Below are 60,948 nucleotides of genomic sequence, written 5' to 3'. Positions count from 1 at the left end.
CTAAAACCTTCGTCTGTATTTGCCAACGCATCACAATGGAAGAACGAAGCAAATTTGCAACAGGTCTCAACTAAATCCACGCTACTGTTCTGCTTCTACACCTACAGCAGACTTGTGTCTCCATGGTAACAGACTACAAACAAACCCTCTGTAGTCAGATCCGGCAGTCATGTTCCATTCTATCCGTCCGCCACTTCTCTCCATGCTTCCTAATGTATGTGAGCGGTTGAGGACGGATGGAGGAAATTATAGTTGCAGGGTCCGGGCTACGCCACAGAGACACGAGTCTGCACTGGAGCTGTATACAAAAAACGACAGTTTTTATTTCTCGTAAAATTGCTTCATTTAAAAATAACTTTTTAAAAAGTTGGGGGCTCGTCCGGGATAAAAATCAAAAGTAGCCGATCAGTATGATTTAGGTGTTTTTACATGGGCTCTACTATCTGATCGGTCCTGACATTGGAGTGGTGACGTCCACAAAGTCAAGACGTCCTCTGTTCTTCCATAAACACAAGTGTACATATGTCAGTTCACGCTTGCCGCCACCAGAGGGCCGATGAGCAGACACCTGTCTACTGCTGGATTGATTAGGAGCCGCATATAGACTGCCCTCTAGTGGTGACATCTGGCATATAAAAAAAAAAAACAAACAAGTTTTTTTGTGTAGAGCTCAGCAATCACCACATGGGGCGCTGTATATTCTAAGAGAAAGTAATAAAAAAAAAAACATACATTTTAAATGATTTTTTTTTCTGAATAGTTTTCAATAGAGATTTCATCAGATTGATCGTTATCGCAAGTAGTTAATCATCAGCAGCCTGCAAGCAAAAGTGAAAAGGGGTCATCCAGAAAGGTCGCTATCCACAGGCTGTGTCTGATTCTGTAGCTCCACTGAAGTGAATGGTGCCGAGCTGTAATACCACTCACAACCACTGCACAGGTGTGGCGCTGGTTTTTTTTTGGGGAAGAAAGCAGCCATGTTTTTTTGTTCCTGGACAACTTGAACAATTCTACAAAAACACAAATAAAGTGTAAAAAAGAAAAAAAAAAGTCGCATATGCGCTGCTCCATTTACCAAACTTTGATAGGGCAGAAGTTGTGCATTTCCATCTTCCAGTTCACAAAATAATAAAAATAAAATTGTCTTCATAGCAAATGTCATTAAGGAGGTAAAATTTAAAAGAAAAAAAAAAAAAAAATGTAGCTTAATATTCCTCGTGGGCATCCTTAGAAGGTGCGGGGTCTGCCGTTATCAGTATATATATGTGTATATATCTCCGACTCCCCACTGACCTGAGATCAAGACCAAATAAGGAGTCAGAAGTGGCCTGAACCACAAGACCTGTTTCTGGCCTTTCCCCCATACTTTATACTGCAGCTCTGATTAAACAAAAAAAAAAATCAGTGGTACAGAGGAACTTCATTATTGGACAGAATGATTATAAATTGAATGAAAAGCAGACGACCAGAGAGAGAAGGGTTTTCGGAAGCTGCAATCGTGGAATTATGCAGAAATTATCATCTGTATCAATAGTGCAAAAATGGGCGAAATTAGTGACCTACAGCCGCCGGCAAGAAAATAAAAGGAAAATAAACCCTAGAATACTTTGCTCCCCATCCCAATACATGGTGAGTATATATGATACTATATACACCTTGTATATACACAGCGGCTCTGATACTGGCTGGGATCTGGGCTCCCCCTAGTGGTGGATACTGGCGGCACACAATATATTCTTATCCACTCGCCCCCCCACTGTTTGGCTTTCAGCTCCAACCAGGTCATCAGTTGTAGTTTCTTACTATCTTCGTAGCCGTCATCGCGTTGGTTTTGGTTTTTTTTTCCCCCCGATACAGAGCTAAAAAAAATCCTCCTGTACAGACATAGAGGTAAAGGAGAACATCCTTTTCTGCCACCACTAGAGGGAGCTCCCTGCATTGTGTGCGAATACTGAGCTTGCTGTATAGATGATGTGCAGAGAGCTCCCCCTGGTGGTGACTGCAGGAAGTGAAAAAAATAATATATGTATATTAGGATGCAGAATTGAGTCACGAGATCTGCGCAGTTCACGGAAACTAACCGGCGTACGTACAAGGAAAAAAAAAAAACGCCACCGCAACGAATAGGACAGGCTACAAAACCGTGCAGATCTTAGATCCAGGAGCAGGTCGCACAGCCACCGTGTTTAAACAGGAGAACCTCAGAGAGGGGTAATAAATAAAGCAGCAGAGTGTGCACGGGTGACACGTGGGCGGCAGCGGCGGGTGACATTCACAAACCCCTGTACAGCAGGCTTCTCGTTTTATCTGGTGGAGCAGATTGTAGATTTGTGCATGCAGTTGCTGGAAACGCCGCAGTCCGTTGTGAGAAGCCCGTACAGGCGAGCGCTGCCCCTGCGCTGCACCGTAACCGTTCCGTGCCGGCGGCCGGATCCCAGTGTGTACGTGAGTAATGCGCCTCTAAACAGAAGTCCTACCGGCCGCCCCGGAAACCACGAGGGGAGTGGGAGGCAGGACGCGCGCAGGAGACCTTTAGTGTTGGAGGCGTTGGTTCTCCGGGTCCCGTGAAGCCATTATACGTCATCGAATATTCTGCTGTTTGACTTGGACATAGATAAATAGCGTCCGGCAGGCTGGTACCTGAAAAACCAAAGATAGGATGTCGCGTTCATACAGCGGTACTGCGCGGGGTAAGAGAAGGATGTCCTGTGCATCTACGGCAAGGAAACCTTCATACAGCAGTACTGCGCGGGGTAAGAGGGGGGCATCCTGTGCATCTACAACAAGTAAACCTTCATACCACAGTACTGTGCGGGGTAAGAGGGGGGCATCCTGTGCATCTACAACAAGTAAACCTTCATACAGCAGTACTGCGCGGGGTAAGAGGAGGACGTCCTGTGCGTCTACGGCAAGGAAACCTTCATACAGCAGTACTGCGCGGGGTAAGAGAAGGACGTCCTGTGCATCTACGGCAAGGAAACCTTCATACAGCAGTACTGAGCGGGGTAAGAGGGGGGCATCCTGAGCATCTACAACAAGTAAACCTTCATACAGCAGTACTGTGCAGGGTAAGAGGGGGGCATCCTGTGCACCTACAACAAGTAAACCTTCATACAGCAGTACTGTGCGGGGTAAGAGGGGGGCATCCTGTGCATCTACAACAAGTAAACCTTCATACAGCAGTACTGCGCGGGGTAAGAGGAGGACGTCCTGTGCGTCTACGGCAAGGAAACCTTCATACAGCAGTACTGCGCGGGGTAAGAGGAGGACGTCCTGTGCATCTACGGCAAGGAAACCTTCATACAGCAGTACTGTGCAGGGTAAGAGGGGGGCATCCTGTGCATCTACGGCAAAGAAACCTTCATACAGCAGTACTGAGCGGGGTAAGAGGGGGGCATCCTGAGCATCTACAACAAGTAAACCTTCATACAGCAGTACTGTGCAGGGTAAGAGGGGGGCATCCTGTGCACCTACAACAAGTAAACCTTCATACAGCAGTACTGTGCGGGGTAAGAGGGGGGCATCCTGTGCACCTACAACAAGTAAACCTTCATACAGCAGTACTGTGCGGGGTAAGAGGGGGGCATCCTGTGCATCTACAACAAGTAAACCTTCATACCACAGTACTGTGCGGGGTAAGAGGAGGACGTCCTGTGCGTCTACGGCAAGTAAACCTTCATACAGCAGTACTGCGCGGGGTAAGAGGAGGACGTCCTGTGCGTCTACGGCAAGTAAACCTTCATACAGCAGTACTGCGCGGGGTAAGAGGAGGACGTCCTGTGCGTCTACGGCAAGGAAACCTTCATACAGCAGTACTGCGCGGGGTAAGAGAAGGACGTCCTGTGCATCTACGGCAAGGAAACCTTCATACAGCAGTACTGTGCAGGGTAAGAGGGGGGCATCCTGTGCATCTACGGCAAGGAAACCTTCATACAGCAGCACTGAGCGGGGTAAGAGGGGGGCATCCTGAGCATCTACAACAAGTAAACCTTCATACCACAGTACTGTGCGGGGTAAGAGGGGGACGTCCTGTGCACCTACAACAAGTAAACCCTCATACAGCAGTACTGCGAGGGGTAAGAGGGGGACGTCCTGAGCATCTACAACAAGTAAACCCTCATACCACAGTACTGTGCGGGGTAAGAGGGGGGCATCCTGTGCACCTACAACAAGTAAACCCTCATACAGCAGTACTGCGAGGGGTAAGAGGGGGACGTCCTGAGCATCTACAACAAGTAAACCCTCATACCACAGTACTGCGAGGGGTAAGAGGGGGACGTCCTGAGCATCTACAACAAGTAAACCCTCATACCACAGTACTGCGAGGGGTAAGAGGGGGACGTCCTGAGCATCTACAACAAGTAAACCCTCATACAGCAGTACTGCGAGGGGTAAGAGGGGGACGTCCTGAGCATCTACAACAAGTAAACCCTCATACCACAGTACTGCGAGGGGTAAGAGGGGGACGTCCTGAGCATCTACAACAAGTAAACCCTCATACCACAGTACTGTGCGGGGTAAGAGGGGGACGTCCTGAGCATCTACAACAAGTAAACCCTCATACAGCAGTACTGCGAGGGGTAAGAGGGGGACGTCCTGAGCATCTACAACAAGTAAACCCTCATACCACAGTACTGTGCGGGGTAAGAGGGGGGCATCCTGTGCATCTACAACAAGTAAACCTTCATACAGCAGTACTGTGCGGGGTAAGAGGGGGGCATCCTGAGCATCTACAGCAAGGAAACCTTCATACCACAGTACTGCGCGGGGTAAGAGGGGGGCATCCTGAGCATCTACAGCAAGTAAACCTTCATACCACAGTACTGCGCGGGGTAAGAGGGGGACGTCCTGTGAGTCTACGGCAAGGAAACCCTCATACAGCAGTACTGCGCGGGGTAAGAGGGGGACGTCCTGTGCATCTACAACAAGTAAACCTTCATACCACAGTACTGCGTGGGGTAAGAGGGGGGCATCCTGAGCATCTACAACAAGTAAACCTTCATACAGCAGTACTGCGCGGAGTAAGAGAAGGACGTCCTGAGCATCTACAGCAAGTAAACCTTCATACCACAGTACTGCGCGGGGTAAGAGGGGGACGTCCTGTGAGTCTACGGCAAGGAAACCCTCATACAGCGGTACTGCGAGGGGTAGGAGGGGGATGTCCTGTGCATCTACAACAAGTAAACCTTCATACAGCAGTACTGCGCGGGGTAAGAGGGGGGCATCCTGTGCATCTACAGCAAGTAAACCTTCATACAGTAGTACTGCGAGGGGTAAGAGGGGCGCATCCTGAGCATCTACAACAAGTAAACCCTCATACAGCAGTACTGTGCGGGGTAAGAGGGGGGCATCCTGTGCATCTACAACAAGTAAACCCTCATACAGCAGTACTGCGCGGGGTAAGAGGGGGGCATCCTGAGCATCTACAACAAGTAAACCTTCATACAGCAGCACTGCGAGGGGTAAGAGGGGGGCATCCTGAGCATCTACAACAAGTAAACCCTCATACAGCAGTACTGCGAGGGGTAAGAGGGGGGCATCCTGTGCATCTACAACAAGTAAACCCTCATACAGCAGTACTGCGCGGGGTAAGAGGGGGGCATCCTGAGCATCTACAACAAGTAAACCCTCATACAGCAGTACTGCGAGGGGTAAGAGGGGGACGTCCTGAGCATCTACAACAAGTAAACCCTCATACAGCAGTACTGCGAGGGGTAAGAGGGGGGCATCCTGAGCATCTACAACAAGTAAACCCTCATACAGCAGTACTGTGCGGGGTAAGAGGGGGGCATCCTGAGCATCTACAACAAGTAAACCCTCATACAGCAGTACTGCGAGGGGTAAGAGGGGGACGTCCTGAGCATCTACAACAAGTAAACCCTCATACAGCAGTACTGCGAGGGGTAAGAGGGGGGCATCCTGAGCATCTACAACAAGTAAACCCTCATACAGCAGTACTGCGCGGGGTAAGAGGGGGACGTCCTGTGCATCTACAACAAGTAAACCTTCATACAGCAGTACTGCGTGGGGTAAGAGGGGGGCATCCTGAGCATCTACAGCAAGGAAAACCCACATAACAAATGGGAAAAACATCTACGTGATAGGAAATGGTTAAAACTGTCTACAACACATGACCGCTGCAGGCAATCCTGGTCTCAGCGGTTATGTAGATTGAAGAAGACCTTATAATGATGCATTTATTCATGCATCCATTTTTTTTCTAGTTTTCTGTTTCCCTTTTTGTCTTGCTCCCATACACTTGAAAGGCTGATTAGCAAAAAAAAAAAAATGGATCTCAGAGTAGAAAACTGACCTGCCAGATTCTGAATCCAGTGGATCATCGGTGAAAGTGTCTGAATTAAAATCAAGTGGTTCGGCATCCTGCAGCAGCTCGATCCGATCTCGCTCCGTCCGGTTATTGGATCGCGTGTACTTTGATGCTGAAAGGGATAATGTTTGGTGGAAGTGTCAGGATGGGGGAAGGAGAAGAAAGCTGATTGCACAATGCTACATGGACGCAGCCGCACAGGTGACCGCCCGAGGCAGGCGACGCAGCCGCACAGGCGACCGCCCGAGGCAGGCGACGCAGCCGCACAGGCGACCGCCCGAGGCAGGCGGCGCAGCCGCACAGGCGACCGCCCGAGGCAGGCGGCGCAGCCGCACAGGCGACCGCCCGAGGCAGGCGACGCAGCCGCACAGGCGACCGCCCGAGGCAGGCGACGCAGCCGCACAGGCGACCGCCCGAGGAAGGCGACGCAGCCGCACAGGCGACGCAGCCGCACAGGCGACCGTCCGAGGCAGGCGACCGTATGATTGTTGCAGTTATCAATTACATATCATAGACCAAAAAGGAAAAAAAAACAAAAACGAAAAACAACTCAAGCAGCGGTGCTGCCACTATACGGGCGACACTCACATCGGCTGCCGGTCATCTCGGCGTACGTCGGCTCTTTGGGTTCGGAGTTGACGTTCCGGTTTCGGCTGGTGTCTTCCCTGTTGCTGGCGTAACGCTCCTTCCACTCCTGAGAAGGCAGAGAGCAATAAGATGTCATTGTCTACGGATGATGTACAAGAACTATGAGCCCGATTCAGTGAGGCGCTGAGGCTGAAATTCAGGCGTAGAACACTTTTTAAAAGTCTCAAAACTTTACGTCTTTCTGTCGTTTTTTACACCAGTCCCGGGCAGTTTCCACATAATGGGCGACGCTTGTGCAGGACGGGGCCGAGGGCGGAACCGGATGAATGACATTTATGGCACTTTAACGTTGTAAATTCCGTCAGAGATGTCGTAAATCTCTGCCCGGAGGTGAATGGTACTTGTAAGGCGCTAGTTTAAGTGTTAATTTACCACATCTTACTCCTCCGCACCCCTTCTATAACACCCTTTGATGTGGGCTGAAGCCCAATTTCACTACATTTGGAATGGTTTTCGGCTTTTCTAGTACTCTATGGTAAAATCAATGGTTTAATTCAAAAGTTCAAGACGTCACACAAAAAACAAACCCGCATATGGCTATGTGGACGGAAAAAACAAAGAAAGCTATGACTCTTGGAAGAAGGGGAGAAAAAAGAACTAAAAACAGAAACTCGTTGGGTAACTATATGCTATAAAAAAAAAAAAAAAACATTAGTAAAACAATTTGTACAGGAAAGCTGAACGTTTGCTTTTAGATGCATCCTCAGGTGGTAGAGGATCCTTAGCACTCGATGCTGCGTCTCACCCTTCTGCGCGTTTCGCCATCCTCGTGCCTCTGGCGTTTTCTTTTCTCTACAATAAGAGGAAATGTGTTATTTTATTTCGACACCTGGGATGGTCAATATATAAGATACGGGTCATCTGATGAAAGGAGATGTGATACAGACATTGTTCTGACCCATTCAGGTCCGGGCTGTTTTCTGACACTTTGTTTTTGGGCGCGTACCTCTCCTGATCAGCTCCTTCCCCTCGTCGGTCAGGTCGGACGTCATATCGTTGTCTCCCATGAACTGCTGAAATCCAAGTAAGTTCAGGCAGCGCGTCCCCAAACTGCGGAGTAAGCCGGAGAGTAATTAATAGTTATAATAGCATGTGGCCTCTGAGTGTCCGTAACCCCCAAAAGAAGTCTGGACCGCCGCTTATCCCTGACTCTGCATATTTATATTAACCCCTCTGGTAACGTCCACCATACAGGTACGGAGGATGCGCCCACTAACTATATGGAGCTGAACAAGCTCATATGTCTGCAAAAAAGGAACAGAAATGTGGACTACCGTCTACGGTCACAAGTTAGACTGAAAAAAAAAGTAGTAAAAGTTAGACTGGAAAATAAACTTTTTACCTGAAATAAGTGGCAATACAAAGAATGACCACCAGCATTGGGTAATAGATGTAGAATCCACCGGCGATCACCGGCAGGACCTTCAGGGATCCCATAATCTGTGGGTGACAAGAAGGAAAACAGTGACGCGAGAAGGTTTCCATCACCGACCGACCGGTCAGGACACGACCCCGCACTTACCGACGTGTACGCCGTCTGCTCCGCATTCTGGTGGGATATTGACCCATCCATGTGCGTCAGACCCAAAAAATTCAGACACAGTGGAGGCGTCAGCCGGCAGAACAACCTGGAAGGGGAAAGTGCAGAGTATTAGGCTTTTATCTACAACAGGTATTAAATGATCGGCGATTAGCAGACACCCCCTATAAAGGAGCGGTACTGCAGGTGGTGACCACAGACCGTTTCTCTGTTCTCATCCTTTTCGGCTGTTTTGGTCACTTTTGCATTTGGTCATTGCTCTCATCCCTAGAGGTACAGTAGCATGAGACGGACTCTACAACCCACAGAAGTTGCTCAGGTAGTGCAGCTCATCCAGGATAGTACATCAATGCGAGCTGTGGCAAGAAGGTTTGCTGTGTCTGTCAGCGTAGTGTCCAGAGGCTGGAGGCGCTACCAGGAGACAGTCCAGTACACCAGGAGACGTGGAGGGGGCCGTAGGAGGGCAACAACCCAGCAGCAGGACCGCGACCTCCGCCTTTGTGCAAGGAGGAACAGGAGGAGCACTGCCAGAGCCCTGCAAAATGACCTCCAGCAGCCACTAACATCTATGTGTCTGCTCACACTGTCAGAAATAGACTCCATGAGGGTGGTATGAGGCCCGACGTCCACCAGTGGGTGCTGTGCTTACAGCCGAACACTATACAGAGCAATTGGCATTAGCCAGAAAACACCAAGATTGGCAAAGTCGGCCCTGGCGCCCTGTGCTCTTCACAGATGAAAGCAGGTTCGCACTGAGCACATGTGACAGACGTGACAGAGTCTGGAGACGCCGTGGAGAGTGATCTGCTGCCCGCAACATCCTTCAGCATGACCGGTTTGGCAGGGGGTCAGTAATGGTGTGGGGTGGCATTTCTTTGGAGGGCCGCACAGCCCTCCATGTGCTCTCCAGAGGTAGCCTGACTGCCATTAGGTACCGAGATGAGATCCTCAGACCCCTTATGAGACCATATGCTGGTGCGGTTGGCCCTGGGTTCCTCCTAATGCAGGACAATGCCAGACCTCATGTGGCTGGAGTGTGTCAGCAGTTCCTGCAAGATGATTTGTCCGATTGGGACAAATAGTGGGAGATCATTTATTTAAAGTATCCCAATATGTGGTTTTCTGTGAATTTAATAATAGTGTTGTTTTCTGTGTTTGATTCCAGAACAATGGATTTCAGATCACGAGATTCATTGTGGCCGTCTTAAATGTTAATTATAGAGACAACCAGGAGCAGATTCATAAATTGAAATCCCTATTACAAAAAAAAAAAAAAGAACACGGACATGGTGGAATAGGGTTGTTTTTTTTTTTGGAGAAATACATTTTAAAAGTCTTGATTCCTAGGGGGTCTTAGAATTCCAAGTTTGCCTGTCCTTTGACATAGATGCCACTTGGTTTAAGACGGGATAGGAAGAACTTGCTAGTAATTGCTCCAAAGGTTTTTATGGAGCTGTTGATAAAATTGAATGATGCAACTCTTCTGGAACTGGAACAGGAGATTGATTTAATACAATCAAATCTTAAAAAAAAAAAAAAGATCTGACCCCTGAGGCGCTAAACAAATTAAATACTGAATTGGATGAGAGTTTTACAAACTGGGAAAGTCAGATTCGTGATACAAAAAGAAGCCCTTAAAATCTTGGGAGGAACAATCTGGCGATTCACCAGGAGGTATGTTCCCCAAATCTATTATACCCAGATCTACAACCTTTCCCCCCTTGTCCGTATGTCCACAAGTTGAAATTTTTTACCAAACTGGTTCTTGAGGACTTTAAAAAGACAACCAAAATTTGTGGTGAATGACAATTTAACTTATCGCCAACGTAGAGCCCTTAAAGAAATAAGATCGTGGGATGATGTGGTTATTAAATCTGCGGACAAGGGGGGAAATGTTGTAATCTGGCCGGTGGCAAAGTATGAAAGGGAAGCTTTCTGCCAATTGAATAATAAGGACACTTACACCAAGTTGCCGTACTGTCCCATTTCAGCTGACAAAATTGAATTACATACTATACTTCACAGAGTCTTTGAGGAGGGTATAATTACCAAGAAGATCTTTGATGGATTATTAGTTGAATATCCCAAAATACCAACATTCTATGTATTACCGAAGGTCCACAAGGATCCAGTCAGTCCACCGGGATGACCCATTGTCTCGGGGATTGGCGGACTTTGTGACCCGGTATGTAAATTTATTGAATTTTATTTGAGGTCTATGGTAGAAATACTACAGTCATATGTTCGGGATACCACTGAAATTTTAATTAAAATTGATGGTATCTGCTTAGAACGTGACATGTGGTTGGTTACAGCTGACATTGAATCTCTCTATACTTGTATTTCACAAGAGGATGGGAGCAATGCTGTCCGCTTTTTCCTGGGGACTTCCAACTGGGACGGCCCTTTATGTGAACTAATTTTGGAATAGTTGAGGTTCATTCTTTCGCATAATATGCTTGTATTCAAAGATCGGTTCTTTTTGCAGAAACGTGGAACAGCTATGGGGGCAGCTTGTGCCCCATCCTATGCCAACCTGTTTCTCGGCCTCTGGGAGAGATCCCTCTTTCACACAGATGGGATCTCGACCATTGACCGGGTGCAGTGTTGGCATAGGTATATGGATGATATCCTATTTATATGGCAGGGAACCGAACTTGAGTTGTCATCTTTTATGGAGGAACTGAACAGCAATTCACTTAATATTAAATTGACTTCCAAAGCACATCAACAGAGAATTGAGTTTTTGGATGTGCGATTGGAGATTGACAGTATGGGCATGATCCAGACAGACGGACGTATATAGGAAAGACACCTCGGTAAATGCATTATTACATCGGCTCATGCCCATCATACTGTCAGGGCCGTTCCAGTTGAATATATCGTCCAATTCTGAGACGAGATTTATAATTGTCAGTGGAATTGAATGCAGGAGATTGTCTCAAAACATTGGTCAGTATTAAAACCTGACATCTCCCAGAGACGCCATTATTCTCAGCAAGGAAAGGGAAAAATCTTAAAGACATAACTAGTGGACAGTCATTACATAGCAAAAGTGAAGAATCCCTTAAATCCCAACAATATTAAACAGAAGTGGGGTTGCTTTCCCTGCAATGATTGTGTGGCATGTAGGGAGAAAAAGATTATTAGAAGCAATAGATCTGAATCTGCTGATGGGAGTGAGATCTTTGACATTGTCCATTATATTTCACGCACCGCTACACGTCATATATTATACTACATGTCCTTCTTCTAAAATTTACGTGGGACTTACAACTAGGCAGCTTCGTGTTCGTGAACTTGTTCGTGATATCCTCAATGCACAGAAAGAGGAGGATATATCAATCTTGAAAACTTTGCCTAAATATTTTTATACCCATCATGGCTGTAATCCAAAATTACTTAAAGTTAGAGGCACTGACCGCCTACACTGTGGCATCAGGGGTGGGAATCTGAGACGTCCTTTAGCACAGAAGGAGTGTAGGTGGACTGCTATCCGGGATACCATGTCCCCGAAAGGATTAAATGAGAAATTAAGTTTTGCTCCATGTTTGTGACCAGTGGTTGTACCGTTAGGTTGTTTTTAATTTCTATATATTAAGTATGTCTCTGTTTGATTTTCAGTGGTGCTTATTATTCGCTGCGGCGTTTGTCCATCTGGCTGTATGATGAGAAATGAGGTGGTGAAAAAAAAAAACCTTTCTCTGATATATTGGAAGGGACTTCATACGTATGGAAGTATACAGACAGGGGAATATTCGGTCCCATCAGGAAGCAAGACGAATACACTTATGTGAAAAAGACCCATAATTTATTATCTCTGTACCCTCTTGTTTCTCTAATATACACTTTTTTTTATGATATATGGTTTTAATGACTTTTTGCCAGATCCCACTTACCGGAATCTGCTGTAATTGTGCATTTTTGTCTTGATGTCTGGGAAGGAACGGAGGGGGGTCCTAGAATGGGTAAGCTGATGTATACATTGAGAAATGGGATACATATACACTATATATATTTTCATTATTTCAATTTTAAATATGGCCTGTAATCTTAATTATTGAGGTTTGCAGGCTTTTTAGTATGGGATGTACACATATTATATACATATTTTACAATTATAATAATTGTTCATAGGGGGTATTTTTTGGTCTTTTGGTTTTTGTCACTTTATCTCCCTTTTTTTCCCCTTCATGCATTGATTTTTTATGAAGGCCTAACTGTCTGTTACACCTGATTGTCTTTCATTGTTTTATTATCCATGGGTTATTATTACTCATATCTACATTACATTATTTTTATCCTTTAAGCGTTTTTTTTTCTCTGGACAATGATCCCGAGTAGTTTGGTGGTGGTATCACTTTAAATGTGTCCTTTTGAATCTAGGTATATTTTACCATAATTTATTAAACTGTTATGTGATATGATCTTTATTGATCAGTAAGCGCTATGGTCCTGTTATATCTGGATAATATATTTCTGTGACCATCGATTGAAAAGTGTTTATATGGGGTGGAATATCGATTATTCATGGACCTGAACTCCGGCGACGCCATTCTCTCCTCCTCCTAGAGCATAGATTGCAACGGGTACCGGTGACTAGTTGACGCATCATTATATTCATGATGGAGTTCACTTTTTTTTTTAGAAATATGGGTCCCGATTGGGACAAATAGTGGGAGATCATTTATTTAAGTATCCCAAAATGTGGTTTTCTGTGAATTTAATAAATATTGTAGGGAGGTCACACACAATACTCAGCCTCATCAGGAGCATGCCCAGGCGTTGTAGGGAGGTCATACAGGCACGTGGAGGCCACACAATACTCAGCCTCATCAGGAGTATGCCCAGGCGTTGTAGGGAGGTCATACAGGCACGTGGAGGCCACACACAATACTCAGCCTCATCAGGAGCATGCCCAGGCGTTGTAGGGAGGTCATACAGGCACGTGGAGGCCACACACAATACTCAGCCTCATCAGGAGCATGCCCAGGCGTTGTAGGGAGGTCATACAGGCACGTGGAGGCCACACAATACTCAGCCTCATCAGGAGCATGCCCAGGCGTTGTAGGGAGGTCATACAGGCACGTGGAGGCCACACACAATACTGAGTCTCATCAGGAGCATGCCCAGGCGTTGTAGGGAGGTCATACAGGCACGTGGAGGCCACACAATACTCAGCCTCATCAGGAGCATGCCCAGGCGTTGTAGGGAGGTCATACAGGCACGTGGAGGCCACACAATACTCAGCCTCATCAGGAGCATGCCCAGGCGTTGTAGGGAGGTCATACAGGCACGTGGAGGCCACACACAATACTCAGCCTCATCAGGAGCATGCCCAGGCGTTGTAGGGAGGTCATACAGGCACGTGGAGGCCACACACAATACTCAGCCTCATCAGGAGCATGCCCAGGCGTTGTTGGGAGGTCATACAGGCACGTGGAGCCACACACAATACTCAGCCTCATCAGGAGCATGCCCAGGCGTTGTAGGGAGGTCATACAGGCACGTGGAGGCCACACACAATACTCAGCCTCATCAGGAGCATGCCCAGGCGTTGTAGGGAGGTCATACAGGCACGTGGAGGCCACACACAATACTCAGCCTCATCAGGAGCATGCCCAGGCGTTGTTGGGAGGTCATACAGGCACGTGGAGGCCACACACAATACTCAGCCTCATCAGGAGCATGCCCAGGCGTTGTAGGGAGGTCATACAGGCACGTGGAGGCCACACACAATACTCAGCCTCATCAGGAGCATGCCCAGGCGTTGTAGGGAGGTCATACAGGCACGTGGAGGCCACACACAATACTCAGCCTCATCAGCAGCATGCCCAGGCGTTGTAGGGAGGTCATATAGGCACGTGGAGGCCACACACAATACTCAGCCTCATCAGGAGCATGCCCAGGCGTTGTAGGGAGGTCATACAGGCACGTGGAGGCCACACACAATACTCAGCCTCATCAGGAGCATGCCCAGGTGTTGTAGGGAGGTCATACAGGCACGTGGAGGCCACACACAATACTCAGCCTCATCAGGAGCATGCCCAGGCGTTGTAGGGAGGTCATACAGGCACGTGGAGGCCACACACAATACTGAGCCTCATCAGGAGCATGCCCAGGCGTTGTAGGGAGGTCATACAGGCACGTGGAGGCCACACACAATACTGAGCCTCATTTCCTTGTCTTGAGGCATTTCCAATGAAGTTGGATCAGCCTGTAATTTCATTTTCCACTATAATTTTGAGTATCATTCCAATTCCAGACCTCTATGGGATATTCATTTTGATTTACATTGATTATTTTTATATTTTATTGTTCTCAACACATTCCACTATGTAATGAATAAAGATTTATTTCATTCGGTGATATCTAGGATGTGGTATTTGAAGTGTTCCCATTATTTTTTTGAGCAGTGTAACAATGTTTACTGACAGCATTTTGATCATTTATGCTGCATATGATGATATTTTGATTGTTTTTTTATTGCTTTTTCTGGAGAGGTGCTGAAAATAAAAGAAAGAAAAAATCCGCAAATCTGGAGTTTTGCTTTTTCTTTCCAGTGATTAATGTACGGTTTAAATCATTTTATATTTTAATGGTTTGGACTTTTACAGGTGCGATAATAGAAAATGTGTTAATTTTTTTATTTTACAGTTTTTTTTAAATGGGGGGGGATGAAATTTAAACTTTTATATATTTATATTTTTTAAACCATTTTTTTACTTTGTTTTTTTACTTTATTTTTCTTTTTTAGTCCCCCCTAGAGGGTATATGGTGCAGTAAACATTTTCCTATGCAGCCCAGGCAGAGTACTGGGATAAACAGCAGTGACTGGAGCAGGCACCAGTCGCTGCCGGTAAGCAGATACTTGTGTATTTGCCCGGCATGGAGGGGGCTTCAGCTCTCGAGCTCCATGCAACCCCCCAGCAAGCAACCTGTGAGCAAAACATATGTTGCAGGAGCGATGCTCTGCAGAACGAGGGTGGGCGACATACTTACATCCCGCTGAACAGGAGGCTGTAGTGATCCGTTTGGTGATGGGAAGCAAAATAGTAATAGTTAAACACCCGGATCCTGAAGACTGTGGAGTAAACACAGATGCTCAAGAAGAATATGGTGAGGAAGCAGGCCACCTGCGGAGAAGGAGACAACACGTATAGCATTGCATTACTATGGCAGAGAGCTGCGTACAGGATCTTACAGCCCCAAACACATCATCTCCTTTAGGCTGTATCCTCTCTGGTCTGGACGGCAGGACCATATACAATGATGACCAGGTGAGCGCTCCACCACAGTATGGTGCACTACAATGCACAAAGATGGATCTGAGGGTCCCAGTGATGATGGATCCAGGAACCCCATGAAATCGCCTCTTCATTGGGGGACAGAGGTCCCACCCTCATGGCCGGTCATGATATTTTATCACGGTGGCCTCTAACTTTTTCCTTTATCGCTTGCCCTACGGCTTTCTCATTACCTGGTTCAGTCTGGCGTTGTGCAGTCTGCAGAGAGGAGACAACTTTTGTAATTGTTAGTTTCAGAAGCATACACCCATGGTTCCTGTGTCCCCCAAGGAAGCGACCGAGAAATATTTTACAGTGAATATAAAAAAATGTAAAAAAAAAAAATCACTATTTCAAGAGCAATAACTTTTTTTTTTTTTTTTAAATATTTCTTTAATACGTTTTTTTTTTCACTTCTTTTTTCTTTAGTTCTCTGATCTTCGGATCGCTTTTCTATGACCAGCAACACTTCAGTATTACAGTGTATCGCACTAAGCACAGTTTTCTATTAAGTCCAGCATGTATCTGGACTTCATCGGACCAACATGGCGGTGACATGAGAACCCATTGGCATCCCACAATGGTGACCTTATATGAAAGTATACATAATGCTTGGAAATCACATCAATGACTATGGTGGGAAAACACCGGGGTAAAGGCCGTGAACCACACACTTGTGCCCTTACCTCAATATAAATATAGTTGTAAGTTCTTTCGGCTTGTTGTATGAACACGGCAAAGAGAGACAGGACCGGGTGTGTGCTGAAGAACGTGCACTCCGACCACACGACTACGGCGGAGAACATCGCCAGGATGACGGCCAAGATGCGGGAACACCAGGGGCGCAACAAACACTCCCAGTACCACTCTGTGCGGAAGAAGACAGAAAACAGTTATTACAACGGCAAGAATCTGATCATTTGGAAACCCTGAACCTTTCCCCGCTACAAGCCAGGTGCCAGAGTACGGAGCGGACTCACAAGCAGACATCTTCCTGTAACAGCAGTGACCAGAACTAGCTCCGATCGCTGCTCTTTGGCCATTTGACCACAGTGGCCTTCCAATGAAGCGAAAGAGAAAGTAATAAAGAAAAAAAAAAAAGTTTTAAACATAAAAGAAAAAAATACATATTGAATCACACTTTTACCCCTTTAAAAAAATAAATGTAAAAAGTATATACAAGAAACACCATATTTGGTATTGTCATACCTGCAAAAGTCTGATCTATAGTGTGTATATATGTGTCAATGGTGTAATTAAAAATTGCATCCAGCAACAAACAAACAAAAAAAAACAACATACAGTAGTAAGAAAAAAGAAAGTATATAAAATATAAAAAAAAATATATAAATAAAATTTGCCCAGCTATGAAGGGGTTTAAATATAACATCAAATGAGGTACGACGAGGCCGTAATGACTCCATGGGGGGCCACGGTGGTCACGTCACTGCTGCAGCCTGCAAATAGATGTGGCGGTCAATTTGGGGGCCAGAATAGGACCAGGATCTGCAGTGCATGTGGTGCAGGCTATGACATCCTCGGTGCAGGGAAAATCCTATACAAATAGTCATAAATGCCCCAGTATCATCCGGCGGACAGATGGAAGCGCTCACCGACGGCGGGGGTGTACAGGTGCCTGGTGGTCCAGCTCTCCGGCTCCTGGGGGGGGAAGCTGTGCACGAACTGTCTGGTTGCGCTGATCTCATTCTTGGCGACGTCCTCCAGGTGAAAGGCCTGCTCAAGGAGCATCCGCCACTGCACCTGGGTGCGGTTGTGTCTCTGCACCGCGTAGATCACCTGTGGACGGGTCAGAGACGATCAGACATAAATGTGGTAATAAACGCGGATGTCAATGGCAAGTGTGAATCCTGACTAGACCTGCAGGTTTGATCTTCTTGCAAAGTTTTGATTTAAAGGTGGGTTTTCCAGACTTTGATAATGATGCATAAGCCACTAATATCTTATAGGTCCAACTCCCTGCAGAGCTTGGTGTCTGAGCCCATAGGAATGAATGGTACACAGGTGAGAATATTTGGCGCAGTGTGGTGGTAAATAATGACGGGAACGGAGACGGGTTCGTCACATCCCCTTTAATCAGCTGATCAGTGGGGGGTGCTGGGAGTCGGACCACCCACCACAGAGACCCGGCATAGTCAATAGGGTCCGTCAGGAACAGGAAAACCTGGACTCCGAATGCCGGTGTGAATGCAGCCCTACCTGCTTGTGAAGTTTCACCAGCATCTTCTCACTTGGATAGTTGATGTTTTTTTCTTCAAAGTCTTCGTAGTCGTCCATGTTTCTCCCCATTTTCTCTTGGTACTCGGCAGGACACTGGAAGGACGAGAAACATATCGAACAAGTTACTTCATTTCATTTTACGAGTCCAGATAAAAAGTAAAAATTCATCCAATTTCCCCCTCCAGCTCGACAGCTATACAGTCTCCGCCCCCTCCAGCCCGACAGCTATACAGTCTCCGCCCCCTCCAGCCCGACAGTCTCCGCCCCCTCCAGCCCGACAGTCTCCGCCCCCTCCAGCCCGACAGTCTCCGCCCCCTCCAGCCCGACAGTCTCCGCCCCCTCCAGCCCGACAGTCTCCGCCCCCTCCAGCTCGACAGTCTCCGCCCCCTCCAGCTCGACAGTCTCCGCCCCCTCCAGCTCGACAGTCTCCGCCCCCTCCAGCTCGACAGTCTCTGCCCCCTCCAGCTCGACAGTCTCCGCCCCCTCCAGCTCGACAGTCTCCGCCCCCTCCAGCTCGACAGTCTCCCCCCCTCCAGCTCGACAGTCTCCGCCCCCTCCAGCTCGACAGTCTCCGCCCCCTCCAGCTCGACAGTCTCCGCCCCCTCCAGCTCGACAGTCTCCGCCCCCTCCAGCTCGACAGCCTCCGCCCCCTCCAGCTCGACAGCCTCCGCCCCCTCCAGCTCGACAGCCTCCGCCCCCTCCAGCTCGACAGCCTCCGCCCCCTCCAGCTCGACAGCCTCCGCCCCCTCCAGCTCGACAGCTATTTAACTCCATCCATAAGGCCACCCCACAAAACCTGACCAGGTTGGTAGAGATTGAGTGTAAACTTTCAAAATAGGATTATACAGCCATTCTGACGTAGATTTTCATGATAAGTACACCAGTCTCATCAGATCTATTTAATAATTTATAGAAATCGTGTTGTCAAATCAGATGACAGATCCGCTTTAAAACCACCACCAATAAATATGTATTTTTACAGTAATTTAGAGGCCTTATTCAAGGGGGCAACATACAAGTCCTGCACGGGTGTCCCCAGATAGTCAGTGCTGCAGACACCGGGAGCCGGAGACACAGCCTCGCTCCGGCAGTACCCGGTGCATCCAGATTACTAATGATGCATCGTATCTGCCGGGCCTTCAATGTACGCACACGTGGAACGGAAAAGTCTACTATGAAGTCATCATTACCTTTCTTAAAATAGTGTCCACACATTTCCGCAAGGGGTGATTGTATTTAATACATTCATTCACTTTACGAACTTCCTGTTAAAAAAAAAATATAAAAAAAAATAGATAAAAATAAAATATTAAAGTGAGACTGTATGGGTCGCGTGTGCCGTCCGGTGGTCATCATCAGATTTTCCTCACCTCCATGACGTCCTCCAGGTTCTCCTCGGCGTCTGCTTTCTCGGTCATGAGTTTGGCTGCTTTGAAATAGGTCTTCATGAGCAGATAGCCTTTCTTCGCTCCGTTCCAGTGGGACCGTGGGATCTCTACCAGGCCGTACCCCAGCAGCAAAACGAGGAGGAAAAGACCCCAAGTGTTGGCTGCAGCGATTCCTATGGTCTGAAGCTGGTACCTAAAAAAAAATAACAAGAAAAAGTTATGGTCTTATACACATATTTTTATTTTTTATTGTTCCTTTGCTTTCTAAATTAAAAAATAAAATAAAAAGTGTTTAATAGAAAGTTTCATCTTGAGTATGTTGTTTGCAAAATTTGGCATAAATCGCTCATGGCGGCCTCTTTTCTGTGTGTTAGAGATACCAGCAAATAACGGAGTGTACACAGATCAGAAAAAGACAGGGGAAAGCATTTATGTTATTATGGAGGGCATCTCACTCAGACCGTAGATAGGGAGGAAAGCACTTGATTCTAGATGAGCTGTAAAGTGGTAATCACTCCATTGAATGAAGCTAGAAAACCGTCAAACATCAATGCCAGCTCATGGATGGAAAGATTACTTTTCCTATTGCATCAATATCTGTTAAATGTATTAACCAGGTTATAGGATAGAGTACAAAACACCAGTCTTGATCAATGCCCCCTAAAGACCTCACATCCAGCCTGTATTACTGGGAGGCTACGTGACAAAAGTCTAAAACTTGGATCAGGTGGCAAACTGTCTATGAGGGGGTCTGAAAATGAACGAAGCAATGAAGATTGCAGAAACTTCGTGCCCTGTTATTAGCTAGAGGTGGCCGCTGACATATGTAAAAAGCATCAAAGGTGTCGATTGCCTTCGAGAAGGACAAGCAGCTCACTGTTCAGCTAAACGTGCCATCAGTGCGGGTCCCGGCGGTCAGTCGGCGTACGTTCACACAAACAATGGAGCAGAAATGTGTGATATCGGGGGTTACAGACTTCTTACCATTCGAGGTGAAATTTCGGATTGACTGCGACATAAATTAGCAGAGCGCCGAAGATCAGCAGGTAGGTGCCGTAGTAGATGGCGTTCTCAATCAGGGCGGTTTTAATCTTTCCTGTGATGGAGAAGCCGCCGGATCGAGAATAAGACTGCATGAAGGGCAAGACGATCCTGCAAAATAAGAGACGCCCAGCATTAGACTGCACAGCGGACGGATACATACAAGGCCACCAATAATGGAACCGGCTCATAATAATGTCAGCACGATGGGCCAGAAGTCTCATTGTTATGTTATGGGGCTCAACTAGTTAATGAAAGGGTGTCTGTGCTTGGAAGACTCAAGTCACGGCCAGCGAGGTTATAAAAAGCGTCTCTCTCTCTGGAGGACCCGACCTGTCCTATATTACACACACAACCCATTGATAAGAATGGATGCTGTGTAATACCCCATGTCACCTGTTGGGGAGGTGTACGGAAATTGAGCAATAACTGCCAGGTTTCCCCCGATTCACAACCGATAGCTGTTGGAGACATTTTTAAAAAAGCAGATAGCATCAAAAGTGAGGACCCCTTTAATGGAGAGTCATATCTATTTCACATACAAATCTGTGAGGAAGGAATTAAAGGGACCAAGGCCTGTATGATCTCCCAATTGCTGGGTCCCCAGTGATATGCAACAGCCCTTTATGTCTCTGATCACGGCAGCCTTCTCATACTTACCAAGTAAGAAACTGGGACGTCCAGTAGACCACCCGCCAGAAGATGGGCATGATGCCCTTCGGGATGTAGCTCCACGGCTTGTAGCATTCCTGGGGTGAAGGGCTCTCGGTGCTAACAAGAGAAAAAGTTCCAAAATCAGGGCACGGAAGGCGTCACCCCTGCCCAGACCTCAGGGATACAGCAAGTAATAACATAAAAGTCCTCATTTTTCAAAACTTCCAAAAGTTGGCAAAAGTTTGACATATCCATGAACAACTTTGCCATTCAGACTAGAAAAATATTTTGACAACTTTGGCAGAAGGTCATATGGGTTTCAAAGAGTCTCCCAAAAAATTCCTCCTTCCCCATCTAAACCAAATATCCTGTGGCTGCTGCCTCCTCCCCATCAGTCAGGGAGGGATTCTCAGGAGGGATTGTTTGCTTAAAATTTGGAAACAAAAGGGCTAATTAGACTTGTGTAAACTAACTGCATTGTTTGTGGCGGATCTTTTCTTCATTCATTAAATTTGTTTGATGTTCTTTTTTTCTAAAGAATGAAAAAGAACAATGCCGAGATCTTATCCTGTGTCTGGCCCCATTGGTCAGATGACGACCAAAGCCCGCAGGGACACGATCACATCGTCTGCTCTTTTTCACCCCACATTAAAAAATAAAATATATATTTGGTGCTGCCGCCTCCGATCAAGATATAAAGTTATTTAAATGTCAAAAAGAAAAAAAAAAAGAAAAAAAATCAGAATTGCAGCTTTCATAAAAACGGTCATGGCTGGTCACACACCTGTCATACCTCAGTGCGTTGGTGGTCACGTCAGGAGCGGAGGCGTTGGTGATGGCCGCTCTCGTGGTGGTAGTCAGCTGGCTCACATTGATGGTGGCGGGGGTGCCGGCGTTCCTCGCGATGCATCGATTGTATATTGTCTGAAAGAGCGAGAAACAGAAAAGCTTTACCCTGCACGATCTAATCTCCGAGCGGATCCTTTCTACAGTACAGGCTCCGTTCACACACACACACACGTCACGACTTCTGCCGGATCAGCTCCTGTATTAGCGGAAGCCATGACACAAGCATCTGTATATCTTCACTAGAGCTGTACAGTCGGTATCAGAACCTTTAGTGATTTAAAGGGGCATTCCTATCCAAGAATGAGGTGGCAAATCACCGCTCACTAGAGGTGGGTGAAGAGAGGGGGGGGGGTCCTTACCTCTGGGACCCCCAACGATCCTGAAAATGAAGATGTCACAGCCTTGCTTTAGTGCTGTTCCTTGCACAGAGGAGGTCCAGCCAAGCAGCTGTGCCAAACCGCACGGCAGCGAGCAGCCGGGAACGTCTCCATACAAAGGAAGATGGGGGAGAAGACAGAAGAGGCACCCGGAGGAGACTGGTGGGAAAAGGAGGGAAGACAGAGGCGGCCCAGGTAGAGCTGAGGAAAAAGGAGGGAAGACAGAGGCAGCCCACGGAGGAGATGGGAGGAAAAAGGAGGGAAGACAGAAGCGGCCCCCATAGGAGACTGGGGGGGGGGGTAAAAGGAGGGAAGACAGAGGCAGCCCACGGAGGAGATGGGAGGAAAAAGGAGGGAAGACAGAGGCAGCCCACGGAGGAGACTGGGGGGGGTAAAAGGAGGGAAAACAGAGGCAGCCCACGGAGGAGATGGGAGGAAAAGGAGAAAAGACAAAAGTCAGCCCCCAAAGGAGATGGGGGAGAAGGGGAAGGAAGACAGACGCGGGAAGGGGAGAAGACAGATGCAGCCCCCAGAGGAGACTGGGGGGAAAAGGAGGGAAGACAAAGGCGGCACCCGGAGGAGACTGGGGGGAAAAGGAGGGAAGATAAAGGTGGCCCAGGAGGAGACGAGGGGGAAAAGAGGAAACTGAAGACAAAAGGTGGACCTGGAGGAGAGGGAAAAAAAAAGAGAAGACCGATGCACCTCCAGAGGAGGGAAGAGAAGACAGAGGCACCTCCAGAGGAGGGAAGAGAAGACAAAGGAGGCTGGTAGCTGCTTACTCCCCTCTCCCCATACAGAACGTATGCACATTTAGTGATGTATGCAAGTGTATCAGTGAGAAGGCTGACTGGTATGTGATCTGTGTGGTCGGCCACTCCGGCACATTATACACCGTACAGCCTGGCAGAACGTTACTACTCACCGCGCTCACATCCAGTGGGATGATAAATACGATCAGGAAGCACAGGCACCAGGCCAGGAGTGTGGCCACCAGGACCAGGCGGTGCTGCTTCCTGAAGTCACCATATCGATGTAGAAGGAAAAGGGCAAGAAAGAAGACGAAGACGACCTCTATCCCGAGGGCAGCACCGCTCATTGTTACCAACCAGCCGGGATGCTGGACGGTGGTCCGGGGTCAGTCCTGCTGGACGGTGGTCCGGGGTCAGTCCTGCAGCAGCGGAAGACGGGAAAGGTTTAAAATGCAGAACACAAACATGAAAGCTGCTGGGGATTGTGAAATACTCATTACTCCAGACGGAGCAGATTATCACAGGGAAGCATAAATATGTGCACCCTCCTGACCCCACCCTGCAATAATAAAGTACACCCTGTAAGCCGTCATTCATTGCAACCTAAGTACCTATTAGGAACCTGGTCTAGAAAAAACAGTGAGGAAATCATTTAATCCCATAATAACCCGTCCTTTTATTTAACCAGCTAATTGTTATTTTTTGCTCCTTGCGGCTTTATGACAACTTGAAAAAGGCACAAATCGTTTGATGAACTTGTCGCAAATCAAAAAAGTCACTAACAGGGAAGAAGTCAGGCAAACGTTTCTGCATGTAGATTGTTAACAAGAATTATTACTGGGCTGATTCCCCGAATCATCTCCGTGTGCGGCTCACGACACTTCCAGATTTGTCACTTTCCAGCCCAGTTACTATCAGACGCCCCATTACAACGCTGCAGCCATAGGAAGCTGAATACTGAGCGAGCATCCAGCTGAAAAGGATATCTGAGAGGAGCCTAGTGATGTCATCAGCTCCCAGCCAATCAGCATGCCTGCAAACCTCCTCATTGATACCGACTGGCTAACTCTGCTCATCCCAAATGTCCTTTCTAGATGGAGGCCAGGCACAGTATGAAGTCTCCCATGACAGGGGTTTTTATATAGATGTAGCCAAATAAGAGTATGGATGAAACTTTCTACAGCTTCCACAACACATACAAGTTACCCAGGGTGCAGACATCAAGCTAAAATTGCTTTTTATAGGGGTTGTCTAAAATGAATTAACAGTGTCACTCAGCCTACAGGTTGTGTGTAGTATTGCAGCTCATGCCCACTCACTTCAGCAGCAGTAGAGGTGTGATGCCACACACGACCAGCAGACAGGAGTGGCGCTGTTTCTGAAACTAAGCAGCCATGATTTTCTAATCCTGACTCCTTTACATGTGACTTCTGCTCCATCTCATCCCTTGACCTCCCAGTATGGGTGACTGGACGTGTCCCAGTAAGTGTTAGTTAATAATATAACAGAGTGTCATTACTGATAACGTGGAAGCAGATGTGCATCGCTACAGAGCGGCCATAGCAGAGACTAGACTTGAGTCACGTGAAAGCACAACTCTCTTAGAAAGGAGGAGAAAATTCTGGAGTTAAGGGGGTTCTCTAAAAATTTAATAAAATGACCCAAGTCAAATATTTCAAACAGCAGCCTGACCCCAGTCATGTGTCAAGACGGGCTGCAGTATGAAGAAATCCAGCTCCAGAAACCTGTGTCTCAACTGTCAGAGGAGCTATATCATAAGCACACGTACCGGAGAGCTGAGGAGAAGGGCTGTGACAGGAGAAGAAATAAATCTACTCACTGACTGAGCACGAAGGATCTTTTTCTACAGTCACAGCCCTTCTCCTCTGCTCTCCGGTACGTGTGCTTACGATACAGCTCCTCTGACAGGTGAGACACAGGTCTCAGGAGGTGGATTTCTTCATACTGCAACCCGTCTTAACACGTGATTAGGACAGGCTGGCATTTTATTACATTTATGGAGAACTGCTTTAACGCCTTCTGGCTTTAATCCATTATGACCAGTTTCAGACGTGTGTATGAGAGCCGCTTTTGTGTGATCGGATCATGAAAAAGACACCTAGATGAGAGACGGGCAGGCAGGCAGACGCCTAGATGAGAGACGGGCAGGCAGGCAGACGCCTAGATGAGAGATGGGCAGGCAGGCAGACGCCTAGATGAGAGACGGGCAGGCAGGCAGACGCCTAGATGAGAGACGGGCAGGCAGGCAGACGCCTAGATGAGAGACGGGCAGGCAGGCAGACGCCTAGATGAGAGACGGGCAGGCAGGCAGACAGCCTAGATGAGAGACGGGCAGGCAGGCAGACAGCCTAGATGAGAGACGGGCAGGCAGGCAGACAGCCTAGATGAGAGACGGGCAGGCAGGCAGACAGCCTAGATGAGACAGACAGACAACCTAGATGAGACAGACAGGCAGGCAGACACCTAGATGAGACAGACAGGCACCTAGATGAGACAGGCAGACACCTAGATGAGACAGACAGGCAGGCAGACACCTAGATGAGAGAGAGGCAGACAGACACCTAGATGAGAGACAGATGTGACGTGCAGGATGGAGACATCACGGCCTCACCTGCTTCTCGGTTTCTCCACATCTACCGGACTCCGCTCATCCCCCGGGGCTTCCGGTCTCACGGCTCAGCACACTCACCTGACAACATGAAAAATCGATCACTCATACGTCATTTCCGTCCAACTTCCGCCCTGCTGAGGTTGCCGACCGTTAGGTGACGTCACTTCCGGTGAGCAGTGACGCATGGACCCTAGAGGTGTTAGTCTGGTAGTATTACCCAGAGTGCTTCGGTCTGAGGTAGGGCGGCCATATTGTTGGCGACCTATACATTGTGTATTCTGGCCTGTATGCGGATGCTGATAAAAGAAGGCTGTTATCCATTGTCTTGTGTTATTCTGCACTGTACCATGGAGCCGCCATATAGTCGCTGCTTCTTATGTATACAAGGGGTTTTTAACTTATTTTGTATTTTTCTTGTTCAGAAAACGACTCATTGATTAAATCAGTTTTTTGCGTTACTTGTATTTTTTTTACATTTTTGGCAATTATTTTTTTCATATCACAATCTGTATTACAGAACATATTTAGTAATCCTGATGCAGTTTTCACATTGGGACTTTTGTTTTTAGACTCTTTTATACTTCCTGTCCTTTCAGGAAGAGTTTTCAGCAGGCTCCTTATCAGCAGAGGCAGGATTACAGTGACAGGTAATACTATAACAGTCGATGGCACAGCTCACCACCACCTCCTCCCTTCACAATGACCTTTGCACACGCTCATTAGATGCTTCATCACAACAGATAGGGCGGCCTTGTCCCTTTGCACCTCTCCATTATTACCCTCTGCCATGGAAATGCCTGAGCTGGCTGAAGTTTCCCTTAGCAAAATCAGCCTATGGTATCTAAAGAGTTAATCCAAAAAGAACAAGTTATCCTATGCTGATCGCTGGGGGTCTGACTGTCCGGACACCCAGTGACCCAGAAAATTGGGCATAGCCCGTACTGGAGGGGCCCAGGTGAGCATTCATTGTCTGCAGGAGGCCGAGTACACCGCTCCGCTATTTCCGTCAGTCCCATAGACAATGGATGGAGCGTTCACACCTTCACTCCTTTCACACGTTTTTTGGAGATCCAAAGACCCCTTCTCAGGATTTCTGGGGGTCCCAGCTGTTTAATCTCCAGCGATCAGCATGTTATTCCCTAGCGTATGGATACAGGATAATTATCACTGCCGCCATGTAAAAAAAGATTATCGGGGGCCACATGACCAGCGGTGTTGGAAGATTTAAAAGGTGAGTCTGTATCTACTTAATGTTGTCGGGGTGGCCGCCGGTGGCCTCATCTAGGCTGAGAATCAATGGACTGGTGGCCACCAATCCCCTTAAAGTGATAGAAGATAGAGGTGCCCTCCACTCCTTCTCCACGCAGATGTGGTGGCCTCACCAGGCGGGACAGTAAAGCAAAACATTTCCCAGGACTATGAGCAGCCATGTCTGTAATCTATGACAGCTGGATCGGAGCCCTGACAACCTCCTACAACCTGCTGGCATTTTGGGCGCCTCTTCTGATTATTAGGCCCTATGACATCATCACTCACACGTCATCACTACATCATTAGTCACGACGACGCAAGGTCTAATAATCAGAAGAGTCGACTGAGCATGCCGGCAGGTAGGAAGTCTGCAGTGCTCTGGAATACCAGTGTGCAGCGCTCAACTCTACCCTGTGGGTCCAAGAGGTTGGACATCACACTTTCCCCTGTACCGGACGTCCGCTGCCTCAGGGTAACCCTTGACTCCGCTCTGTCCTTCAAACCCCCACATCCAGGCTCTCGCCACCTCCTGTCGCCTCCAGCTCAAAAATATTTCCAGAATCCGTCCTTTCCTCAACCCTCAATCTACTAAACTGCTTGTGCATGCCCTCATCATCTCCCGCCTCGACTACTGCAACATCCTCCTCTGTGGCCTACCCGCTAACACTCTCGCACTCCTCCAGTCCATCCTTAACTCTGATGCGCGACTGGTCCATCTCTCGCCTCGCTACCCATCTGCTACCCCCCTCTGCAAATCCCTTCGCTGGCTCCCATTCCCCCAGCATATCCAGTTCAAACTACTAACACTGACCTACAAAGCCATCCATAACCTCTCTCCTCCGTACATCTCTGAACTAATCAATCTCCCGATATATTCCTTCACGTAATCTCCGGTCCTCCCAAGACCTCCTTCTCTCCTCCACACTTATCCGTTCCTCGCACAATCGCCTCCAAGATTTCTCCCGAATATCCCCCATCCTATGGAACTCTGTGCCTCAACACGTTCGATTATCCGCCACATTCAGTTTCTTCAGACGGAACGTGAAAACCCATCTCTTCAAGAAAGCTACAGTCTGCCATGACCTTGCTTGCTGCCACCTCACCAACATCGAAGCTACTGCAACCCCTCAACCTACTGTCTAAGCAGGACATGTACACACCACAAATACGACAGACCCCGGGCATTGGAGACTGTGGTTGGTGACTGACAGCATCTCCCGTACTGTGGCTGCCTCAGCTGTGAACTGGGCGCACCCCCTGGGTGGTCCAGTTCTCAGCTGCCGGAGGAGTTGGGCACCATTTTGTTGTAGCCCGGAGTTGTGCTCTGAGCTACGATTTCCTCCTGTCACCGCTCATATAGTGTTCAGCAGGGAGCGGTGACAGGAGGTCTGGGGTAGCGGCGGTGAGCAGAGCATGAGAGCGGTGAGCACTGGTCGGGCAACCTGGTGTATTACTAATACTGCAGTCACCACCGCAGTCCTGCTCTGAGCGGTAAGAACAGTTCTGCGGCGGAGATTTCTTCCAGCAGTGAGATCAGGGCGGTAGCCTGGTATTAGTAGTGTAATGTCAGGCTGCTGACCTGCACTTACCACCGCTGTCACCGCAGTGTTCAGAGCACCGAAGAGTAACCATCAGGCTGCTGTGCCATAAACACCGACTCAACCCTGCTCAGTCAGTGCAAAGCCTCATTCAGATGTCTGTAATGCAGAGACGTCTGATGAGGCCTCACTACTCCGTCTGCGCACACAGATGTCTGATGCACCTTGCAGATGGAGCAGTAAAGCCTCATTAAGATGTCCCTGCATGAGGCTTTGCACTGACTGAGCAGAGCCATGTATCTAATCCCATCATTGGTGATAGTCTGCTGAGCCTTGTATCTAATCCCATCATTGGTGATACAGTCTGCTGAGCAATGTATCTAATCCCCTCATTGGTGATAGTCTGCTGAGCCATGTATCTAATCCCATCATGTGTCATACAGTCTGCCGAGCAATGTATCTAATTCCATCATGTGTCATACAGTCTGCAGAGCGGTATATCTAATCCTATCATGACTAATATAGTCTGCTAAGCCGTATATCTAATCGCACTATGTGTAATACAGTCATCTGAACCAAGTATCCAATCCCATCATGTGTAATAGTCTGTTGAGTTGAGCCGTGTATCGAATCCCATCATTTGTAATACAGTCTGTGTATATAATCCTATCATGTGTGATATAATTTGCTGAGCCATGTATCTAATCCTATTATATGTGACGCAGGATTAGATACATGGCTATGTGGACCGTATCACACATGATAAGATTAGATACACAAACACATGTCACACATGTCACATAAATCTTATGGTCTGTTTGTCTAATCCTATTATATGTGACACAGGATTAGATACATGGCTATGTGGACCGTATCACACATGATAGGATTAGATGCACAAACACATGTCACACGTGTCACATAATAGTCTTATGATTAGTTTGTCTAATCCTATCATATGTGACCCCATCCACAGGATATTGATCTGTGGGGGTCCGACTCCTGTGACCGGCACTTTTATCCCCATTATCATAGAGTGTCCATGCACATACCCGACCTGTGAGGCTGCTGATAGCTGCGTTTGGCTTTTCCAGACGGCCTCATAGAGCATAGGGCAGGCATGTGCCCTATCGCTCTGTTTTTAGGGTATTAAAGTGCCCTGTTGTACAGTGTGTTGCCGGTCCCTGCAGTTGGACCCCGACGATCAGTAAGTTTCTGCAGATCGGAGCCGGTCCCTGCAGTCGGACCCCGACGATCAGTACGTTTCTGCAGATCGGTGCCGGTCCCTGCGGTCGGACCCCCAACGATCAGTAGGTTTCTGCAGATCGGTGCCGGTCCCTGCGGTCGGACCCCCACGATCAGTAAGTTTCTGCAGATCGGTGTCGGTCCCTGCGGTCGGACCCCCACGATCAGTACGTTTCTGCAGATCGGTGCCGGTCCCTGTGGTCGGACCCCCACTATCAGTTAGTTTCTGCAGATCGGTGCCGATCCCTGCGGTCGGACCCCCACGATCAGTAAGTTTCTGCAGATCGGTGTCGGTCCCTGCGGTCGGACCCCCACGATCAGTACGTTTCTGCAGATCGGTGCCGGTCCCTGTGGTCGGACCCCCACAATCAGTAATTTTCTGCAGATCGGTGCCGGTCCCTGCAGTCGGACCCCCATGATCAGTAAGTTTCTGCAGATCGGTGTCGGTCCCTGCGGTCGGACCCCCACGATCAGTAAGTTTCTGCAGATCGGTGTCGGTCGCTGCGGTCGGACCCCCACGATCAGTAAGTTTCTGCAGATCGGTGTCGGTCCTTGCGGTCGGACCCCCATGATCAGTAAGTTTCTGCAGATCGGTGTCGGACCCCCACAATCAGTAAGTTATCGCTGTGTAGCGCTAGTGTTGCTGTGATAACAGCACACTGGGAGTTGACTCTTGAGCCACCACTTGACCCTCACTGGCCCTCATTACACCTGTCTCAGGTTTTCTCCTTGTGTCTCCAGCTTTCATTAATGCACAGTTTTTATTTATGGAGACATTCAGTGGTTGCCAGGGGCAACAGGGGCCTTGTGAGAGACTTCCGCCTCCTCGGCACTCAAGTGAGGCGCACGTGACGTCACTACGCGGCCCGAGAACACATTCTTCGCCTGCTCGCTGTGTGACGTCACCGCGCCGCTGCGTCCTGTGCTTCTGAGGGAAGAAGGACGCGGGAAGTTCGTACCCGGAGCCGGCGGCCGCTCGTCACGATGAGGTGAGACACAATGGCGGGGGGCAGTGATGCGGTGATGTACGTCATGCTGCTGGTGTGGCCGTGAGGACTACGACTCCCCGCATGTGCAATGCTGTGTCTCTGGGAATAGATCAGATCCCGTTATCAGAAGGCTGTCGTGAGACTACAACTCCCAGCATTCCCTGACGGCTGAAGATTGTGGGGGCATGCTGGGAGTTGTAGTTCTGGAGCCGCTAAGCAGATGACGGCGCAGTATAAGGGATTGTCTGTTACTGGGTCATTAACCCGTTCCTGTCCAGCCGCATCAATAGGTTTTATTGTACAAGCGCCTCTAAGGCTGTGTGCCCACGATGCGTTTTTTAAGCGTTTCCGCAGCGGCAAAAACACATGGTAGAAGGTCTGCCATGTCCCCCAATGATAATCTGCTTGTGCTGTGTACATGCTGAGGAAATTTCCACTGCGGATTATCATTGCGGAAAAATCCACAGCACTACCAATTATTTTGCGGAAGCGTGGCGTTTTCGCCGCCATTGACTTGCATTGGAACGCATGGACTATGCATCACTAGATAAGGACCTGCGCATTCTATGCGTTTCAATGTGTGGATGGTACCCGGGTGTGGAGGACAGGAGACTCTCCTCCGGACCCGGGTACCATAGAACCTGTAAAAAAAAAGAATAAAATAAAAAATAAAGATTATATTTACCTTCTGGCGGCCCCCGCTCTCCTTGTCTGTGCTTGCTGGCTGTGGACTGAAGGACCTGCGCTGACGTCATAGTCATGTGACAAGTCACGCGACGCTGACGTTGGCAGGTCCTTCAGTGCAGTGTACCGCTGCCGGCAAGCCAGGACGGAGGGAAACAAGACACCAGGGGCCATCAGAGGGTAAGTGTGTATTTATATTTTACCATTCTTTACGGTCACACTATATAAATCCATGTTGGTTGCCGGTTGCATGGATTTATATAGTGTGACCAAGTTGTCAAGCACTTTCCAAGTGATGCTAAAATTGCTTGGAAAGCGCTTGTCAACCCGCATGCAGAAATACATGTGAAGAACGCTTCACATCCGCTTGTCCCTGGCAGGAAAAACACATGTACAATCCGCATGCTTTTTTTCTGCCAGGGAGATGCAGAAACGCTCAGGAAAAAATCCTGACCATTTCTGCATCGTGGGCACATAGCCTAACAGCTTAAAAAAACACATTTTTGTTGCCATCTTTTGCAATCTGGGGCTGGGGAAGGGATTATTATTTGGCTTTTTTTTTTTTTTTTTTTCATATTTTTAAAAAAAACCTTTTCCACTATTCAGTCGTCTCCTTAGGAGATTACAGCTTCAATCAACTGATCGCCTGTGGTACACACAGCTGACACTATGTATCGTGGAAATAATCATCTCCTATGAGCAGCAGCTTTCAGAGGAGGATTGTAATGACCAGCACGGGGGTCTTCAGCAGACCCCTTGGCAGTCATGACAAACCATTGGCGACGCGCCATCACATCACAGGTGCAGTGATGAGAGCTTGGAACGGCGCCCCCAGCTGCCAGAGCCTGTTAAATGCCGCTGTCAGATTGACAGCGGCATTTAACAGGTTAGTAGCCGCAGGTGAGGTGTCGCTCCTTCTGTGGCTATTGAGGCACATGATGGCTGATTAAATCATCTATCCTGTGTGGAAAGATGCAGGTTTAGCGTGTGAGCTGTCATCAAAGGCAGGGACACGGCATATGACATCATATTTCTTGAAGGGGTTAAATTGTGTTCCTTCTCCCCCCAATCCTGGTATGTGTAGCCCCCCTCATCCCCCCGCCCAAATCCTGGTATCACTGCACATATAAAAAAAAAAAAATACTTATACTCTCCTTCCTTCCTCCCTTCTGCTCCAGCGCTGCGTCCTGTCTGCCAGCAGCTCATGTCAGAGTCTGAGCAGTGCATGATGTCACTACCATGCGCTCTCAGACGCTGATGTGAGCTGCTGCTGCCGGCATATTTACTCCTCTCCACTCCGGGACTATGGGCATGGAGAGGAGTGAATATTCATTCTCTTTAGTAGTGGGCACTGTCAGCAGGAGCCGTAGGAGGGCAACAACCCAGCTGCAGAACCGCTACCTCTGCCTTTGTGCAAGGAGGAACAGGAGGAGCACTGCCAGAGCCCTGCAAAATGACCTCCAGCAGGCCACAAATGTGCATGTGTCTGCACAAATGGTTAGAAACCGACTCCATGAGGGTGGTATGAGGGCCCAACGTCCACAGATGGGGGTTGTGCTCACAGCCCAACACCGTGCAGGACGCTTTGCAATTGCCACAGAACATCAGGATTGGCAAAGTCGCCACTGGCGCCCTGTGCTCTTCACAGATGAAAGCAGGTTCACACTGAGCACATGTGACAGACGTGACAGAGTCTGGAGACGCCGTGGAGAGTAATCTGCTGCCTACAACATCCTTCGGCATGACCGGTTTGGCAGTGGGTCAGTAATGGTGTGGAGTGGCATTTCTTTGGAGGGCCGCACAGCCCTCCATGTGCTCGCCAGAGGTAGCCTGACTGCCATTAGGTACCGATATGAGATCCTCAGACCCCTTGTGAGACCATATGCTGGTGCGGTTGGCACTGAGTTCCTCCTAATACAGGACAATGCCAGACCTCATGTGGCTGGAGTGTGTCAGCAGTTCCTGCAAGATGAAGGCATTGAAGCTATGGACTGGCCCGCCCGTTCCCCAGACCTGAATCCGATTGAGCACATCTGGGACATCATGTCTCGCTCCATCCACCAGCGTCGCGTTGCTCCACAGACTGTCCAGGAGTTGGCGGATGCTTTAGTCCAGGTCTGGGAGGAGATCCCACAGGAGACCATCCGCAACCTCATCAGGAGCATGCCCAGGCGTTGTAGGGAGGTCATACAGGCACGTGGAGGCCACACACAATACTCAACCTCATCAGGAGCATGCCCAGGCGTTGTAGGGAGGTCATACAGGCATGTGGAGGCCACACACAATACTCAACCTCATCAGGAGCATGCCCAGGCGTTGTAGGGAGGTCATACAGGCACGTGGAGGCCGCACAATACTGAGCCTCATTTTGACTTGTTTTAAGGACATTACATCAAAGTTGGATCAGCCTGTAGTGTGTTTTTCCACTTTAATTTTGGGGGTGACTCCAAATCCAGGCCTCCATTGGTTAATAAATGTGATTTCCATTGATGATTTTTGTGTGATTTTGTTGTCAGCACATTCAACTTTGTACAGAACAAAGTATTCAATGAGAATATTTCATTCATTCAGATCTAGGATGTGTTATGTGAGTGTTCCCTTTATTTTTTTTGAGCAGTGTATGTATGTGTATAATATTATTTATTTATTATTATAGCGCCATTTATTCCATGGCGCTTTACATGTGATAGGGATATACATAACAAAAGCATTTACATAATCTTAAAACGAGTCAGCGACTGGTACAGGAGGAGAGAGGACCCTGCCCGCGAGGGCTCACAATCTACAGGGGATGGGTGAGGATACAGTAGGTGGGGGTAGAGCTGGTCATGCAGCGGTATGGTGGAGCGGTGATTACTGCAGGTTGTAGGCTTGTCGGAAGAGGTAGGTCTTCAGGTTTCTTTTGAAGGTTTCCACGGTCGGCGAGAGTCTGATGTGTTTGGGTAGAGAGTTCCAGAGTAGGGTGGATGCACGGGAGAAATCTTGTATACGATTGTGGGAGGAGGAGATAAGAGGGGAGTAGAGAAGGAGATCTTGTGAGGATCGGAGGTTGCGTGCAGGTAAGTACCGGGAGACTAGGTCACAGATGTACGGGGGAGACAGGTTGTGGATGGCTTTGTATGCCATGGTTAGAGTTCTGAACTGAATTCTCTGGGCAATGGGGAGCCAGTGAAGAGATTGACAGAGAGGAGAGGCCGGGGAATAGCGGGGGGACAGGTGGATTAGTCGAGCAGCAGAGTTTAGGATATATTGGAGAGGTGCAAGAGTGTTGGAAGGGAGGCCACAGAATAGGAGGTTGCAATAGGCGAGGTGGAAGATGATGAGGGCGTGCGCTAGTGTTTTTGCAGAGTCTTTGCTGAGGAATGCACGGATCCGGGAGATGTTTTTGAGTTGGAGTCGGCAGGAAGTGGAAAGGGCTTGGATATGTGGCTTGAAGGAGAGATCAGAGTCCAGGGTTACTCCAAGGCAGTGAGCTTGTGGGACTGGGGAGAGTGGGCAGCCATTGACGTTGATAGCTAGGTCAGTTGGGAGGGTTGAATGAGATGGCGGAAAGATGATGAACTCTGTTTTATCCATGTTGAGTTTTAGAAATCTGTCAGAGAAGAAGGATGAGATGGCGGTCAGACATTGTGGGATTTTGGTTAGTAGGGAGGAGATATCAGGTCCAGAGAGGTAGATCTGTGTGTCATCAGCATAGAGGTGATACTGAAAACCGTGAGACTCTATGAGCTGTCCCAGGCCAAAGGTGTAGATGGAGAAGAGCAGAGGTCCTAGAACTGAACCTTGGGGGACACCGACAGATAGGGGGCGAGATGAGGAGGTGGTGCGTTAGTGGGAGACGCTGAATGTCCTGTCTGTTAAGTATGAGGAGATCCAAGATAGAGCTAAGTCTGTGATGCCAAGAGATGAGAGAATCTGGAGTAAGAGGGAATGGTCCACTGTGTCAAAGGCAGATGACGGGTCCAGAAGGAGGAGGACAGAGTAGTGTCGCTTGGATTTGGCAGTTAACAGGTCGTTGGTGACTTTGGTCAGGGCAGTTTCAGTCGAGTGATGCGGTCGGAAGCCAGATTGCAGGCGGTCGAAGAGGGAGCAGGAGGAGAGGTGGGAGGACAGTTCAAAGTGGACATGTTGTTCTAGTAGTTTTGAGGCAAAGGGGAGGAGTGATATGGGGCGGTAGCTAGTCAGAGAGGAAGGGTCAAGGGAGGGCTTTTTGAGGATGGGTGTGATTGCGGCATGTTTGAAACATGAGGGGAAGACACCGGTTGTTAGTGACAGATTGAAGAGGTGGGTTAGGGTTGGGATGAAGACTGTGGTAAGGTTAGTGATGGGATGGGATTGGGTCAAGTTTGCAGGTGGTGAGGTGTGATTTGGAGAGTAAAGAGGAGACTTGACCTTGTGTAATGGTGGAGAAGTGGGGTTTGGAGGAGGAGGGTTGAGTAGATATGAGGAGGGGTTGTGTGAACTTTAGGCAAAAGTTTTGTCTGATGGTGTCAATCTTCTGTTTGAAGAATGAGGCAAAGTCGTCGGCTGAGAGGAGAGAAGAGGGAGGAGGTGCTGGGGGACGAAGGAGAGAGTTGAAAGTGTTAAATAGCTGTTTAGGGTTGTGAGACAGGGAGGATATGAGAGATGAGAAGTAGGTTTGTTTTGCTGTAGTGAGTGCGGCCTTGAAATTAGTGAGGGATTGCTTGAATGCGATGAAGTGCTCGATGGAGTGAGACCCTTTCCATCTCCGCTCCGCAACCCTGGAGGCCCGGCGCAGTTCTTTAGTAAGTTTAGTGTGCCAGGGTTGCCTGTTGAATGTGCGAGATGTGTGTGTGTGTGTGTGTGTGTGTGTGTGTGTGAGAGGGGCGATCGAGTCTAGAGCTGCAGCTATTGTGGTGTTATATGAGGCAGCAGCATTGTCTGCATCGTGTAAGGAATTTGTCTGTAAGGGGGAGGAGGGATTCAGAGAGTGAGTGTAGGTCAAGGTGTTTGAGATTTCTGCGACGGTGTGTAAGTTTGTGGAGTGGGGATTGTGCACCTGGAGAGGAGAGGGTAGAGAATGTGAGGAGGTTATGGTCAGAGAGAGGGAGTGGTGAGTTAGAGAGGTTAGATAGGGAACAGAGGCAGGTGAAGATGAGGTCCAGTGGCCATCTTTATGGGTGGGTGTGGAAGACCATTGAGTGAGTCCAAAGGAGGAAGTGAGAGATAGGAACTTGGAGACAGACGAGTGGGAAGTGTTAATGGGTATGTTGAAGTCGCCCATTATAATAGTGGGGATGTCAGTGGAGAGGAAGTGAAGCAGCCAGGTGGTGAAGTGGTCTAAGAAGGTGGTGGCTTGCCCTGGGGGTCGATAAACGACGGCCAGTTGGAGGGGGAATAGATACACTCCCCTCTTTTGAGGTGCACTGTGTGTGCAACGGAGGGTGGCAGTGGGATTTGGGTGAAAGCGCAGTGTTCTGATAGGAGAAAACCTACGCCTCCGCCATGTTTGCCGTTGGGGCGGGGGTGTGTGGGAAAGGTGGAATCCGCCATATGAAAGTGCAGCTGGGGAGGCTGTGTCAGAGGGGGTGAGCCATGTTTCGGTGATGGCGAGGAAGGAAAGTTTGCTTGTAATGAAAATATTGTGGATGAAGGAAAGTTTGTTGCAGACAGAGCGAGCGTTCCATAGAGCTCCTGTTAGAGCAACTAAGGGAGTGGGGATTAGTTGGATGGGTATGAGGTTAGAAGGGTTGCGACAGTTTGTGGAAGGTCGTGGATAGGAGGAAGAAGTAACTGTTGGGATATGGTGAGGAGGACCAGGATTTGGAGAGATATCTCCAGCAGTGAGGAGGAGCAGAGAAAGTGTTAGCAGGTCGGAGCTAGAGAGAGCATGGGGTGGCTGTCTGTGTTTGGAGATCCAGGATTGAATGTTGAGGAATAATTCGGAGGAGGAGGTGAGATGAATGGGGAGGATGGAGGGAGAGATGAAGAGTTTATTCCTAGGTGTAGGGATTTGGGGGGTTACTAGAAAGTGGAGGATTGTGGAGCAAAAAGTGAGAGCTAACAGAAACCTAGTTAATAGAGAGTAAGTGGTTAAAGTGTTGGTTACCTGACTCCTACCCTGACTAACTGCCTCTGAAATAACTGCCACTTATCTCCGAAGCCACTTTGCACAAGAAGACGCGTGCACCCCTTACAGAGCTTCTAAATATATAGGGCACACAAAACTATCAGGTGAAGGGCATTGTGGGAGCTGCTTATGGCTAAATTAGCAGCTGGTCGAGATGGCTTGGTGATCAAAGACAGGTTTAGAAGGGGTTAATGGTTTTTCCCCATTATTAAGTTATAATCTCTCCAGAGGATAAGTGAATATTTGTGTCTGATTGGGGGTCTCAGCCATAAGGGGTCACAGATTTGTCGGCCCAGCGTGCATCTGCTTTCATTGTGGAGATGGGGCCCCTGTGACGGCGGCTTCACTCCTGGGAACAGGATCTGGAAGGGAAACTTGACATCCCTAATCCTCCTGTTCCCCGATGTCTGCTGTCAGGGGAGGGTCGGGACGTTAGGGCCACAATATGGCCACTCCTAATTTATAGCTTCAGTGGCGGGCATGTTGGCGCCTCCCTGTGGCAGGTTGTGTGTAGTATTAATCTGGCAGTGAGTGGGATGGAGAGTGTGGTGGGGGGCTGCAGGCTGTGAGGAGACACCATGAGGGTCCGGTCACCATGTCTGACTCTTCCTATAGGAAACACCTTCAGGAGATTCCTGCTTCGGCCGGGAACACGTCGAGGCTCAGCTCCTGGTCGTGGGACGCAAAGAAGAGTTCGGATCTGCTGAGTGGATTGGGGGTGACCCCGATGGAGAAAGATCCACAGGACACAGAGAACACTCCCCAGGACCAAATCATGCACATGACCCCACCAGCAAAACGGCCGAGACGCAAGGAGAAGGATGACGAGGGGTTTTTCATTGCCAGACGTTCCAGGGCGACCAGGCCTTCTAAGCAAGGTACTTACTTATATACTGATACTGTGGTACATGGTTGTCGGGTATATACAGGACATCGGCCAGGCACCTATATACTGATACTGTGGTCCATGGTGGTCGGGTATATACAGGACATTGGCCAGGCACCGATATGCTGATACTGTGGTACATGGTGGTTGGGTATATACAGGACATCGGCCAGGCACCGATATACTGATACTGTGGTACATGGTGGTTGGGTATATACAGGACATCGGCCAGGCACCGATATACTGATACTGTGGTACATGGTGGTTGGGTATATACAGGACATCGGCCAGGCACCGATATACTGATACTGTGGTACTTGGTGGTCGGGTAAATACAGGACATTGGCCAGGCACCGATATACTGATACTATGGTACATGGTGGTCAGGTATATACAGGACATCGGCCAGGCATCTGTATACCGATTCTGCGGTACATTCCTTAGGGCTGCGGTATATTACTGCGGACTATGTCGGGGCCGGCTGGGAGTTGTAGTTGCACCACAGGCAGCAGAGCGATGCTGCCGGACCTTTTGGCTTCTTTGCTCTTGACATTGTCTCATGGTTGAGATGGAGATTAGATTTGCGGTGGTCTCTGTGGGACATTTCTGCAGGTTGTGACCCTTTTTCTTCTCCCCACAGTGATTTCCTGGGATCTGCTGCCGGACGAGTTACTTTTGGCCATATTTTCCTACCTCCATTTGACGGATCTCATGCTGTTGCCGCGGGTGTGCAAGCAGTGGAGCAGAGTGTCGTAAGTCCGTAACATGTATAGGAATGTAAGGCCTCGTACAGACCAATCCTTTTATAAAGGGGGATTCCAGCCTAAAGCAGTGGTCTGCTATGGGCCGCACCAATGACAACTGTCGAAACCAGAGGGAACTTTACTAGGAGCTTCTCTCGCTCTGAAAGCCCCTGCGTGTCTATATGTTGGACCCCCGCTACATGATGCCGTTGCTTACCCGCTGGCGAGGGGTCACTGATCCCTTTTAATCATGATATTCAGTTTGCATAAAAAATGGCTGAAGAAATAGAATTAATGCCGTCTCTTCTCTCTCAGGTGTGACGAATCATTGTGGCACAGCGTGGATCTCACTAACAAACACATGGCAAACGGCGTTATCGGGAACCTGCTGTCGCTGGGAGTTGTAGTCCTGCGCTGCCCGAGGTCGTGCATCGGAGAACCGATATTCAGAAAAGTCCGGTGAGCGATTACTGCTGATCCTGGAAGAAAAAAAAACACTCGATAGTCCCCACACCCAACGTGCAGGAAAGCCGGCATGGTGCACAGTATAGCGCTCAGGCTCGTACATGGTGCGGAGCTCAATCCGTGGACCGAATTGTACAAGTATCTAATGGAAGACGTCACGCACAGCTCTGCTGCATTATTCGATATTTGGGGACCATATAACCGGCTGTGATTTATAGCGCCGTCCGATTCTGTGCATTGTTGGAAACTTCAGTGACAGACATGTCTTCTTTCTCTCCTCCAGACCCCTGCGGCTTCAGCACGTAGACTTCTCGAATTGTAACATAACGCCAGAGACTCTGCAGAGCATCATCTCTCGCTGCCACCACCTGCACAACCTGAGCCTGGAAGGCCTGGAGCTTTCTGACGATGTCATGGGGTAAGAAACGCGTGAAACATTGCGTCATGAACGCGGTGTCCACCGAGCAAACACTGCACACATTTCACATAAGGAAAGTGTCTAATCACAATATTAAGTAAAGGCGTCCTGTTACCTGTGTGCCCCAATGAAGGCTCTGAGAGATTTTTACCGCCCCATATCGCTGCTCCCATTTGCCTCCAAACTCCTTGAGCAACACGTTCACGCTGAACTTTCCTCCCACTTCTTATGTAACTCTCTCTCCGACAGCCTACAATCCGGCTTCCGCCCCCACCATTCCACCGAAACTGCCCTTACCAAAATTACTAGTGACTTACTTACAGCCAAAGCTAACAGACAATTCTCTGTACTCCTTCTAGACCTGTCCTCTGCCTCCTACTACAGATCCTCTCTTCCTTTGGCTTCAAAGGCCTTTCCCTATCCTGGATCTCCTCATACCTTTCCAACCACACATTTAGCGCCTCCACTTCCACACTGCCCCCTCTCTGTTGGAGTCCTTCAAGGCTCTGTCCTAGGACCCCTACTCTTCTCAATCTATACCCTTGTCCTGGTACAGCTCATAAAGTCCCATGGCTTCCAGTACCATCTGTACGCTGATGACACCCAGATCTACCTCTCTGGCCCAGATCTCACCTCTCTGCTGTCCAGAATCCCAGCGTGTCTATCAGCCATATCCTCCTTCTCCTCTCGCTTTCTCAAGCTCAATGTGGACAAAACTGAACTCCTCATCTTTCTCCCATCTCGCATATCTTCCCCACCTGATCTTTCTATCAACAATAAATGTCATCACACTTTCCCCTGTACCGACAATCCACTGCCTGGGAGTAAACCTCGACTCTGCTCTGTCCTTCAAACCCCACATCCAAGCTCTCGCCACCTCCTGTCGCCTCCAGCTCAAAAATATTTCCAGAATCCGTCCTTTCCTCAACCCTCAATCTACTAAACTGCTTGTGCATGCCCTCATCATCTCCCACCTCAACTACAGCAACATCCTCCTCTGTGGCCTCCCTGCTAACACTCTCGCACCCCTCCAGTTCGTCCTTAACTCTGCTGCACATCTGGTCCATCTCTCGCCTCGTTACTCCTTTGCTATCCCCCTCTGCAAATCCCTTCACTAGCTCCCATTCCCCCCAGCGTATCCAGTTCAAACTACGAACGCTGACCTACAAAGCCATCCATAGCCTCTCTCCTCCGTACATCTCTGAACTAATCTCCCAATATATTCCCTCATGTAATCTCCGGTCCTCCCAAGACCTCCTTCTCTCTTCCACACTTATTCGTTCCTCACCCAATCGCCTCCAAGATTTCTCCAGAATATCCCCCATCCTCTGGAACTCTGTGCCCCAACACGTCCGATTATCCGCCACATCCGGATCCTTCAGACGGAACCTGAAAACCCATCTCTTCAAACAAGCTTACAGCCTGCCATGACCCCGCTGCCTCCTCAACAACACCGGAGCTACTGCAACCCCCAACCTATTGTCTCCTTCCCTATTCTTGTAGAATGTAAGCCGTCAAGGGCAGGGTCCTCCTCCCCCTGTACCAGTCTCATTGTTTGTTTGTTACTGTAAGTGATATCTGTATCTGTTATATAACCCCTCATTATGTGCAGCACCATGGAATCAATGGCGCTATATAAATAAATAATATGGTGAGAACCCAAAATCCTCTTTAGTTATTTTTTTTTTAGATTTTTTTTTTTTGCACAGCTTAGAAAACAGTTTAAAAAAATTTTGCTAGTCACTTAAAGGATTTGTCTTCAAACCTGTAGAAAAAATTAAATTGCATGTAAGTGTCTTCCAAACCCCTTCTTTCTCCCCAGTGTGTTTTCCTGTCTTCAGCTGCATTGATATCAGGTCCCCACTCTTGGAGTACAGGTGATGGGTCAGCGTGGGTCTGAGTGTTTGTTCTGATAACCCATCTCCTGCTTCAACTTCTCCCCAGATTTACACAGGTGCTGAGCTGACCTATCACTGCCATCATCTGTACTCCAAATTAGTACATTGTGACATCCGTGCCGGGGATGTAAGCCACTTGCATGCAATTTTGTTTACATGAATGAAGACAAGTCTCCTAAAAAGTGATGTGCCGAGTTAAAATCTCCATGCAAACCTGTAGAAAAAAAAAAATAGCTAAGTCTGTCTGTAGTCATGGTCTTAAAGTGAAGCTATCTGGTGACTTGTGCTGCCCAAGCCACAGGCAGCATGAACCCGAACTTGGTTGTACAATTGCAGCAAGAAATACCTTTCTCTGAAATGCTCCGGCCATTCAGATAAAATATAATTAGAAGATCCGACTGGGAAAAGTAGCTGGAGAGGAGACTAGTCCAGCCCTCACTGCACCGCTCCAGGAGAGATGGACTGGTGTCTCCTTATGGGAGAAACCTGTCAATCACCTGGAGCAGCGCTGGGAAAAGCTGGACTACTCTCGTCTCCCGCTATTTTTTCTGGTCGGATCTTCTAATTATATTTTATCTGACCCGCCGGGACACTCTGCTGCTGCAGTCAGATATACGGCGCCCAGACATTGTATATGATGATTGCAGCAAACGTGAACAGGATCATATTAAAGAGGAAAAATGACTGAAGTTAAAAATTAAGGATCACCGCTATAAAAATATATGTTGCATGTTTTTTTCTCAGGGCCATCGCTCAGAATTCAGATCTGGTGCGGTTGAACCTCGGCGGCTGCTCCGGCTTCTCTCCAGAGTCGCTTACACAGATGCTAAAGAGCTGCACGAGGTCAGACATTATACATTGCTAGCGTTATGTCCAAGTGCATCCAACTGGCTGCGGATTAAAGCTGTGACCGGGGATATAAAAATCTGTAGAGCCGATCAAATTCTGCGCCGAAAATCACTGCAGTCTATTGAGCAGAATCTCACCCACTTGCCATCTACCTTTATTCTGCTGGAGACTTTTCCTGCTCAAATCCACAGCTAAAATCTTCAGCAAATCCGCCTGGTGTGAATTCAGCCTTACCAATGAAATGGTTGTAGTAAAGACACACAAGTTTCGCATGATGGGAGAAGTTTTCTCTCCCACCCCCCATCTATATGTCCTCTCTTGTCTTACAGCCTGGAGGAATTAAACTTGTCTTGGTGCGACTTCACACTGGACCACGTGAAGAACGCGGCGGAGAACTTCCCTAGAAGCATCACACAATTAAATCTCAGCGGCTACAGACAGAACCTGGAGCCCGTCGGTATATATATGTGTATACAGTAACATGTAGTGTTATGACTGTAGGCGTCTGTAAAGATGTGCTGACCTGGGGGGCGACCAGTCCTTTCCACTGTGATACTATATTTATTTGCTTTGCAGATGTGGAGATGTTACTGCAGAGATGTCCTGATCTTGTCAGCCTGGATTTAAGGTAAAAATCACTAATACGTACTGTGAGGTAGCGCTATTCATCACGCTGGGGGACACTCGCTTCACCGGGTCAATTAAAGCACACATGCAACGTCTTTCCGGTATTTCACAGTCCAGCAGTTTATTACACATCATAAACTGCACATAACATAGTCCATCTCAGTGGCACGCGGACATATTACACACATAATGTCCAAGAGCCTTTCCAGTGACAGATATGCCCACTTGGCTCCAGATACCGCCTTCAGCAAGGTAACAATATCAATGTCCACATCAAGCAGCTTTTTTACCTTTGCCGGGTTTTAGCTGCTTCTCTCAGCTCGGTTCTGCCACAGCTGTGGCTTTAAGGCTTCCCAGACGTAGTCTCCAAGCCACGTGCCTTCAAAAGGCTACTGGTATCCTAGATCCAGCCTCTGCCTTCCAGGCTTCACCAGGCCTCTCTTCCAGCCTCTCCAGGCTAATGGTGTCCCACACACAGGGATCAGGCCTCACGCCTTTCACCTTGTTTCCAAACCACCAGGATTTATATACCCTTTAGTGCACACAGGACCTGCGATGATGTCACAGTCATGTGATCAGTCACCTGAGGGGAGGTACATGGTCAGCTAGAACACACCCCCTGGACATTTTAGCAATGCAGCAAGGCGCTGGATTACATATCCCCCCCTCTGTTCAAACTTGTGGGTTTGAACACATAATATACACAATCACATTATAACCCACTGTTCACACAGAGACCATGTACTTGACAATTGCGCTGGAACATGAGTCATCAACATTAGCCCATTCCTTAGGGACCTACCATCTGTCATTGTCACTAACTTCGTCAAGTCACATTTCCGAGTCGTAACCTTGTCAGACCTCCCCCGCTCCCAGCTGTCAGTCATACAGCGGTGTGACTCACTTGCCCTTGTATCTAAGGTCCGGTCCGACTCCGTACGGTCTCGTACTCTATTGGGTCGTTTGTATGGGTCTCTCAGACCTGAGTTACTGGAGGTCTCCCTACCTCTAAACCCACATCCACTACTCTCAGGACATCTTGAAAGGTCCCTAACTTCAGCTGTAGCTGTTCTGTTATTTAGGGGGCCCTTTCTCTGTCTGGTCTCACAATTTCTAGACGGCTGCCACCTTCTGCTCAGGTGATGCTGCCTTTCCACTCGCAGTCTGGCGAGATTCAACTGTTCTACCTCTCGCAGGTAGGTCACTCGGTACTCCATCAGCATTCGTATATATGCAAGACTTTCTTCTGTTCCTACAGCGGAGAATGACACCATGCCGTCTTAATCTGGTATCCCGTCCTGCCGATCACGTGGACTGCTTACTTTCATTACACCAGACTTCTTTACCATCATCTGCATGGCTCGGCCATTTCTCCCAATGAGCTTTCTCACCAGAACATGAGGCACCCGGATGACTTTGAGCTTTTCTCATAAACTCCAGTTGTCTAATGTCTTGTTCCGTCTTCAACCCGGACAAATCGCTTTGTGCGAATACATCGCCAGTGCATGTCACTTAGGATAGCCACCCTTTTCACTGTGACTTCGGTCCTGGACAGGCCCACCAGTTGTTTAGCTTCTGAGGTTGAGTACACCTTACAGGCTCCCACGGCCTTCTTAAACTCTTCATGCACTGACTCTCTGGTGCATTCTTCTCTCAAATCCTCGGGTACATCTATGAGGCACTTGTACCGAGATGTTTCTGTCTCACCAGTGGTCTCGAAATGATCCTCTGGATCAGGTTTCAGGGACAACTGACTTTCAGCTTCTTCACCCTGTATGCTTCCCCTGAGCTGACTCCCAGCTACAAATTCAAGAATTTTCATCTTGACCACTTCCGTTTCATACTTATCTTCTGTTAACACTCTCTTAGCTCTCCTCAGGTCCACCTTCTCATGGTATAAAGGAGTAAGTGCAACTTGTTTGCCCTTTTCCTTCTCCAAGGAGGCCTCGTTCACTGAGTGATACTTTGCCACGTGACCTTTGAGCTCGAAAACTTCTTCCTCTAGCTCAGCTGCTCGCCTCTCAACAGCCAGTCTCTCAAACTTCTCTTGCTTCAAATGGGCTTGTAGCGACTACTTGAGCTCCTTGATCTTGGCTCTTGCATCCACCGAATCATCCGAGCTCGCCTTATTCGAGGAGGTATTTGCTTCATACCTCCCATCTCCAGTGGCCAACTCCTGGCCCTGGTCTGTGGCTTTTCCGATAGACTCTTCCATCTGTTTCCGCTCAGCTTCCATCTCGCTGATTCTTTCCTTAAGGCACGTATCTGCCCTCTGGAGATTATCACAGAACTTCTGCAGCTCCTTCACCTGAGCTTCCAGACCCAGGGTCTTTCTGCAGAGATCATCATTCTCATTACGGGTGTCCTGCAGAGTGGTCTCAATCATTTGGCGCCTATGCTCAGCATCCGCCTTATCCTCTAGTTTTTCCTTAACCCTGAGGAGATCCTCATAGTCTCTCTTAGTTTGTTGCAGTTCCCTTTTGAATTTTTCACACATCTTTTCTGCCTCATGGTCGTGACCAGACACTTCATCTTTTATTGCCTCTTTCAGGGAGGATAGCTCCTGGTCTCGCTGGTGCAGAGAGTCTTCCAGCCGCTCCTTCTCCTGCATTAGAGGCTTTACTTGGTCCTGGAATTGCTGCAGCTCCCTCATGAGTTCACCGTGCTCCTTCTTGGAGTCACACAGTTCCCGGTTGAACTGTTCGCGCAGTCGTACTAGGTCTTGATCACGTCCAGAAACTTCATCCTGCAACGCCCCTTTTAAGGCTGATAGCTCCCTATCCCTCTGGTGTAGACCCTCATCCAGCCTTTGCTTCTTCTGCATCAGCTCTAACTGTACCAGGGAGAAATGATCTTTCATCTCGCACAGCTCATCTTCAGACATCGCTTTGTCAAACTGCAACCGAATAACCTCCTCTTTGGTTTTGCGAAGGTCCTCTTTAATTTTCTGAAACATTTCCTTCCATTTGTTGACTTCCTTGCTGCTTTCCTCCAGTTCTCGCTGCAACTCACAACTTGGTTTATTTTCTGCCGTTCAGACTCCAGGCTCAGCTGGTCTGAGGACACGTTCTCCATGTTTTTCCTTAGTTGCTGCACGTCACTCTGACACTGCTGGCTGATAGGCTCCAGCTCTTGGTCACGACTGGCCGCCTCCTCTTTCAGGGCTGTCAGATCCTTCTGTCTCAGTACTGTACCGGAGGTTGCTACTGGCAACATCACCTCCTCTTCTGCCTCCACAGGAGGAGCCACACTTGGAACAAAGGCACACAGTACTACATTTTCTTTATTTTCACTTTCAGCAAAGACTACCTTTTTGTGGCCCTTGCGCCATCGACGACGAGAGGGGGACTTTCTCCCCTCGTCTAGACCCTCCTGACTGAACTCTTTCTACTTTCATAGCGTCACCGTCAGTTGTGGGGTCTGTGTCATTCCCCATGGTGTCGTGGAGCTACCCCGTTTTCAACGGTCAAATTGTCATTTTTAGGCCGTACCAACCCACAACCAGTAACAAATTTTGGTTTTCTATACTCAATGCTCTTTTGAAAATCCGCCCCCTTTTTAGACTCCGCCGGCTTTGGACAACCACACCTAAAGGAGGTACTTTAACAAAAAAAAAAAAACGCAACAGTCTTAGGACTCGGTTCACAACATCTCTTACCACCTCCCCGGGCACTCTGGGACAATACTGGCTCCCCCAGAGAGTTCACAGAATGGTCCACTGCTGCCATTCTATACGGTGCCAACAGCTCCTGCCGTTCCTGCACCATGTCCTGTAGATGTTTCTCAAATACCTGCTGCGATTTTAACCGCCACTTTAATCGCTCAATAGCTTCAGTCTCATTTGCTGCTCCGTTCACAGCCATCGCGGTACGCTGTTCACACTAGACACTTCACACCGCTCTTCCCAGAAAAATTTTCGTGGCCCCGCCGAGCCACAGCAAACCAGATTTGAGTGCGACGAAAATTTTCGTAACCCCACCGTGTTACAGCCAGATGCTTTAATCTTCGTGACCCCGCCGAGCCACAGCAAGATGCTTGCATCCACACTCGTCATCCTGTGCCGTTACCCCTAGCAACCAGGCTGCAGTTGCCTGCGTTCTCCACCACATGTGAGGTAGCGCTTTTCATCATGCTGAGGGGCTCTCGCTTCACCGGGTCAATTAAAGCACACATGCAACGTCTTTCCGGTATTTCACAGTCCAGCAGTTTTATTACACATCATAAACTGCACATAACATAGTCCATCTCAGTGGCTCACCGACATATTACACATATAATGTCCAAGAGCCTTTCCAGTGACAGATATATGCCCACTTGGCTCCAGATGCCGCCTTCAGCAAGGTAACAATATCAATGTCCACATCAAGCAGCTTTTTTACCTTTGCCGGGTTTTAGCTGCTTCCCTCAGCTCGGTTCTGCCACTGCTGGGGCTTTAAGGCTTCCCAGACCTAGTCTCCAAGCCACGTGCCTTCAAAAGGCTACTGGTATCCTAGATCCAGCCTCTGCCTTCCAGGCCTCCCCAGGCTAATGGTGTCCCACACACAGGGATCAGGCCTCACGCCTTTCACCCTGGTTCCAAACCACCTGGATTTATATACCTTTTAGTGTACACAGGACCTGCGATGATGTCACAGTCATGTGATCAGTCACCTGAGGGGAGGTACATGGTCAGCTAGAACACACCCCCGGGACATTTTAGCAATGCAGCAAGGCGCTGCATTACAGTACGCACGGCCCCGCAACTATAAGTCCAACACTGCTGTCGTGTTCATCTGTGCAAATACACCATCAGAAACTCACCTCTACTATGTTAAAAATATTCTTTTTTTTTTTTATTGTGTTTATATATGTGTATATATCTGTGTGTGTAATATACACTGCTCAAAAAAATAAAGGGAACACTTAAACAACAGAATATAACTCCAAGTAAATCAAACTTCTGTGAAACCAAACTGTCCACTTAGGAAGAAACACTGATTGACAATCAATTTCACATGCTGTTGTGCAAATGGAATAGACAATAGATGGAAATTATTGGCAATTATCAGGACACCCTCAATAAAGGAGTGGTTCTGCAGTTGGGGACCACAGAAAACATCTCAGTACCAATGCTTTCTGGCTGGTGTTTTGGTCACTTTTGAATGTTGGTTGTGCTTTCACACTCGTGGTAGCATGAGATGGACTCTACAACCCACAGAAGTTGCTCAGGTAGTGCAGCTCATCCAGGATGGCACATCAATGCGAGCTGTAGCAAGAAGGTTTGCTGTGTCTGTCAGTGTAGTGTCCAGAGGCTGGAGGCGCTACCAGGATACAGGCCAGTACACCAGGAGACGTGGAGGGGGCCGTAGGAGGGCAACAACCCAGCAGCAGGACCGCTACCTCAGCCTTTGTACAAGGAGGAACAGGAGGAGCACTGCCAGAGCCCTGCAAAATGACCTCCAGCAGGCCACAAATGTGCATGTGTCTGCACAAACGGTTAGAAACCGACTCCATGAGGGTGGTATGAGGGCCCGACGTCCACAGATGGGGGTTGTGCTCACAGCCCAACACCGTGCAGGATGCTTGGCATTTGCCACAGAACACCAGCATTGGCAAAGTCACCACTGGCGCCCTGTGCTCTTCACAGATGAAAGCAGGTTCACACTGAGCACATGTGACAGACGTGACAGAGCCTGGAGACGCCGTGGAGAGCGATCTGCTGCCTGCAACATCCTTCAGCATGACCGGTTTGGTAGTGGTTCAGTAATGGTGTGGGGTGGCATTTCTTTGGAGGGCCGCACAGCCCTCCATGTGCTTGCCAGAGGTAGCCTGACTGCCATTAGGTACCGAGATGAGATCCTCAGACCCCTTGTGAGACCATATGCTGGTGCGGTTGGCCCTGGGTTCCTCCTAATGCAGGACAATGCCAGACCTCATGTGGCTGGAGTGTGTCAGCAGTTCCTCCAAGATGAAGGCATTGAAGCTGTGGACTGGCCCGTCCGTTCTCCAGACCTGAATCTGATTGAGCACATCTGGGACATCATGTCTCGCTCCATCCACCAACATCACATTGCACCACAGACTGTCCAGGAGTTGGCGGATGCTTTAGTCCAGGTGTGGGAGGAGATCCCACAGGAGACCATCCGCAACCTCATCAGGAGCATGCCCAGGCATTGTAGGGAGGTCATACAGGCACGTGGAGGCCACACACAATACTCAGCCTCATCAGGAGCATGCCCAGGCGTTGTAGGGAGGTCATACAGGCACGTGGAGGCCACATACAATACTCAGCCTCATCAGGAGCATGCCCAGGCGTTGTAGGGAGGTCATACAGGCACGTGGAGGCCACACACAATACTCAGCCTCATCAGGAGCATGCCCAGGCGTTGTAGGGAGGTCATACAGGCACGTGGAGGCCACACACAATACTCAGCCTCATCAGGAGCATGCCCAGGCGTTGTAGGGAGGTCATACAGGCACGTGGAGGCCACACACAATACTCAGCCTCATCAGGAGCATGCCCAGGCGTTGTAGGGAGGTCATACAGGCACGTGGAGGCCACACACAATACTCAGTCTCATCAGGAGCATGCCCAGGCGTTTGTAGGGAGGTCATACAGGTACATGGAGGCCACACACAATACTGAGCCTCATTGTGACTTGTTTTAAGGACATTACATCAAAGTTGGATCAGCCTGTAGTGTGTTTTTCCACTTTAATTTTGGGGGTGACTCCAAATCCAGGCCTCCATTGGTTAATAAATGTGATTTCCATTGATGATTTTTATGTGATTTTGTTGTCAGCACATTCATCTTTGTACAGAACAAAGTATTCAATGAGAATATTTCATTCATTCAGATCTAGGATGGGTTATGTGAGTGTTCCCTTTATTTTTTTGAGCAGTGTGTGTATGTATGTATGTATGTATGTATGTATGTATGTATGTATGTATATGTATATAAATATATATGTATAATATGTTATTATATTTTTTCATATATATCTCACACAAAAGAATGAATCATACACATGCAGTATTTTTTTTGAGCAGTGTGTATATATAATGGTAATTAAATTTTACTTTTCTTCATTTTGTGTATGTCGAGAGATAATACATGAAAACATATTTTTATAGTATGATTTTTTTTTTTTTTTTTGACCATTGAGTCTCATAGCAGAATGTCCTGTAGCAATCGCTTCTTAGTATTCATCTCGTTGTCATTACCACAACTAATACAAGCAGGATGGCACCCACTTGGTCCAGTGCAATAATCTGCAGATTTACTAGTTCTGCACTGCCATACAAGTTCCTGGAGGACTAATCTGCATTAAGTGCCTACTGTCCTACTTGTTTGCATCAGTTATCGGTTCTGTCTGGGACTTGCACCACATCTAACTACCACATGCGACAAGGGCGTTCTGCCCCCACTTGCCAGCTCTTTGTCACAGACAGGATGACAGTGACATGTAACACCTCTATATAGAAACCAAAGGAGCCACCATTTACATTAGGTGACGTCACAGCTCTCCTCCTCTCTCTCTCTGCACAAGTTACAGCAAATGCCCACAACACTCCTAGTCATCTCCAGCATGTTGTTCCCTATGGTCTATGTGACCAGTGTAAGGCAGGATAGCCGCCTCATAATCATTTACAGAAAATAGAATAAAGTTTACAGTCAGAATTTTTTTTTCTGTTTCTAATTTGTAATTTCCTTTGAGAAAAGGGCAAGTTCTGGCACATAGAACGGTGCTGTCCAACACATGAATATTCTGTAACTCTTGTTTGGGCACATGGTGATCCTCTGGTTTTCTCCGTAATCGTAATGTGGTTATGTGGGGTCTTCCCCCAGTGATATGCCCGCCTCGAAATTGTGCGATGCTGCACCATATACACACAATTGTGCAGCACTCGAATATCCTCTGTGATGCTCATGAGGGATGTGTCTAACAAGCTCCTGTCCACAGTGATAGCGTGATGATCACCGCTGACTGTTTCCCTGCTTTTCATCCGCTTCCGCTCCAGCACCTCGGACTCAGTCGTTGCTATCAGATCACTCCAGCCTTGTTGATGTAAGAACTTTATTACCACTGCCCCCTAATCCTTTTTTCTCTCCCCCTAATCCTTTTTTCTCTCCCCCTAATCCTTTTTTCTCGCCCCCCTAATCCTTTTTCTCGCCCCCCTAATCCTTTTTCTCGCCCCCCTAATCCTTTTTCTCGCCCCCCTAATCCTTTTTCTCGCCCCCCTAATCCTTTTTCTCGCCCCCCTAATCCTTTTTCTCGCCCCCCTAATCCTTTTTTCTCTCCCCCCCTAATCCTTTTTTCTCTCCCCCCCCTAATCCTTTTTTCTCTCCCCCCCTAATCCTTTTTTCTCTCCCCCCCCTAATCCTTTTTTCTCTCCCCCCCCCTAATCCTTTTTTCTCTCCCCCCTAATCCTTTTTTCTCTCCCCCCCCCTAATCCTTTTTTCTCTCCCCCCCCCTAATCCTTTTTTCTCTCCCCCCCCCTAATCCTTTTTTCTCTCCCCCTTAATCCTTTTTTCTCTCCCCCTTAATCCTTTTTTCTCTCCCCCTTAATCCTTTTTTCTCTCCCCCTTAATCCTTTTTTCTCTCCCCCCTAATCCTTTTTTCTCTCCCCCCTAATCCTTTTTTCTCTCCCCCCTAATCCTTTTTTCTCTCCCCCCTAATCCTTTTTTCTCTCCCCCCCCTAATCCTTTTTTCTCTCCCCCCCCCCCCCTAATCCTTTTTTCTCTCCCCCCCCCCCCTAATCCTTTTTTCTCTCCCCCCTAATCCTTTTTTCTCTCCCCCCTAATCCTTTTTTCTCTCCCCCCTAATCCTTTTTTCTCTCCCCCCTAATCCTTTTTTCTCTCCCCCCTAATCCTTTTTTCTCTCCCCCCTAATCCTTTTTTCTCTCCCCCCTAATCCTTTTTTCTCTCCCCCCTAATCCTTTTTTCTCTCCCCCCTAATCCTTTTTTCTCTCCCCCCTAATCCTTTTTTCTCTCCCCCCTAATCCTTTTTTCTCTCCCCCCTAATCCTTTTTTCTCTCCCCCCTAATCCTTTTTGTTCTTTTCCTCTTTTCAGTGAACTGAAGCCCCTGCATCTGAAGACCCTCAGCGTGTTCGGAGTAGTGACGGACAATTCTTTACCAGTGCTGAAGGAGTCTCTCCTGCACACAAAGATAAACAGCTCCTACTTCAGCACCATCGCCCGGCCCACCACAGGCGGCAGGAAGAACCGGACCATATGGGGCATGAAGTGCCGGCTGTCTATGAACCTCACAGACTCGTAACCCGAGCGTCCGCCGAGCTGCAGATCCACAAACTTGAAATCTCCTGCAATAAAAACCGTATGAATTACCTGTGATGTGGGGGTCACGGGGTGCTCATGTGGGCACAGCCAGGGGGTGGCGCTATGTAGAATACTTAGATGTTCCCATGTACCTATGTGATCGCCAGCTGGCACTGCTGCCATGCCATGTAAAGGAGACCCATCACTGGTCTGTGATCCCTCGTCATAATCTATATAATAAGCTGTAGGAGGCGTTCGGCCTTTTCATTTTATTGTTCTGTGTTTTTCGATCGGTCCAAATAGACGGTTTTATGTATATGAAAGAAGGTTTGGTCGCAAGGTCCGTGCTTCTCTATCTGCCACAAGGGGGAGCCGGGCGATCCATGATGATTCATTAGTGTTTAATACATATATGATCCATCCCCGGGGGGGAATAACTCCTTTCGAGTTGAATAAGGAAAGCTCTAAACTTCCGGCACCTTCAGGATCAGCGGCTGTTTTTGGAACCTTCTTATATTTTTACTCGCAGATGTAATAACTTTTTAGAAGTGACGTCTCTCCGTCCTCTTCCCTAGAAGCCAGAAAACGCCTGCAGATCCCGGCCTGGCCGAGGGTCTAATGACCTGAACCATAGCCCCCCACCCCCCCAAGAACGCTGCTGGGTTCGGTCATTAGTCCAGAATTTGTTGCCAGATATGCCCCCTTCCCCTGCAGTTCTCCTTTAAAGGATATGGACACCTATAGGGACAATTACTATTTTTTTTTATTTATTTTTCTTTTTTAAATTAAATGTATATTTTGGGCTAAAAGTCATTTATGCAAATGGGTTTCAGAAAAATGTTTGCACATTTTGGCTTTGTTTCCTCGGCAGAACGAGTTAACTGAGAATCTGTCCGTGAGCTCTTTCTAATGAAGAGTTTATCTGTCTTTCTGAGCTCCTCCCCGTTGACTTGTGACCATCAGCTTCATTGCAACTTTGATTTGGCCATAAATCAGCTGAGAAGTGCTGGATAAGGGTTATAAGTAGTCAGAGAGAGCTCACTGATTAGATCCTCAGTTGACTCATTCTGCAACTCTGAGTCTACAAAAAGCAAAATCTAATAAGGGAACTCAATTAAGGAATCACCTATAGCCCAAAAGAAGTCCCTCAAAGTTTCCAGATCCGTTAAACGGATTTAGGTTTAGAGATTTCTGCTAAGTTTAGTACAACGGGGAGATTTCTGCTGTTATTTGGACCCTAAAATGTATTTAAATGGGGGGGATTTACTACAGATTACTGGCACGCATCCTGCCCGTGGGTCTGCGCTGTACGACTGATGTCCCAGCCGGGCACAGACCTGACATAACGATCACCCAAAATGCCCAATGTCTGCTGATCTGTCAGATGTGGCGGGGTCACATCATGGCCGCCTCTATGGGGGACGGGATGAGCGTCTTGTCCCTTTTTAGGATACGTGCAGGTCGTGTGCGAGGTCAGCGGCCGCTCTGCTCATGTACGGATGATAGAGAGTCACCGGGAACTTTTTAATGTGCTCGTTAACTACGGTCTTATTATATATTTTTTACACAATTTGTCTGCTGTGTCTTTATTTCGATCACATCCAAAACAGTGTATTGCTGTTATCTCTTTATTTAGGTCTCGGGTACACGGCGGGACATAAAAAGATGCTGCATCGCGTTCCAGCGATCAGAATGAGCTCACTGATAGGTTCACAGTTAGCTCATTCTGCAGTAGGTTATATACAGTGATACACAGTAGAAAGCAAATAGTTCAGTATTTTAACCTCTTTCCACCCTTATGATTGTGCGGTGTCAGACGTATGGAACGGGCTCTACACAAGGCCTGATGCCGGCAGCTGTGTTATACAGCCAGCACCTGCCTCTAGCAGTAGCCATCAGAGCTGAGCCTGGTTAACCCCTTAAATGCCACGGTCGATCACCACATAACCCACACCATCTTGCCCAGGTGCCCATCGGCCTCTGTGATTAAGAGCAATAAAAAAAAAAAAAAAGTCAAAACCTCGCTCATACCAACCACCACTCGGTGCCCCGAAAAAAAGGCCAGTTTGACACCTCTGGAATGTTTTTACGTATCCCAGTGAGTCTGAGATTTATTTATTTTTTTTTTTTTTGAGACACGTTGTACTTTGATATAGTAGTAAACTTGGATCAATGCAAATTTTGCAAAATTGTCATCAAATTTTTGAACTTTTTTTAATTTTTATGTCCTCCAAACAGTCATGATGCACCGCAAGTAAAAACTTCACATCGGCATTCATTTTATTTTTTTTAACCCCTTAGTGACCCATAGACGTCTTTTTACTGACCTGCGATATAAGAGACTAGCGTTCCCCCGACAGGTGACAATCCTGTAGCTGTCACCTGTACACTATAGCTGACAACTTGCTGCATCAGCCACGATCAGTGCTGGCACCGACCATGGATGTTTAACCACTTAGATTCTGCTGTCAATAGTGACTACAGAGTCTAAATAGTTAACAGAGTGTGGGGTCTTCCTCGTTAACCTCATCAGCACCCTGAGATCTTGATTGTGTGGTCCTGATGTTTGCCATGGCAGGTAACGGCCTTAGACTCTGCCGGCTATAGCGGCCTGTACAGAAGTTTCACAATTTAGGTGGTAAAAATAAACCTTTTCATTCTTGTCATGCCACTTTCCATTACTCCCTGAAAAGAACCAGAAGGGTTAATAAACTACCAGAAAGGGGTTTTAAATACATTGAGGGGTGCAGTTTTTAAAATGGTATGACTTTTGGGTGGTTTCTAACATATAGAACCCCCCAAAGTCACCTCAAAACTGAGCTGGTCCCTATAAAAATACATTTTGTAACTTTCCTTGAAAAAATGAAAAATTACTGCTACATTTTTAAACCTTCTAAAATGCCAACGAAGTAAAACACTTTACAAATGGTGCTGATGTAAAGCAGACATGAGGGAAATGTTAGTTAGTTAATGTTTTTGTGTGGTCTGACGGAATTAAAGGGATAGTCAGTCAAAGTTTGAAAAATTGCAATTTTTAAAACATTTTTGTCAAATTTCTGATATTTTTTATAAATAAACGTGAAACATAACCTAAATTTACCATTATTATAAAGTATCATGTGTCACAAAAAAAAAAAAAAACAGTCTAAAAATTACTGGGATATGATGAAGCGTTCTAGAGTTATTACTACATAAAGTGACACTGGTCAGATTTTTAAAAATTGGTCCGGTCAATAAGGGGTTAAATGTTTTTTTGTGGGGTTTTTTTTTTTTTTTGCTGCTAAGGCGTTAGAAAAATTATAAATTACTACTAAAGGTTTAATCCTTTCCAAAACGCATTTTTTTTTTTTTATCCTTCATTCCTATTCTTTATTTTTATCCTTTTTGGGTGTTTTTATCCATTTTTGTAACTTCGAGACACCTTTTTTATTTTAGACAATACACCATAGTTACAAATACTGAGCGGTGCGGGTTTTTAAAATTGTGTAAGTTTATTAACCATTTTGGTGTTTCACAGAAATTAAAGCAAAGTGAAAGGATTTTTTTTTTTTTCCCTTATTTTTAGAGAATTGTTGGGACTTGCCATAGTATTCCTTTCCTGTAGTCTTCAGTGGGGGTACATAGGTGATATATATATATACAGTACAGACCAAAAGTTTGGACACACCTTCTAATTTAAAGATTTTTCTGTATTTTCATGACTATGAAAATTGTACATTCACACTGAAGGCATCAAAACTATGAATTAACACATGTGGAATTATATACTTAACAAAAAAGTGTGAAACAACTGAAAATATGTCTTATATTCTAGGTTCTTCAAAGTAGCCACCTTTTGCTTTGATGACTGCTTTGCACACTCTTGGCATTCTCTTGATGAGCTTCAAGACGTAGTCACCGGAAATGGTTTTCACTTCACAGGTGTGCCCTGTCAAGGTTAATAAGTGGGATTTCTTGGCTAATAGATGGGGTTGGGACCATCAGTTGTGTTGTGCAGAAGTCCGGTGGATACACAGCTGATAGTCCTACTGAATAGACTGTTAGCTGCTTTTTTCTTGCCATAATACAAATTCTAAGTAAAGAAAAACGAGTGGCCATCATTACTTTAAGAAATGAAGGTCAGTCAGTCCAAAAAATTGGGAAAACTTTGAAAGTGTCCCCAAGTGCAGTTGCAAAGCCATCAAGCGCTACAAAGAAACTGGCTCACATGAGGACCGCACCAGGAAAGGAAGACCAAGAGTCACCTCTGTTTCTGAGGATAAGTTTATCCGAGTCACCAGCCTCAGACATCGCAGGTTAACAGCAACTCAGATTAGAGACCAGGTCAATGCCACACAGAGTTCTAGCAGCAGACACATCTCTTCAACAACTGTTAAGAGGAGACTTTGTGCAGCAGGCCTTTATGGTAAAATAGCTGCTAGGAAACCACTGCTAAGGACAGGCAACAAGCAGAAGAGACTTGTTTGGGCTAAAGAACACAAGGAATGGACATTAGACCAGTGGAAATCTGTGCTTTGGTCTGATGAGTCCAAATTTGAGATCTTTGGTTCCAACCACTGTGTCTTTGTGCGACAGGTGAACGGATGGACTCTACATGCCTGGTTCCCACCGTGAAGCATGGAGGAGGAGGTGTGATGGTGTGGGGGTGCTTTGCTGGTGACACTGTTGGGGATTTATTCAAAATTGAAGGCATACTGAACCAGCATGGCTACCACAGCATCTTGCAGCGGCATGCTATTCCATCCGGTTTGCGTTTAGTTGGACCATCATTTATTTTTCAACAGGACAATGACCCCAAACACACCTCCAGGCTGTGTAAGGGCTATTTGACCAAGAAGGAGAGTGATGGGGTGCTACGCCAGATGACCTGGCCTCCACAGTCACCAGACCTGAACCCAATCGAGATGGTTTGGGGTGAGCTGGACCGCAGAGTGAAGACAAAAGGGCCAACAAGTGCTAAGCATCTCTGGGAACTCCTTCAAGATTGTTGGAAGACCATTTCCGGTGACTACCTCTTGAAGCTCATCAAGAGTGTGCAAAGCAGTCATCAAAGCAAAAGGTGGCTACTTTGAAGAACCTAGAATATAAGACATATTTTCAGTTGTTTCACACTTTTTTGTTAAGTATATAATTCCACATGTGTTAATTCATAGTTTTGATGCCTTCAGTGTGAATGTACAATTTTCATAGTCATGAAAATACAGAAAAATCTTTAAATGAGGTGTGTCCAAACTTTTAGTCTGTACGTGTGTATATATATATATATATATATATATATCTATATATATATATATATATATATATATCACCTATCTCAATCACCTATGTGTTCGCTGCTATTACTACGCTGCTGAGATTAAGAATTACCACTGTGAGTGAAATACGCTCTCCTCTCTGCCTTCCGGACTCCAAATTAATAATAAGATTTGTTTTACGAGCGCTCGGGAAATCAGTACAGCACAGCCTTGTATGGTGTACTGAAAAAGACTTCTGCTTTATTAGCACATGTGGCACTTTAAATAGGGTCAGAGACAAAGGAATAGTTCCCCCTGACCTATGAACCAATAGTAACCTTAGGGGAGTGAATAGTAATGTGAAACCTCACTGCCCTGATGACCATTACATAAGAGTGAAGACAAAGTGGATACCACAGACAAACAAGATGGATTCTTTTCTCTCACAGTTCCCCCCTTTTGTGACCAATTATGGCCTCTCAGTAGGTATATAGGAGCGCGCTAGTCGCGTCCTCGGGACTTTCCTACCTGCTTCGCCTCAGTTCCCGACCTAAACACCTATAATTGTATCACAACAATGGATCTTTTCTTGTCTGGGGTCCATAGTATACAATCAGGGGTTCTGTGACACGGTTTTCCTTACATATAGTAATGAGGCTTAGGTGTAACATAGATCAGCGCTTTTATGGCTACATATATCAACAAGCAGAATAGTAATAATTGCATACATGTATGTATAATCCTCGAGAGCCCCCCTTCTAGACCCTTGAACCAATTAGTGGGATTCAGGAAAGAGAATGTTTCTCCCACCAGGACTCCTTGTTTGCGTCATGTTCCTGTAACCACTTATCCCTTATCTCGGTTATCTTCTGTATATCAGTCTTAACCTGGAGATTTCCCATAATGTCAATATGCGGGACCGATGATCTGACACATCCCTCCTTCCTTAGCGGTCAGGTGGTCCAGCACTATGAGGTGCTGTCTGTGACTGCAATCAGCTGCTTCTGTATTATATTAGATGCATTAAGGACATCAAGCACCTGGAGGATCTGGTCATCTAGATAATCAGTCGCCTCCACCAGCTTATCCCACATCTGCGTTATGGACGGGTAAATCAATACGCTGCTCACAATCTTATTTCTACAACATGAGGTTTACAATTGAGTCTGGGATTGTCTGCAGCTCGTCTGTATAATGTGTGTAGAGTGATTGCTTTAACATTTACTCTGGTGTGAGGCACTATAAAGGTTGATGGGGTCAGGAAGGCCGGTGTGCAGACCCCTGTGAAGTTATTAGGTAACCACTTGTAGGCCTGATGTCTACATACAATGTACAAATTCTCTGGTGCTCCCATAACCGTGTTATTGAATAGACTAGCAATCCATTTAGACAACAAGGTGGAGCTTAATATGTCCATCATTTCTTCCTGATACTGAGTGTCATTTGACATAATACCTGATATCATTCTTTCCAAGGTGACGTTTACACAGTGAAGCTCAGGATTAAGCGTGGCATCGACCGCTACACACTGTGTGATGTCTGTACAGACCCGTTACCCTCACAATATTCAGCTACACGCTGTGTGATGTCGGTACAGACCCGCTACACTCAGAATACTCAGCTACACGCTGTGTGATGACGGTACAGACCCGTTACACTCAGAATACTCAGCTACACGCTGTGTGATGACGGTACAGACCCGTTACACTCAGAATACTCAGCTACACGCTGTGTGATGTCAGTACAGACCCGTTACACTCAGAATACTCAGCTACACACTGTGTGATGTCAGTACAGACCCGTTACACTCAGAATACTCAGCTACACACTGTGTGATGTCAGTACAGACCCGTTACACTCAGAATACTCAGCTACACACTGTGTGATGTCAGTACAGACCCGTTACACTCTAAATACTCAGCTACACGCTGTGTGATGATGGTACAGACCCGTTACACTCAGAATACTCAGCTACACACTGTGTGATGTCAGTACAGACCCGTTACACTCTAAATACTCAGCTACACACTGTGTGATGATGGTACAGACCCGTTACACTCAGAATACTCAGCTACACGCTGTGTGATGTCGGTACAGACCCGTTACACTCAGAATACTCAGCTACACGCAGTGTGATGTCAGTACAGACCCGTTACACTCTAAATACTCAGCTACACGCTGTGTGATGATGGTACAGACCCGTTACACTCAGAATACTCAGCTACACACTGTGTGATGTCAGTACAGACCCGTTACACTCTAAATACTCAGCTACACACTGTGTGATGATGGTACAGACCCGTTACACTCAGAATACTCAGCTACACGCTGTGTGATGTCGGTACAGACCCGTTACACTCAGAATACTCAGCTACACGCAGTGTGATGTCGGTACAGACCCGTTACACTCAGAATACTCAGCTACACGCTGTGTGATGACGGTACAGACCCATTACACTCAGAATACTCAGCTACACACTGTGTGATGTCAGTACAGACCCGTTACACTCTAAATACTCAGCTACACGCTGTGTGATGATGGTACAGACCCGTTACACTCAGAATACTCAGCTACACACTGTGTGATGTCAGTACAGACCCGTTACACTCTAAATACTCAGCTACACACTGTGTGATGATGGTACAGACCCGTTACACTCAGAATACTCAGCTACACGCTGTGTGATGTCGGTACAGACCCGTTACACTCAGAATACTCAGCTACACGCAGTGTGATGTCGGTACAGACCCGTTACACTCAGAATACTCAGCTACACGCTGTGTGATGACGGTACAGACCCATTACACTCAGAATACTCAGCTACACACTGTGTGATGTCAGTACAGACCCGTTACACTCAGAATACTCAGCTACACGCTGTGTGATGACGGTACAGACCCATTACACTCAGAATACTCAGCTACACGCTGTGTGATGACGGTACAGACCCATTACACTCAGAATACTCAGCTACACGCTGTGTGATGACGGTACAGACCCGTTACACTCAGAATACTCAGCTACACGCTGTGTGATGAC

General features: G+C 47.5%; 2 protein-coding genes across 4 annotated transcripts; one reads left to right on the top strand and one right to left on the bottom strand.

Moving 5' to 3' along the window:
• Positions 1 to 1,170: 1,170 nt before the first annotated feature.
• On the bottom strand, positions 1,171 to 25,915 carry LMBRD2 (LMBR1 domain containing 2). 3 transcript variants are annotated; one of them, XM_073681667.1, is made up of 18 exons: positions 25,809 to 25,915; positions 23,272 to 23,517; positions 21,908 to 22,047; positions 21,130 to 21,240; positions 20,413 to 20,580; positions 19,411 to 19,621; positions 19,231 to 19,305; positions 18,020 to 18,133; positions 17,416 to 17,599; positions 16,489 to 16,670; positions 15,519 to 15,652; positions 8,499 to 8,604; positions 8,319 to 8,416; positions 7,923 to 8,026; positions 7,722 to 7,768; positions 6,917 to 7,022; positions 6,314 to 6,440; positions 1,171 to 2,640 (listed from the first exon to the last, which is right to left on the bottom strand). In XM_073681667.1, the coding sequence occupies exons 2-18, from the start codon at positions 23,443 to 23,445 to the stop codon at positions 2,574 to 2,576; spliced, it is 2,148 nt and encodes a 715-aa protein (XP_073537768.1). In that variant the 5' UTR covers positions 23,446 to 23,517; positions 25,809 to 25,915; the 3' UTR covers positions 1,171 to 2,573. The 3 variants fall into 3 exon arrangements, with proteins under 3 accessions (XP_073537768.1, XP_073537762.1, XP_073537774.1); XM_073681661.1 differs by having other exon boundaries at positions 25,731 to 25,874; XM_073681673.1 differs by having other exon boundaries at positions 21,917 to 22,047; positions 25,731 to 25,874.
• A 4,686-nt stretch (positions 25,916 to 30,601) lies between these two features.
• On the top strand, positions 30,602 to 52,742 carry SKP2 (S-phase kinase associated protein 2). The gene is made up of 10 exons (XM_073681650.1): positions 30,602 to 30,753; positions 38,144 to 38,406; positions 39,055 to 39,166; positions 39,473 to 39,616; positions 39,906 to 40,040; positions 42,683 to 42,781; positions 43,117 to 43,244; positions 43,364 to 43,415; positions 51,358 to 51,462; positions 52,468 to 52,742. Exons 1-10 carry the CDS (start codon positions 30,749 to 30,751, stop codon positions 52,673 to 52,675), a joined length of 1,251 nt encoding a protein of 416 aa, XP_073537751.1. The 5' UTR covers positions 30,602 to 30,748; the 3' UTR covers positions 52,676 to 52,742.
• Positions 52,743 to 60,948: the final 8,206 nt, after the last annotated feature.

The sequence above is a fragment of the Phyllobates terribilis genome, unplaced genomic scaffold, assembly GCF_046119375.1.
Source record: "Phyllobates terribilis strain yellow unplaced genomic scaffold, ASM4611937v1 Scaffold_1__5_contigs__length_1240528914, whole genome shotgun sequence".
NCBI lineage: Eukaryota > Metazoa > Chordata > Amphibia > Anura > Dendrobatidae > Phyllobates > Phyllobates terribilis.
Note: the sequence above shows the minus strand (reverse complement) of the source record. Positions and strands in the feature narration are given on the sequence as shown.

What these genes read in the sequence shown, in the direction of transcription:
- LMBRD2 (XM_073681667.1), bottom strand. Translation starts at nt 23,445, where the DNA reads ATGAGCGGTGCTGCCCTCGGGATAGAGGTCGTCTTCGTCTTCTTTCTT. An exon ending in ACGTCCCAGTTTCTTACTTG is followed by an intron (nt 20,581 to 21,129) that starts GTAAGTATGAGA and finishes CTTATTTTGCAG; the next exon opens with GATCGTCTTGCCCTTCATGC. An exon ending in CCTGTACACCCCCGCCGTCG is followed by an intron (nt 16,671 to 17,415) that starts GTGAGCGCTTCC and finishes TCTTCCGCACAG; the next exon opens with AGTGGTACTGGGAGTGTTTG.
- SKP2 (XM_073681650.1), top strand. An exon ending in GACCAGGCCTTCTAAGCAAG is followed by an intron (nt 38,407 to 39,054) that starts GTACTTACTTAT and finishes TTCTCCCCACAG; the next exon opens with TGATTTCCTGGGATCTGCTG. An exon ending in AAGCAGTGGAGCAGAGTGTC is followed by an intron (nt 39,167 to 39,472) that starts GTAAGTCCGTAA and finishes CTTCTCTCTCAG; the next exon opens with GTGTGACGAATCATTGTGGC.